At 36.7% G+C, this 72089-nt stretch overlaps 3 protein-coding genes across 3 annotated transcripts; 2 read left to right on the forward strand and 1 right to left on the reverse strand.

Moving 5' to 3' along the window:
- The first annotated feature begins 30000 nt into the window (after window positions 1-30000).
- On the forward strand, window positions 30001-37744 carry LOC141707822 (mitochondrial fission 1 protein A-like). Its single transcript, XM_074511193.1, has 5 exons — window positions 30001-30158; window positions 32298-32424; window positions 36921-37042; window positions 37242-37305; window positions 37395-37744. The coding sequence occupies exons 1-5, from the start codon at window positions 30078-30080 to the stop codon at window positions 37478-37480; spliced, it is 480 nt and encodes a 159-aa protein (XP_074367294.1). The 5' UTR covers window positions 30001-30077; the 3' UTR covers window positions 37481-37744.
- A 207-nt stretch (window positions 37745-37951) lies between these two features.
- Window positions 37952-47706, forward strand: LOC141707820 (condensin-1 complex subunit CAP-D2). Its single transcript, XM_074511191.1, has 16 exons — window positions 37952-38839; window positions 39167-39327; window positions 39423-40608; window positions 40743-40934; window positions 41958-42620; window positions 42729-42905; window positions 43182-43249; window positions 43340-43562; window positions 43645-43744; window positions 43849-43964; window positions 44092-44149; window positions 44974-45125; window positions 45240-45441; window positions 46281-46436; window positions 46507-46597; window positions 47362-47706. Exons 1-16 carry the CDS (start codon window positions 38390-38392, stop codon window positions 47369-47371), a joined length of 4005 nt encoding a protein of 1334 aa, XP_074367292.1. The 5' UTR covers window positions 37952-38389; the 3' UTR covers window positions 47372-47706.
- Window positions 47707-48691: 985 nt separating this feature from the next.
- On the reverse strand, window positions 48692-50428 carry LOC141707821 (two-component response regulator ARR8-like). Its single transcript, XM_074511192.1, has 4 exons — window positions 49937-50428; window positions 49718-49824; window positions 49461-49606; window positions 48692-49327 (listed from the first exon to the last, which is right to left on the reverse strand). The coding sequence occupies exons 1-4, from the start codon at window positions 50037-50039 to the stop codon at window positions 49027-49029; spliced, it is 657 nt and encodes a 218-aa protein (XP_074367293.1). The 5' UTR covers window positions 50040-50428; the 3' UTR covers window positions 48692-49026.
- Window positions 50429-72089: the final 21661 nt, after the last annotated feature.

Genomic DNA, 72089 nt, shown 5'->3' on the forward strand with positions numbered 1-72089 from the left:
ATTGACCAAGTTAACCAGAAAGAATCAAAAGTTTGAATGGAGTGCAGAATGTGAGGATAGCTTTCAAGAGTTGAAGCAGAGATTGGTAACAGCTCCGGTGTTAGTACTTCCAGATGACCAAGGAAACTTTGTGATATTCAGCGCCGCTTCACATAAGGGATTGGGTTGTGTGTTAATACAACACAGTAAGGTGATCGCGTATGCGTCAAGACAGTTGAAACCGCATGAGTTGAAGTACCCGACGCATGACTTGGAACTAGCCGCCATAGTGTTCGCACTTAAGATTTGGAGACATTACCTCTACGGAGAAAAGTGTGAAATCTACACGGATCAAAAGAGTTTAAAGTACATTTTCACTCAGAAGGAGCTCAATATGAGGCAGAGGAGATGGCTGGAATTGATCAAGGACTATGACTGTTCGATAAATTACCATCCTGGAAAGGCGAATGGTGTGGCCGATGCTCTAAGTAGGAAGGAGAGACTGAATATGATGACAACATCAAAGGAATTATCTGAAGAAATCAAGAGATTTGAACTGGAACTTTGTGATTATGGAAAAGTTGAAGAAGTTTATCGTGTAATGACTTTTCAGCCAACACTAATGGAAAAGATAAAGAAATGTCAAGAAGAAGTAATGGAGAAAGAGAAGAATCGGTTATCTGGAGAGGAGATTAATACTCAAAGGGATGAGCAAGGGATACTAAGGTTTTCTTCCAGAATATGGATTCCTCATGTACCTGAAATAAAGAATGAGATCCTACACGAAGCCAACAATTCGAAATTTTCAATCCACCCGGGAAGTACCAAGATGTATCGGGACTTAAAGAAAAACTTTTGGTGACCAAATATGAAGCGAGACGTAGCGGAATGGGTTGCAAAGTGTTATACTTGTCAGAAAGTGAAGGCAGAACATCAACGACCAAGCGGATTAATTCAGCCCCTAAAGATTCCATAATGGAAATGGGAAAATATCGCTATGGACTTTATAGTAGGACTACCGCGAACGAAATCCGGGCATGACGCTATATGGGTTATAGTTGACCGTCTTACAAAGTCAGCGCATTTCCTTCCAATTAACGAGAAGTCGTCATTAGACAAATTGGTTCATCTGTATATGCGCAAAATTGTACTAAGGCATAGAGTACCTGTATCAATAGTTTCAGACAGAGATCCCCGATTTAACTCGAGATTTTGGAAGCAATTTCAAGAATGTCGTGGCACGAAATTGAATATGAGCACGGCGTACCACCCGCAGACTGATGGACAAAGCGAAAGGACAATTCAAACAATCGAAGATATGTTGCGCAGTTGTGCAATCGATTTTGCAGGAAGTTGGGACGACCACTTGCCGTTGATTGAATTCTCTTACAACAATAGCTATCATTCCAGTATCGGCATGCCACCATACGAAACTTTGTACGGGCGAAAATGTAGATCACCAATAAGTTGGGATGAAGTAGGAGAAGGAAGGATTCTCGGCTCAGAATTAGTACAACAATTGCATGACTCAGTCAAGTTAATTCAGAAAAGGCTATTTGCTGCTCAAGATAGACAGAGGAAGTATACGGATCTGGCACGTAAGGATTTTCAATTCCAAATTGGCGAAGCTGTTTTGTTGAAGGTGTCACCTAGAAAAGGGTTGTCTAGATTTGGCAAGAAAGGGAAGTTAGCACCTAGATACATAGGTCCTTTTGAAATTTTGAGTCAAGTAGGGAAGGTGGCCTACGAGTTGGCCTTACCACCTCAGTATCAGCACGTGCATAATGTGTTCCATGTGTCATTGCTTAAGAAGTACAATCCTGACGCTAGCCATGTAATAGAATATGAACTAGTAGAAATTCAGGCAGACCTGTCATTTGTGGAGCAACCGGTCAAAATACTCGACTGGCAAGAGAAGAGTCTTAGAAATAAGTCAGTAAAGTTAGTAAAAGTACTTTGGAGGAACCCTAAGGTCGAAGAATCGACTTGGGAGTTAGAGTCTGATATGCGTTCCCGGTATCCTCATCTGTTCTCTTAGATTCTGGGGACAGAATCCCTTAAGGGGGAGAGGATGTTACAACCGACATTTCTGTGTAATATTAATTGTAAATTTAGTACAACTTTAAAAGCCGAATGCCAATATATGCAACTATTGTATGCTTGTGTGAATGAGAACTCTGCATCTTAAATTTTTGTTATGTGGTATATGAATTTTCAAAGCAAAAGTTTATTTATTTCTTTCATTTTTGATTTATAAGGAATATTTTAAACCTTGAATAAATTTCTCTTTAAAAGTTATTTTGTTCACAAATTTCAAAAGTAGTTTTATAAAATTTCTAAAAATCCAAATTATTTTATGGTATAAATTTTATAATTTTTGAACTTGTGTTTTATTTTACAAAAATAAATCTTTATAAATGTTAATTGTTATAATTAGCAAATTACATAGTTGTCCTTGCATGCAAATCCTTTCTATTCAATCAAAAAGGGCTAAAGAGACAATTACCACCCCACTAACTCTTATTTTTCTAGCCAAATTCCTCCTTTACCCTTGCATACAAAATGATTCAAGTATAAGTGGAAGGGTAGTCATGTCAATTCCTATTCCCAATCACATTTGTCAAAACAAAAACCATAAAACAAGTAAAAGACATGATCATTTCACATATCACCCACACCACACTCTTTCTTCTCTCCCTCCTCTCTCTCACTCTCGGCTCCTACCCCCTCACTCTCGGCTTTTCAGCCGAAACCACCCCCTCCCCATTTTCTTTCTTTCTCAATCAAGTTCCCACCTCCTACATAAGTAAATGTTACTTCCCATACCATGATCACATATATTTCAAAGAGTTTTGAGTAGAAAGTTTAAGTTTTAAGGTTGCATGTTAAGGTTTTAGTTGAAACTCAAAGTACAACCTTGATTCTTGTGAGTTTAAGGTTGTTTTTGAGAGGACTACAAGGAATGGTGAAGTGCCAAGTCTTGAGAAGGAAACTCTTGATGTTAAATGGCCATTCCCTTCCATTTCATTCGGCCATGACCATAGGGGAGCCGAATGAATGGTTCTTGAGACCATTCTTGTTGCTTTGTTCAATTTTTGCATGTTTATGTGATAATGGCTTGAATTTTGTAGTAAAAATTTGATGAAACTCCTTGCATGCTAAGTGATCATCTAGATATAGCTCATGCTAGGCTTGCATGTAAATTTCTTGGTAAAACATATTTAGAAAACATGTTGTTTGGCTTGCAAAACTCGAAGACATGCATGCATGTGGATTTCACTTAGAATGTTATAAGATTTTGATCATTTGGAAAGATTTTATTAGTAAGCTTTAATTTCAGTAGGAATAATGTGTTAATATTGATTAATGCTTCTTGATGCATGGTAATAAGTCGTGTATATCTTTTATAAAATGCATAACTTGTTATTTCAAAAACTTGATGATTTCTGAGTTGTGAAATGTGGTTTCTTTTATTTTGCCATGATTGCACCTTAGGTAAGGATGATCTCCACCAAGATTATTTTGAGTATAAGGGAGTTAGTTTAGTAGATCACCATGTTTAAGTCTTGGTTTGGGTATTGGGTTGTTGGTGGTTGAGTTTGTCAAGTCAAAACCTTGGAGAAAGGAGAGTTATAATTTCTGTAGAAAATCAGTTTCGTACCCTGAGGTTTAGAGTGAGTTTTGACCATGTCATTGATGTGCACTTTGAGGCCCAAGCCACCAGAAGTTAGTATTGGGAGTATATAAAAGGTTTTAGGTGTTGGTTGGAGGATTGCATGTCATTTGGTTAGGTGCACAAGTAGAATAACAAAATCTGTCCAGCAGGGGACAGTTTTGTTGCAACTTAGAAATAGGGAGATTTAACCATGTCATGGGTAGGCCCTCATTAGGCCCTGTTGGGCCTTAGTTATAGGGAGTGTCAGAGAAGTTTTTCCAACCATAGTTCATAGGATATGAGTTAGAACCATGTATCACAAGTTAATTCAAGTTAGGGTGTTTTCTGCCCAGGAAATCAGGGGAACCATGGACTTTGAGCTTAGGCCCAAGAAGGCCCAAGCCAAGCCCTTGAGCCACATCAAGTTTGGGAGATGTCCTTAGGTCAGGAGAGTCTTGTTTAAGAGTTTTGAAGGAAAACCTATAGTTTAAGGGTGTCAAATGCACTCAAGAAACCATAGATGTCATTCTGAAATTTGCACCAGTGAACACTTTCACTCATCACATAGTTTTAGAACACTTAGGAGTAAGGTCTTGGTTAACCACCATAGTTGTAAGATAGTATAAGGTCAGTAGAATAAAAGGGACAAGTGAGGGTCAATAGGTCTTGGACAGTTTAGTAAAGGCACATCGAGTTAGGAAGCCAAAATTAGAAGACTTTGTCTAGTTTAGCGACCAAGTGACTTAAGTTGGGGGATCGAGATCATCCAAGCCTAGTGTTGCATTATGGTGTATATGGTGTTATTTGGTATTAATATATGATATGTGATTATGTGGCTATGTGTGTGAAATTATAAATTAAAGGTGAATATAAATTAAGTGCATATAGGCCTAAGTGCCATCCGTGTTTAAATTCGGGTTGTAAATAGGTTAAGTTGGTGAGAATATATTATAATGAGGATTATTATTATTTATGTAGGATCTCGAGACGAGGGAAAACTTGCCATAAAGGTCGAGTGAAGCTCCAGTTGCTCCTACCAGTCAGACCAGACCAGCCTTTCTCAAGGCAAGTGATTCAACTTGTCCTTCATATTTACTGCTAATAGTTCATACATTGTTGCAACTATCCTGTGTCATTTGATATATTAAATCAAGCGTATCTTATGTTTATCTTTGAATTATATAAAAATGCCATGAACCCTCGAGTACGTATTGCAAAGTGGTCTTATCATGATAGTATATTAAAGTAATTCGAATGCCAGGATAAAAGTAAGGGTAGTTATAACTCTTGGTTGATTCTCTTGATTAACATGCTGATGATTCCTAAGTATTGATATCTCATCCTGATACTTGAACCCCTATAGAACATTACCTTGAACCCTAAAAGCCAGATATTTATCAAAGTGATTCCTCATTGATTGATACCCCTCTTTCTTATCCTGAAGCTTGACAATTCTGATATATCCTGAGTTAAAGATCATTTCTGCATACCTTAACACCCTTAGTATTCATGAAGCTTATCTTCTTGATGATCCAGCACTTGAACCTTTATGAGAAACCATTTCTTAAAGCCCAATTTGGCATTACCCTTTATAATATCCTATAGCCTCACTAAATCCCCTTTGTCCAATCTTTGATATATGAAAACCATTCAGTTACTTTAATAGAGTATAGTTTTGTGAATCATGGCCCTGAGATTTAGTACCATATTTCCCGTGTTTCGAGTTGATCTATAATCCCTTGATATAAAAAAAAATGTTTAATGGAAAAGAGATTTTGTTATAAATCGGCATCAGTTTTTGAAATAAATAAAATGTGGGTTTTCAGTCCCAAAGGGGGATAAATGTTTTCTTTGAATAGTGGATCTGGACTGAGACGCGAGTCCTTTCCATACTTATATTAGGCTTAAAAGTTGCCTAGGGATTCCCATTAATGTTTTAGAACCCAGCGAGGTTCGGGATTACTTCACGGCTGATCACCGGCTGTAATCCGTAGCGTCATAAAATATTTTTGATTAAGATATGATTTTTTTTTAAAATTGTTTTGATACCAACAAAATGATGCCATCACCCAAAGTTTTATCTCTCATTATCATTGGTCATGTCCTCCCATTGACATTCTTGAATATATATCTCTCGATTTATGTTTTGTATCGTATTGTTTAGCACTTGTTGAGCATTTGGCTCACTCCTTGCTTTACCCTGATATTACAGCTAGCAGCTATGGTTAGATTCAAGCAGACTGCCCGTAAGACCTGTGATGCTGATGCCTATGTTTGAGCTCAGGTAGAATAAGTGATAGTAGTTTGTGTGAGGACTCGATATTTAAAATCAGTTGTAATAGATGGTAGTGTTGGGCTGTTCCAAACCCTAAACTGTAAGATCTTGGATTTGGGTATGTTTATTTATTATTAAATGTTGTAATAGTTATATTTAATTTGCTGTTTAAGTTGGGGTGTGACACCGAGTCCCCGACAGCGGCGCCAAAAACTTGTTAAGGCGAAAACACGCGTTAATATTCACGCAAGTATACGTGTTCGCAAGTAGTATAAGATATAAATTAGATTCGTTCCCACAGAGACTGGTTTAGGTTAAGTTCAATTTATGCACCTATGCAACAATGTATGATTATCGCTCAATGCTAAGACAAATAACAAATTGGGTTTTTATTAAACTAAGAGATTATACTAAATAACATTAACTAAGAGAATTGAGGTTGAATTACCATATATGACAAACATGGGATTCTAACTTCATTAAATACTTCATTCAATAACCTTTTCATTCTTAACCTTAGCATGTGATGGTGATGACACTAATCAGATAACATGAAACTAGTAAACGCCAACTTTCGTTATACGAATACCCTATTACCAAGCATCCACAAAAGAGATAGAAGTTGAATAGACACCAATTATGCTTAGTCCTTATATGTCTATAAGAATTGAAAACATAGCGGTTTAATACGCAAGTTATCTATCGTGATTACATAGTGCAAGTAAGATGGTTAAAATTACCTACGAATCATGCATAACAAATACATGAACCTATGCTAGCATAGCAAGTTCTAAATCTCTAAATTCACTGTCGCTTCAGAAGAGATTAACACGTTATCTTATATGTTAGCTATGCACATAAGACGGATAAGCACAACCAATACTAGGTTATCAATCAATCACCATACACCAAGATATCGAAATAAATTAATTATTGAAATCCATAAGTAAATCCGCTAGAATCCTATGATAACGATTAATTCATAATTGAATTCATCGTCACCATGGGTTCCAAAGAAAGCATGGTATAAACAAGGTCTTAATAAACTGAATATAATTAAAGTACGAATAAACGAGATCTAGGTTCAACAAGAACGAAAACGAGCATCCAAAATTACAACTAATTCAAATAATCACAAGTTGAAAACAAAATCTTCTTTTTCGGAGTTGTTTTGTGCTTCTAGGTCTTCTCTCGGGTAATTAAACCTTCCTGGATGATGAAAACCCTTTTTTAAGTATTATAAGCCCATATTGGACCTGTACCCTTAAAATCGTCAAATTCCACTCAAAAAAGGCTTTTTCAGCGAAATCAGCCACGTATCAGCACGCGGGCGCCTACACCAGCAGGCGGGCGCCTGCAGCCTTTCTAGAAAATTTTGATGAATCTTATTTTGGCCATAACTTGAGTTCTACTCGTCAGAATTAGGCGATTCAACTACCCACGCGAAGCCAACGAGATTCTCTACAACTTGACAATGGTCTTGGCTTCCAAATCTGATTACTTTTCATCATATTTCCTTTAAAAGCTCATTTCTTCATTTAACTGATACCTTAAATGCAATAACACAAAAACACATCAAAATACCAACAACTTGAGTCCAAAACACCAATTTAAGCTTGTAATAAATTCCGAGTGGATATAAAATCCACTTATCAGATTCACTAACCTAACGCTCACTACATGGGTACTATTGTATAAGTCTTTTATGGACCTCACTCATTGAACGATCAATTAAACATATGTATTTTGTTTTGTTTGAATAAAAGCATGAATCCGTATAAAACTCCAATATAAGAATTGAAGTGTTATAAGTTATTTTGAGTCTAGCTTTTTATTTTATTTATAACCTTGCGATTGCCTTGTTGAGCAGTGAGTCATGATTATTGATCTAGTTGCGATAGTATATCTGTAAGCATTTTCACACACGCACGTCTCTAGTTTGTAAGTTAATTTGTATGATTTGATTGATCTTTATGGGAGTAACTGCATTTGTTGAGATGTTGCTCATTGATTGGTTTAGTTATTCTATTGGGATCGTTGTATTCATATTAGTTACATTCATGCATTTTTGTTTCTTGTTCTTTGAGTCTGTTTATGTTTGAGGACAAGCATTGATTCAAGTTTGGGGGTATGTTGAGTGGCATTTATGACACTTTATAATGCTCTAATAAGCTTTGAATTGTAACTCAAAAGCTTTTTCCATTTCTCTTAACCATGATTGTGCTTTAATCGGGTCTGGCAAACCTAAGAATTATGGGGGATGAACAGATTGAAAGTGTTTGAAGTTTCCAACTTTAGGGGCCACAGGTTGTTGCAAAAGCTGAGCAAGTCTGCTCATCATCGTGGTTTCTGGGTTTACTTCTGGGTCTTGGATTGGAATTTCTTCTTCTTGGTGATCTGGTGAGTTGGCCATTTCTTACAAACCTGATTGAGCAATTATTTAGCAATACGATAGCATGGCATATATAACAACATTTTACTATAAAATCTCCTTTTGCGGGTTTTAAGCTTTACCCAATTTTGCACATGCAATCCTATTACTACATAATTCTTATATCAGTGTTGTTTTATCATGGCACAGAATAGGGTATTACGAGTTTTAAACATGGTTATACGAAAACATGGTATTTAGAACAGTTTATGCAGATTCTTAGGGTGCACAATGGAAAACAAGATAATGGATTTATTTAAACAAAGGGGTACATAAAGAAAAGTCTGGTTACCACAAATTCTGAAATAAGGTACAATAATATAGCAGGGTTAAACAGAGGAAAAACTGGAAAATATCCCCCTGTCTACCCCTAATTTCTAACAACTACTACCACCACAAAGTTCCAAAATACAACATAACAAATGAAAAAGGGATCCCGACATCTGACCAAGTATCCCAAAGCCTACTGGCGCTGAAAAAAAACAACTACGGGCTCAACCAACAGTCCCGCCTAACAGCTAGTCATCCAGAATCTCTCTCAACTCAACCAACATCCAGCGAATGATCTTATGCAGCCTCCGGGCCTCAGCATCAGCATCACTGGTGGATGCTCCTTCATCCAATCTCCTCCGGGCAACCTGCTCCACCAACTGAATCCTAGCTCTCCATTCCTCCATCACTACGGAAGTCCTCTGCATAGAGTCTCGAATCAACCTATCCACCAAAGCTCCCAACTCAGCAATACGGGAGTAAACAAAGTCTCGGTCATGGGCTAACTTGCCACCAACACTGACAGGTACATTCTTAGGCATCTCAGACTCTGGCTCAGGGGCTGGGGTCTCTGAATCTGGCCTCAAGGGTGAAATCTGCATAGGGATCTCACTACTCTCAGAGGGATCCTCCTCTGGGTCTGAACTAACATACACAGGCTCCTCTGGAGAGGGTGGAATGGGGTCCACTTGGGTACCGGTCAAACTAATCTCGGAATCTGAATCACTACCACTACTGGGATCCTGAGAGAAAACACAAAACAGCAACCAAAAAACAACGTTAGGGTTAAATAAAGCTTCCAGCTAACTCACACCCTAATTCTAGTTTCTACTTTAACTAATACACATTTTCCTTAGACTATACCTAATAGTCTAACTCAACTCTACATGAGTCGAACTCTCTCGCGATATTAATATATACCCACAATACCCTTTTTTATTCCTAACTTGTCTCAGGGACTAGATCATGTAGCTCTGATACCAACTTGTGACGCCCTCAATCTCGGGTTTAGGAAATGAGGACCCACACACCTTTAATCTATTAATTATATAAACATAAACCCTGATTAACTACCAACAGGATTAAATAGGATAAAGTATGAGATATAATTACAACTACCAACCATAAAATATATCTTACAACCCCAAAATAATATAAAATATACATAGTCGATCCCGACTTGGAACCGACAGATAACCCATTGTATCTTTACAACCTTCTGGCTAAGCGCTTTCTCACTCAAAAATATCTCTACCTGCTCTGGCAACTGGAAGCCCTCAACACGATAGGGACCACTAGGTACGCTCTTACGAGCAGTGCACCTAAGCCTGGCCATCTTCTTGCTTAACTATCAAGGTTAGATAAAACAAAACATATAAGTATAAAACTCAGCAAGTAACTATAAAGCAGTTCTATGATATGAAATCCATAATTTACTTTACCAAACTCAGAGCATTCTACTTTATCAGTTCTAGGTGGCAGATTTCCATCTTTCGGGTTAAGAAAGGGTTATGAAGGAAAAGTGTGGGGCTTTCATGGAACAAGGCTCAAAGCAGGGTGAAAGCCGACATTCACCACAAATCATTAGAGGATCAAAACAGATCTTTCAGAAAGGAAAGCGACAATATTTTCATTATATGGAATCAATTATATGATCAACAGATTAAAATCAGGGTTCACGAGCTTTAAGCTTTACAATATCACAATCAACTCTTTTCAACGCAATATAAACCATTTTCATTTTCAAAGAATTCATTACTGAGTATAAAGTTTCCATTCCTTTTTAAAATCAATATAGAACCCTTGATTGGACCACTTTATCTTTCATTTCATTATAATACGGGTGATCAGCCCGTACCGACCTCCATCCAGTCATTAAGGTACCATACGGCATAATTTCAGCCTTAAACTGGACTAGCCCCGCTAGCCTCTTACAATGACTGGACTAGTCCCACTAGCCTCTTACGTCCAATCCATCAGGAATTCGTTTGGAAAACCTTGAGTTGGAAAAAAATAGGTTTTCTAAATTCATTTTATCATTACCAAGAATATGAAATCCTTCGGACTCTTTCAAGTCGAAACTCATTCTTAATTCAATTTCAAGAAATTAAAGTTAAGGAAATGAATCAAGGATAGGAAAGAGCAATTCTAGGGATCTTGAATCAATGATATCAAGGTACTTAAGTTAGAAGAATCAATTATGTTTTAAGGAATAATAGGAAATATGGTGATCAAGGAATATGGTATCATTACAAAGGGTTTGTAAAGGTAATTATAGGGTTTATAACAGTTCATAGTATGACAATTAATTTGAACAGGAAAGACAAGTTACCAAAGGGTTGAATCAATAAACTTGTCAATAATAGTTTAACAAGATCAAGACAGGGTATCTCGAATTATTAACAGGGGTTCATTATTTTAACAGTTCAATACTCTACATGGTATAAACAATAACCTCTCTATAACCATTTACACAAGTAATGAGAGTTACTTGCCTGAATTCGCTTTCCTGAAGGTTGAACTACTGCCACCTAGTATACCCTTCCCTTTCCTAGCCTGAATGCCCTCACGCTCCGAATCTACAATAAAAACCAAAACCTTAATCAGATTCTCAACTCTCGTTCCCGGAACGATCACTCAATATGATAGCTCGATTATACTTTTGACTCAAATATACGAGTATAGCTTATACACATATGCACATAGCACATAACACATTCCTTTCTCATAGCCTTTATATCTTTATATACTCATCAATCGACTCATACTTGCTTAACCTTAACTATTCTTCAAATCACACCAATATAACTCTTACGAGTACATGATTTATTCAAACTAAATCTTTTTCGACCATAACTGTCACTTATAGTTCTTTAATATCAAACCACTTAATTCCCTTTTTCTTTTATTCCTTAATTTGAACCTTAACATCATTTAATCAAACAAATGAATCCTATATCTCCTAGAATTTCACATGCAATCACCTAGCAAGGTAATGGAACTAAATCAATCGATTTTCTACTTATACACCATTCGGCTATAAACCTAAAACACAACCAAATGTACTCAATTTCAATCTCATATAATCAAACACAATAACCCTCTTTGGTATGCAAATTACAAGGGTCTTTTACGCAATTAAGCTTCTTTCTTTTTAATCCAAAAACCGAATCATAATCACATCAAGAATCGAAAATCAACACCCTCTTTTAATTATCAAATTCGAATACAAGCATCATCCAATCAATGATATGTAACCAAGTTCTTATTAGTAACTAAGAAAATTTGCATATAATCTCACAAAAATCCACTTAATTCTCTTTTTAACCATAAGACCCATTCGATTTCTCTCTCGTTTCAAGCTCTTTCTCTCTCATTTTTCTTACCCATTCTTTCTTACTCGACAACAATGGCACTTAACAATGTAGAGCTGATATCCCAAAGAATGGAACTAACTACCTTGCTTTTACTGATACTAATCAGGCTCCTGACTCTTTCAAGGGGTTTGTTAAGTTTTTTTCTGAATTATATATTGCAGGTGCTTTAACTGCAAATCCAATCCTGTACCTGGATGTTTTATATAAATTCTGGACAACTGCTGTGGTGAGGACAGTGATGAATGACAACTCTACATCTATAGTGGTGAACTGCTCAATTGGAGACCAACAAATAGAGTTCAATGAGTTAGATGTAAATGCAGTTTTGGGTCTTCCAACTGAAAATTGGGTGGAAGTACCAACACAGGATGAGCTAGCTGAGTTCATGGGTTTTGTGACGCCCTCAATCCCAGGGTTAGGAAATGAGGACCCACACACCTTTATTCTAATAATTTTATAAACATAAACCCCGATTAACTACCAATAGGATCAAACATGATAAAGTATGAGACAAGATTACAACTACCAACCATAAAATATAACTTACAACCCCAAAATAATATAAAATATACATAGTCGATCCCGACTTGGAACCGACAGATAACCCATTGTATCTTTACAACCTTCTGGCTAAGCGCTTTCTCACTCAAAAACATCTTCACCTGCTCTAGCAACTACAAGCCCTCAACACGATAGGGACCACCAGGTACGCTCTTACGAGTAGTGCGCCTAAGCCTGGCCATCTTCTTGCTTAACTGTCAAGGTTAGATTAAAATAAAACATATGAGTATAAAACTCAGCAAGTAACTATAAAGCAGTTCTATGATATGAAATCCATAATTTACTTTACCAAACTCAGGCCATTCTACTTTATCAGTTCCAGGTGACAGATTTCCATCTTTCGGGTTAAGGAAGGGTTATGAAGGAAAAGTGTGGGGCTTTCATGGAACAAGGTTCAAAGCAGGGTGAAAGACGACATTTACCACAAATCATTAAAGGATCAAAACAGATATTTCATAAAGGAAAGCGACAATATTTTCATTATATGGAATCAATTATATGATCAACAGATTAAAATCAGGGTTCACGAGCTTTAAGCTATACAATATCACAATCAACTCTTTTCAACGCAATATAACCCATTTTTATTTTCAAAGAATTCATTACTGAGTAGGAAGTTTCCATTCCTTTTTAAAATCAATAAAGAACCCTTGATTGGACCACTTTATCTTTAGTTTCATTATAATACGGGTGATCATCCTGTACTGACCTCCATCCGGTCATTAAGGTACCATACGGCATAATTTCAGCCTTAAATTGGACTAGCCCCGCTAGCCTCTTACAATGACTGGACTAGTCCCACTAGCCTCTTACATCCAATCCAATCCATCAGGAATTTGTTTGGAAAACCTTGAGTTGGAAAAAAATAGGTTTTCTAAATTCATTTTATCATTACCAAGAATATGAAATCATTCGGACTCTTTCAAGTCGAAACTCATTCTTAGATTCAATTTCAAGAAATCAAAGTTAAGGAAATGAATCAAGGATAGGAAAGAGCAATTCTAGGGATCTTGAATCAATGATATCAAGGTACTTAAGTTAGAAGAATAAATAACTGTTTCAAGGATCAATAGGAAGTATAGTGATCAAGGAATATGGTATCATTACAAGGGGTTCGTAAAGGTAATCATAGGGTTTATAATAGTTCATAGTATGACAATTAATTTGAACAGGAAAGACAAGTTACCAAAGGGTTGAATCAATAAGCTTGTCAATAATAGTTTAACAAGATCAAGACAGGGTATCTCGAATCATTAACAGGGGTTCATTATTTTAACAGTTCAATACTCTACATGGTATGAACAATAACCTCTCTATAACCATTTACACAAGTAATGAGAGTTACTTTCCTGAATTCGCTTTCCTGAAGGTTGAACTACTGCCACCTAGTATACCCTTCCCTTTCCTAGCCTGAATGCCCTAACGCTCCGAATCTACAATAAAAACCAAAACCTTAATCAGATTCTCAACTCTCATTCCCGGAACGATCACTCAATATGATAGCTCGATTATACTCTTGACTCGAATATACGAGTATAGCTTATACACATATGCACATAGCACATAACACATTCCTTTCTCATAGCCTTTATATCATTATATACTCATCAATCGACTCATACTTTCTTAACCTTAACTATTCTTCAAATCACACCAATATAACTCTTACGAGTACATGATTTATTCAAACTAAATCTTTTGCGACCATAACTGTCACTTATAGTTCTTTAATATCAAACCACTTAATTCCCTTTTTCCTTGATTCCTTAATTTGAACCTTAACATCATTTAATCAAATAAATGAATCACATATCTCCTAGAATTTCACATGCAATCACTTAGCAAGGTAATAGAACCAAATCAATTGCTTTTCTACTTATATACCATTCGACTATAAACCTAAAATGCAACCACATGTACTCAATTTCAATCTCATATAATCAAACACAATAAACCTCTTTGGTATGTAAATTACAAGGGTCTTTTACACAATTAAGCTTCTTTCTTTTTAATCCAAAAACCGAATCATAATCACATCAAGAATCGAAAATCAACACCCTCTTTTAATTATCAAATTCGAACACAAGCATCATCCAATCAATGACATGCAACCAAGTTCTTATTAGTAACTAAGATAATTAGCATATAATCTCACAAAAATCCACTTAATTCTCTTTTTAACCATAAGACCCATTCGGTTTTTTCAAGAAATCACACATGCAAGGTTTTAAATCACAATTTCAACTTGTTTTACACCTTATCTTAGACATTCAACTCATTTTCATCACGATTTTCGAATCACAAACAAAGCATCACTTAGTGACTCAAGCCTTAATCATATTATCCAATTAAACATGCATGCATTCACTAGTTCTTCTTTTAAACCAACATGCAATCACATTTCTCACTAAATAAGCTTAGTTTATACTAAGATCAAGTCACCAAATCCAATTCCCTTTTTTATTAGTACAAAGCCGAACCAAAATCCCCGACATGCAACCCTCAAATTCGATTCCTTAAGCATCAAATCAATTACACAAATCCAAATTCTTTTAACACATTCATAGCAATCCATTTATCAATCACACACTTAAATTTCAAAGGAAGTACAAAACCCTTTTTGAACTTTTCAAGAAACCAAGACATGCAATAGCTACATCAAATTTTTAAAGAGCATAAAACTTAAAAATCACATTAACTATCATTTTCTTAAAATTCCACCGGTTCTCCTTGGATCATGGCCCGTGGTGGTCGAACTTAAGAGTGCCCATAATGGGTTCTCCTCTTGAGTTTTAAACCATAAAATCTCTTGAATCTTCTCTTGTGATCATATATCAAGAAATCGTATTTCCTTGAACACAAACATAGAGATAGAACCATAAACACTTACATAAACACTTACATGCAAGTGGTGTTTGAGTAGTATACCGAAAATAGAAGCTATAGATGGTAATATCTTTGAATTTGAGTGAGTATTCGGTGTTGCATGCAAGAGAGAGAAGAGAGATGGGGAGAGAGCCGAGAGAGAGAGAGTGTTCGAGAGAGAGGAAGAAAGAGAGGGAGAGGGGGAGGATGCTCACGGGAAAAGAAAAAATAAAGAAGGGGGGAGAGTGAGTTTATATTTGTATTAGGGTCAAGGGTATTTTAATAATCTACTAAATCCCTTTTTGTTTGATTAATCCTTTCTTTTTACTTAAATAAGATAGAAATCGAATATTGAATATATCCCTCTCGGAAAGTAGAAAATTATTGCAAATGACAATTTTAAGACGTAGATCTCGAAATTAGCTTTCCAACCATTACTCATAATAAGCTTTTGAGCGAACGGTTGATTTTATATTATTTTCACAAGTTTGTGCTAATAATAGCATTTTATCATATAAAAATCAATTTATAATGCAACGATCACCAAATAAATCCGTCCATCATTTTTAGAAAGTCTCTAGGACTATTACGAAGATAACAGAACAAATCTCATGCCTTTATCTTACTCAGATAATTTTATAAAAATGTGTGAAGGTTAAATAAACCTTATTTAAATCAAATAATTCCCTTAAATCCATAAAAATGTCAACAGATCATGTAATCATGCATACAGACAAGTAAGCACACATACGAACACATCACAACTCATGTCTGATCATAAAATTTGTCCTTCTTTAATTTTATTCCTTTCTACGCGTACCGGGTCATGTTTAGTCTGACGGCCCGACGCTCAGCGTTTCAATTACGCTTCACAATATCGTTATCGACCGACACGTCATTAGAACATATTAATTTAATCAAGCATTTCATTTCACATAATAACACATAGTTCACATTTTAAATACCTTAATCCCTTTTTAGGACGGGTTCCGTTCTACTTGACGGCCCGACAACACAGCTTAACTCATAAGCTGACTCTTTAAATTGGAACGCTTCTATTTACGCTCCTAGATTCTAATATACAGTAAAGATAATTAACCAACACTTAATCACATAATTATAATCACATCACATAAAGCATACTTTATTGACTTAATCACGTCACAAAATTCTCAGTCGTCACAGATTTCATCAACTATGGTGGAATAATCAACTTAGCAAGTCTGAACAGAAAAAACCTGAGGAAGGAATGGTCTTTCTTGTTTGATTCTATAGTGAGGGCCTTCACCTGCAGAAAGACAGGATATGACAACATATCAAGTGTGGTGCAGAAGCTGGTGTTCTCCATAGCCCACAACAGGCACTTGAATGTTGGTCTATTGATCCTGGAAGAATTTTCCACCAGGCTCACAATGCCCATAGCTGCAAGAGGGAAGGAAATTTTCTTTCCTAGGTTTATCATGTCTACCTTAAATCATAAAGTTTCAGACATTCATTTACTTAATGGTATAGATAATACAAAAATAGGCAATTGTAAGCAAGTGTCCAAAATTATATTTGGCTCACTTACTACAAAGAACAAGGTAAGTGTGAGTCTTAAAATCACTCCATTTATGATGGAGAGCTTTAAGACTTACACTTATCCTATGCCTGATATGAGAAGCAATGCTAAAACAACTATGGCTCATATCTCTGTAGAAGTACAAATATAGGACAACCAACAGGGGCCTTCCCAAGCTGAGATCACTTATTCTATACTACTAGATATTAGGAAACCAACCACTTCATCCTCTCAAAGGGTGAAGTGAGTAAAAAGAAGAGAAAGTAGGCACCTCTACCAATTATCAATGAGAGTGGTGAGGATGACACACAGATAGAGTCCACCTTGGTCAAGAAACCAAAGAAGACTAAAAACTTAGAGCTGACCACTCAAGCCACCTCTGCATCCTCTCAAAAGGATGTAGTTGTAAAACATGGACAAGAACAGACTCTAGGGGCATCCTCTCAACAGGGTGTCTCTATTGAAAAGATCACTCTCCCTAGTGCACCCTTAAAGAGTCTGCAGAAACATCACTTAAAAAAATTCAAGTGTATCAAAGGACACATAAGGATGGCACACACAAGGAGAGAACATCACTTGAAGCTCCCTCTTCTATTCAGGGGGTGCTGCCAACACTCCAATCTGAGATTCAAAATCTGATTTCTAAAATTTCTTCATCTTATAGTCAAACACCTGAATCTAATCCTCAAGTGTTTCCAACTTCAAGTGACATGGTTCAAGAAACCTTGTTCACCACCCAGACACCAAATCTAGATGGGGAGAGGCTACTCGCTGGGGTAGACCTTGATGATACCATCACAAACATGGGGGATCCATCAGTTCTTACTAAAGACCCCATGGTAGTTACAGATGCACCTTTATGTGCAATCAGCCTTCACAGGATGTAAGGTTTGAAGGTAGTACTTCTGAGAGGGAGCTATCTAAATCCTCTTTAATTTAATTGGAGGTTCTTGTTACATGAACAACTCCCCTCACCACCCTAGCTGAAATTGCGCTAACAATTGAAGCTAGGAGTTCAATTGCCAATGATCCTGCTATAGGGGAGGCAAGTTAGCACATTCAAGTGTAAGCTCACTGTAAAATGAGTAAGGGTTTGAGGCTAGAGTACATGACAGTAACCTAGGTAACTCCCCTCCAATTCAAATGGAGGTTCCCACAATAAGTGAGGAATAACAAACTGTCAAAACCACAGAGCAATCTGTGAGTCAAACTGTGACCTTAGTCATAGACTCACAAGTGGTTGAAATCCATCAGATCAACCATCTACTTCTCAACCACAACAACCACACCTCATATCTCGATGGTTACAGGCAGCCGAAGCTCAACCAACAAATGTAGACGATCTTCTAGTTGATCAGTTGTCTGGACTTGCTCAAATCTCTCAACAGTTGCTAACCTCAGATATGTCCAACCAGGATTATCAGGCCATAATGCTCACATATCATACAGAAGTCCAAGAACAACAAGCTAAAATTGTTAATGAAGTTGAACGGGATGGAAACTGTGATGCTTGACTAAACAAAGACTACAATCTTGAGATGGAAGCTGTTTTGGCCAAATTCAGGGAAGATTATTTGACCATAATGGGAAGCAATGCCAAGGTCCTGACTCCACAAGATGTCTATGATGCAATCAATGAAGTATACAAAGCTCAACTCAAAGATTTTCACCTATTTGGTAAAGCTCTAGAACTAAAGTTGATTGGTCATGAAGACAAGATCAGGAAGATAGTGAGAGAGAAGATGGATGAGATTATACCTTCTCAAGTCAAGATCACTTCAAAATTTCAACATTTTGCTGACCAAATGGCAAGATTCAATCCGACTTCTGTAGAAAAGGATGTCAAAAATCTCTGACAGTCTTTTATAGCTTTGCATGAGGTGGTTCAACAACATATTGTAAATTCAAATGATACAAAACTCAAATTGAACTAGCTTTATCAAAGTAGGTATGAGCTTTCGACATTGCTCATGGAAGGCATCAAGCAAGCTGTGCAAGATACCTTTGGTGCCTCTCTTCCCTCAAGTTCTCAATAACCTATTTCTACATCCACAAATTTACAACTTCAATCTCTTCAAGAACAAGTTTCAACTTTGCAGTCCTCCAATGACTCACCCACAGCTCAAGTGCAAGCTCTCACTACTCTAGTGCAGAGTCAACAGGTAGATATATAGACCTTGGTGGACTCCCACAAGCATTTACAAATGCAAAATTCTGTAGATTTGGGAGCTAACATGGGAAAACTTAACATTCCATTGCTTGCACTTCCTGAGACTGTGAGGCCAGAAATACCAACTCCCATACTCATGCATGTTCCCAAGACTAAGGGGGAGATAGAAGCTAGGATTCAACAATCTAGGGATGCCGGTAAATCAAAGGATCCTAGAAAATTGACATCAACTACTCAGACTGGTCAAAGCTCTTCTAAAGCTCAATTATCAAAAGATGTGGGGAAAGACAGACTTTTCAAGGTTGTAGAAGGACCCTGTCAAGATAAAGAATTCAATGAACTTCTGTCAATTTTAAGGGTGTCTCTCCAGAATAACTACATCACTTACAAAAGAGCCCTGGCCAACAATATCAACTTTGTTAGAGTGGTGATTGTCAAAGTTGATAACTTTTTGGAGAAAAGGATCATAGAAAATGTGAATGATTGTGGAGCAGATAGATGTCTACAGGTGTCTCTCTCCAATATTCAAAAATTGAGAGCATCTGAGCTGGATGTTGTGATTGAAAAAGTACATACAGTCATTCCAGAGGACACACAATTGTTACATGAACTCAAGAAGGCTCAGATAGATGATTTTCCTGAAGCCTATCTCTATCCAAGCAAAGGTGTGGCCTATATCTGTCCTCGGTCTAAGAAATGAAAAATCTTCAATGTTCCTAAGAATTGTGATAGAGGAAAATGAGGCTGATTATGAATCTTCAATCTGATCTGAAATACAAAAAGCACAAGAAAACTGAAGATGAAGAGATGATCAGAATCCTTGAAAGGTACCTTGTGAATGCTGATACTATGTTGCAAAACCTACAATACAACTTAAAGGATGACAAGGATGATGATGAGCAGAAGAAAGATGATAAACCACCTTCTGGATCAAATCCAAGTCAATCCTCTAAAGCAACTGGTAGCAAAGAGAAGAAGTGGGATGGGAAGAAAGGAGATGAGAAGAGGAAGGGAGATGAGAAGAAGAAGGGGATGAAAGAAGAGAGAAGAAGAATGAAGATGGCTTGGAACCACAACAACAAACCCTAAAAATCCAAATCAATCAAGATCAACCTTATAAGATAACAATATCAAATAACAAACCACCTCAAAGCCCAAATTATTGTATAAACTAACTGCTAACACCTTTCTGAAAATACCAATCACCACATACCAAACATCCCTAAAGAAAATCTCAAACGTACCTTCTGTTAAGCCATCAAACAAAATTCATTACAAATCTGTTGGGAGAAAACCAAAGAAAATGCAAGTAACTGAGAGGGCCATCTGGAACTTCTATAATCAAAGGTATTTTCTACCTCTAAACTGGTGCATCTCAGATGAAGACCACTTTCAACAATTAGCTGAAGAAATGGTCAGAGTTTGGGTTGTAACATTAAGGGAAGTAAGAATCTACTATCATGATGAAACCTTCACATTTCTTGGAAAAAACTTAATGGACACGTTTTCACCCATAGAGGTCAAAAGAGTGATAAGCTTACTGAGAGATACAGATACTGCAACTAAGGCATGGAGATCTGTTTTGGCTGAATGGTTGGTAGAAAGGGAAGAAAAAATAGCAACAAACAAATCTGAAAGTGGGGAGAGGAAAAAAAGTATATTGAGGAGATAGACATGTATATACAAAAATCTGAAGATCTCAAGGCAAAGGGGATGAGCAGAATTACCAAGGATAGACAATTTTTAAACATCAAGGCTGGCAGATTATCAATATTTAGGGTTGGGTTCTTGAAAAGTTATTCATTAGCAGATAAACTCAAACTTGTAGAAGCTCTAAGAAGAACACCAATCATTGAGGAACTGGAAGTGCTTGTAGAATTAAAGGACCTCATTAGAAAAGAAACAAGAGATGAGAAGTTTGATTAATGAATGTATCTGTTAAACTTAAGAAATCCTTATAAATAAATGGTGTATTTCTGTCAATTCTTATGTAAAGTTTTATTTTCATTGTAGCTTGGGGTTAGTCTTGTTACCGGGAATGAATTTGTGATAAACAATCTTCTCACAAATTGGGGGAGATTGTTGTACAAGACATGCATGTACTATAACAAGACTAAGTCAAATTGACAGTCCTAAGTAAGTTGTATGATAATCTATGTTTGTATTTTGTATTTTATTACTTGAGTCTGTAAAAGTGTAAATATATTATACTAGAGTATTTTCTGGTAAATAGTCTCAAGCCTAAGAATAAACTCTGGAAGAAGATCATGAAGATCATGCCTCAGAGAAAGTGTGAAGAAGCTTGGAGTTGAATAAATCTATTTTAAGAAAAAAAAATTAATTTAAGAAATCTACAAGTCACAGATCAAGTCTTATAGAGAAGTCATTCGAGAACTCCAGAATGACTTATTGACAAGACAAAAATAGCTTATAGAGTAGTCTCAGAGATATCGACAAGCCAAAATGAAGATATGAAGATTGGAGATATCGACAAGTCATTTCTGCATTAGAGAACTCAGAGATATCGATAAGCCAAAATAAAGATATGAAGATTAGAGATATCAACAAGTTAATTCTACATGCAAAGACTTGGAGACCTCGACAAGCCAAGCTCATTCAAGAACTCAGAGATCTCGACAAGTCAAGTTCATATTCGAGGACTCGGAGATCTCGATAAGTCAAGTTCACATTCGAGAACTCAGAGACCTCGATAAGTCAAAATAGTTGTAGATAACTAAGAGATCTCAATAAGTCATTATACTTATCGAGATGTCAGTTCTCTATAGTTCAAACTGGAGATCTCGATGTAGAACTCAAAGTACAAAATGCAGACCAGTTAAAGATCCAAGTTTATCAATCAACAAACAAATCAATCACTGATTTGAAAAGTCTACAAAAAACAGCTTGAAGAGTATAAGATCAACGACCAAGATTAACTGACAAAGTAAATTCACAGACAAGCACGATTTGCAAAGATACACTAAGCCAGAAATATAAAGTTTTAGTTAACTTAAAGTAGGGTTTAGTACATGCTATTGCATGTTGTGTAACACCTGTGTTTAGTGTTCTATAAAGTAAACACTGGATGCTTTGTTTTAGTGGTACCTAATAGATTTTAAAAAAAATCTTGTAACTCTCTCAAGAAAGAAGCTGAGTTCTTTATCAACAAAGAACCCAGAAATTTGTAGCAAGACATACTTGATTTTAATATAAAATTAAGTGATTTTTGAAGATAGTGTGTTCATGTGCATGTTTTATTATTTCTGTTAAAACACTTTATCTCTACAAGTTAGATTACTTTGTTCACCACATCCATAACAGTTCAAAAAGTTTAAAAATAATCCAAAACACATGTATTCATTACCTAACAATAATAACTAATAGAATAAAACTTAAAAATAGTTGCACACAAAATATAAATATTGATTATCAACTTGCTATTCAATTTAAAATATAATAATGAATTGATGAATATTTTTATAAATAAAATATTGATAAAGATAAAATTAGTGTATTAAAGAGAGATATTGTAAATTATAAATTTAAGAATATAAAAGTGAGGAGGAAAGGAAATAGTAGAAATGGAGAAGAGAGAGAATTAGTGGAGTTAATAAATGAGAATTGGTGGAGTTAATAAATGAGAGAGAGTTTTTGAAAGTAAACTAAATGTGTAAAGAATTATTAGTGGAAGATGACATCATCAAATTGATGAGAGCATGACACCTCTAATTTGATGATGTCAGCTGTTAAATGAGAGTTTGACACCTCAACTGGGATGATGTCAACTTTACTTTGTTTTAGTATAATGTAGATATAGATGAGAAAATTATATAAATGAAATAAGATGTTTGTATCAATTTACATTCACATGGATTAATGTGTTTGAGACCTTTATAAGACGAGGTTAATAAATAATATATAAAATTTTAAGATTGATTTATTGTGATTTGTCGTGGACTTGACACGATTATCGCACGATCAGGTAAAATTATGGGCGTTGTACTCGACCAATTTTTTTTCTATTTTCACTTTGTTAAAATTAAATATATAGTAATATTATAATTTAAACTATATGTATGTACTTTTTTAATACAGGAAAATTCTTAAAGAGCAAAATTGATATTCTAATTTATATTTTCATATTTGAAATTATAATATATGAATGAAACTTGTATACACACTAAAATTTATGATTTGATTTGATTTATTTTATGTTAAAAATGAAAAATAATTATATTGATCATATAAATTATCGTATTATCTATTTTATAATAACTCAAAGCATTCAAATTTAATTACTAATATTTATCAATATTTTATTGATTTATTATAGTCTGGAACATCAAGCCAATATATATGATTACTGAATATGTATGTGAAAAAGGGTTGGAATCATACACAAAAAATTACAGTGACTTAAAGATTGTTACATTAGTCTGTATAGTATAAATAATATATAGTATAACACCAACCCTATCACACATAATAACATAATCTAAAATAAATATCTCATTTACAGATAGTAGTAGATATGCATATATTTGTTAACTAAACATCGTCGTAAATAATTTAACAATATTATACTGACAATTCAACATGAAAAATATATGATTAGGCTGAGACATCTTCTACATCAAATGCAAAATCACATTACATTCATATATATGAACTACGCAAATTTGAATAAAAATAACAACTTATTTGACTCAGAGATCATGTACAATCAAAATATTTGTTATCACCGGAATCATCAAGCCTACAAAAACAAATTGTAACACAATAAATAATCAATTTAGAGTCTAAATATTCATTGAACATAAACTATCTACAATGCTATTTTTTCTACATTTTTTAATGAAATAAATTAATGGGATAAAAAAGTCTATACAAGTGCATGAGGTAAGGGAGCAACAAACTGTGCCGCAAATAACAACTTATTTGACTCAGTGATCATGTACAATCAAAATATTTGTTATCACAGGAATCATCAAGCCTACAAAAATTAATTGTAACACAATAAATAATCAATTTAGAATCTAAATATTCATTGAACATAAACTATCTACAATGCTATTTTTTCTAAATTTTTTAATGATATAAATTCATGGGATAAAATTTTCTATACAAGTGTACGAGGTAAGCGAGCAACAAACTACGCCGCAATATCTTGTTGAATTGTAAATCATATCCTACGAAAAACATATTCAGCCGAGCCTGCGGTCATAAAATTTTTATTGATGATCTTCTGCACTCTCCTAAGAAACTCAACAACATCAGATGTCAGTATTCCAAATGTGTCAAAAGCAAATGGCATAAACATATGTTAATTATTTTTGCATGCCTGGTCATGTTTACGCACATTTGCCTCATCTGCTTTTGTAGCCGTGTGACCAAATAAACTCAAATAAAAAACTCCCGTTAGTCCATTCTCGAACAGTACATTTTAATTAACTCATTGGAGACTATATTTTATTTATTAATCTTAAAGAAAATCAAAAATTCTATACATCAAATTTTGGTATATTGCTAAGCACGTGCCTCACACGAGCTATTATGCTAGTTTTTATTAATTCTCCAATCTACCAATGTTATCCTTCAAAGTTTCACTAGTGTTTGTTGATACTCCTCTAATTTTTTACATGTTTGACGAATATTTTCTTAGTTCTTTGACTTTTTATTCTTTTTGTAATTAGAATTTTAGTTATATATTTGTATTCATAAATAAATTATAATTTTAACTATATGGTCAAAGAACTGAAAATCGTGTGCATAAAATTCAAACAACATAAAAAATAGAGTAAGTTTTAAAATCTCACTCATATTAACTTTGAATTTATCTATTTATATATTACAAGGACAGTTAGGTTTTATATATACGTTTTTATTATTTTAATAATTATGTTTACATTTTATTTAATATCATAAAATAATTTATTATAATGTTTTTATATAAAATTATGAGTCCAAAATCTCATATTGATTCGATTAAAGGCCTATAGAGACTTTGAAATCAATTATTATGAATTAAGGTATGTATGGATGCACTTAAGCATAAGTAGAGGTGATCAAGTGGGCGGGCCAACTCTCCCTGACTCGCATCGGCTTAGCGTTTTATGACCAATTAAAACTCGGCACAGACTGTGAAACCATACTAGGTGTTCACGAGTCTGAGGAAATTAAATCATAAATGGACACTGTACGCAACTCGAACTAGAACACGACTCGTGTAGCCGACCATAAGGCTCGGCACATCGACTCGTGTAGCTCGCCTCAGAATATCTTTAAGGTATCTCACACATTGTTATTTCAAATCATGACGAATTTAATATCTAAGAAAAATGAATGGCAAATATTAATTTTGTGCCCTACATTGTAACAAATATGATTGAAGCAAATTTAATTACAAAATATTGACTTTGGTGAGCATATCTTTTGTACTAAATTTAAAAGGTCAAATTTTCTAATCCTAAATTCTAAAATGGACTTGTCCCAATTTATTAAAATATAAAATAAAAGTTGCAATAATGTTTGGTTTCATCACAATTTATTTGACCGGGATTATGATATACAAGTTTGATTTGTAGCTCCGTTGGCTCGAAATTGTGGATTTATTGGCATGGCTCATCATATCGACTTGTGTGACATGCCCCGGTCTGCACGTCGACTTGCCTCTGTTCTAACGGTCTTCTTTAAATTGTAGTCGGATTATAATATTATAGATATAAACCCTCGTAACTCGCGTAACCTGCGTGCTCGTGACATGAGATAATCGTTTCGTCATTTCTCCCCGTCCAACCCGCTTTGCCAATTTTTACGTGTCATTTATGAGTTTTGAGCTATCAAAACCAGCACGACAGCAAACTGGAACTGCTCGCACTTCCCACTCGTGTATCCCGCTCTAGGCACAAGGATGAATGATTCTGGACAAGGTATGTATCCTAAGAAACAACTCCTTACATAGGATTATAGATGTCTGGGTGAGGTTCGAGCATCTACGTGAAGCTGGAGATGGGAAGTTATAAGTGAACGAAAGAAGTTAATCTGGCTATAAGTAGCTGTATATGGTCACAACACATGTTGCAAGGTGAGGTGGTGGTAGCAACTGTTGGGTTTCGGTGCATAAAAACATAGCGGAAACAGAACTTAAAACTGTAAAAACTTAATAAAACTGAAACCCATCGTATGATTCATGCAAAAAAATATATTTAATTTGTGAATGAGATATTTACCTTACGAAACTTTACGATTATGATTGTATAATGGAGGTTCTTCGTTAAAACAATCATCACATATCACATCGAGCGATCTACGCTGTATATGTATCAACACAAAAGTTTGAGCGGAGGAGGCATGTACTAGCACCAACAATCTCAACCTAATCTCTCCAGTGTTTTAATATTTCATTTGTGATATTTAAATATATTTTATTTGTCACTTTCAATTATATTTTATGTAAAAACGGTTATTTTTAACATGTTAAAAAATATGTACGAACAATGAAATTGTGAAACATTAAAATTATTCTACCTTCATATCTTTATAAGTTATTCTTGACAAAAAAATATTTTTTTTCACCATTAATTTAATGGAGTTAAGATGACAGAAACTAATTGGATATTATTTTGGCATATGGAACATATTTTTCAGTAACTGTTTTCTTAAAATGAAAAATTCATAAAAATTTTAAACAACAAAAAGAAGACAAATGAAAAAGTTTTTCGCAAGTAAACAACCCCTTAGTATCACAAATTTATAAATCAAATAATTGAAATGCCTAGTATCTCTTAGAGTCACATTTGTAAAAATTGGGTATCGAACCTAACTAGTTGATCTAAGGACTCTGAACTTCAAAAATTGGAAATTAATCGGAAGAATTAATTATAATAAAAATTAGATGTATTTTTTAATATTAAAATATTATTATGATGATGTTATTTATTAACAAAAAAATATATTTGTCATGCCTCTATTTGAAAGGTACCTTTTTCGAAAAAATGAGTTTTTTTTATTAAATTAGAGGTTTGACTAAATAAAACATTTTACATTTAGACCTGACAAATTTCGACACGACATGAATTGCATGACACGAAATGACACACAAATTTAGTGTTTGCGTTTGTATTTTTAGTACACGACATGAAAATATAAGAACACGAAAGTACACGACCGAGATTTAGTGTCGGTTTTGTATTTTACTTTCGAGTACACGACCCGACCCGACACGAATTATACGACATAAATAAATATTATAATTAAATATAAATAATTTTAATGAATATATGTATATGTATAATAGATATAAGCATATTCATTTTTAAAATAATTACTTAATTTTATAATATGTATATAAATATGATCTAAATATATATTTTTAATATATTTCGTAATATTTTACCTAAAAATCTTATATTACTTATTTTTTAATTATTTAATTTAATCAATATTAATATTCAATTTTACACGAAAAACACGCACGAAACGAATGTACACGAACACGAAAGTACACGAACCCTAAACATGTCGGTTTTATTTTTGTCCTTCAAGTACACCAAACACGAAAATACATGACACGGAAGTATACAAGACGAACAAATTGACATGTCTACTTATATTAGTGTTTGGTAGTTAGCATTTTGAAATAATTTTTTGGTCCAAAAAAGCTAATTTTAAAAAAAATACTTGGAGAAATTTATTCAAATAGATAACATAAAAGAGTAAAATGTATCTTCAGTAGTTAACTGTAGATTAATTTCCTAAAATCACTTACTCAAACATTGGTTATACCCGATGTTCGATTAATCGGCCGATTAATTGTCCGATTAATAAGAGTTTGAACGGGTCCCGTCTCGATTAATCGTTAATTAGGTCAAAGTACGATTTTTTTTAAAAATTGGTCAAAAGTCAGGTAGTTCGGAAAAAATCGATCGATTCGGGTAAAAAATCGGTTAAAACTTGAAATTAATAAAAAACTATTTAAAAAAAATAAAGTTTTTTGAAAATAATAATTAATATTTAATAATAAAAATTGATAAGAATATATTAATAACTCTTTTACATACATAAATTATCGTATATTATTATAATCCTGAATCCTCTACACAAATCCCTAATTATATTACTCTCAAATCTCAACATTAACTCGCTTGCTCGATCGATTAATAATCTTAAGGTATTCTAAATTTATTCAACAATGATTACATCTTTCATATTTGTATTTTTTGTCTTACCCTCACTCGATTTATTTTAAATTTTAAGGTTTGAACTAGTAGATAATAATTTTCCAACTACCAAGTAGTGATTAGTGAATGGTCGCTAGTAATTAATTAGTATAAACCACTTAAATATCAATTATTGACTATGATGATGATTTTTTTTTGTAAATCTTACTGTTTAAACATCAAGATTGAATTAATGATATCTGGTTTTAATTTTGTAAATCTTATGGAAGGTTAGTGACATTTAAATAGAATTATTTATTATTATTTATTAAATAAATTGTTTCTGATTAATGCTCCAACTAATCACCGATTATCTGATTAATTACTGAAAGGTGCAATTACTGAACAATCCCGACTTGTGTTTTTTAGATTACTGGTTATACCATGTATTTTTAATTCAAAGGTTGAAAGTGGTGTTTAGAAATCAAGTCTAAGTTGAATAAATGTATTTATGTTTTTAGTTATACGTACTATTAACATCCAATCACCTTGGAGTTTATTCGAACTTGAAGACCTGTAAATACAAAATAATATATTTCTCTGAATTAAATACAATTATGACTATAAATTTATCTTCTTTTAGCAACTGACTTTGGGTAGGAGTATAAATGCCGTAAACTGTTCGTGAACTACTCGAGATCGACTCGTAAAAGTTTTGAATTCAACTCGGAAATAATTGAGCCGAACTCGAGTTTTTCGAATTTTCAACCGAGCCGAGCTCGAGCTTCAATTTAATCGGCTCGTAAGGTTCGCGAGCCTTATCGAACATCTATTATTTTAATTTTTATTATAAATATAGTTTTATATCAATATTTAATATTTTCTATATATTATTTATTTTTTATCGAATCGAACTCTAGCCCAACCAATCATATTTCGAGGTTTTATTAAAAATTAGTGAAATTAATTTGAGTTTTTGAGTCGAACTCGAGCCTACCGCACCTTTTACTAGCCGAGTTTCGAGTTTGAAATTAAAGGTTCGTCGAGTTCGAGAACGAATTATTTTAATCGAGTTCAAATCAAGTCTGACAATATTCGGCTCGGCTCGTTTATACCCCTAACTTTATGAAATTATTTTATAGTTAACCGTAGATACATTACACCCAGTATAAAAAGCAAACTGATTTTTTTTACCAAGCAACTTTATCCAAAACATCTAAATTCAATCGACTAAATTAGCTAATTCAAACTTTTACCGCAAACAGTTTTTTTTACAGTTAGCAAGTTAGAGCTAATTGTAGGGCTTAATATTGTAATTCAATAATTATTTATATTTAAATGGATACTAGTATATAACTCGTGCGATTCACGATTATTATTATCATATTTATTGAAAATTCTAATTTTAATTATATAATTTTAATATGTTGCCGGCATGATTCGAACTTTATAGCTCTTAAATAATACTAATTTTTATAAGTGTCTTATTTTAAATATAATAGAATTGATAGAAAATTAATTTTAGATGTCCTGTTCTAAATATAATATTAAGTGTCATAATATAAATATTTTATTTTAAATATAATAGAATTGATAGACGAATAATTTTAGGCGTCCTATTTAATATTAAGTGTTCTATTTTAAATATAATAGATTACCAACAACCCTACTAGATAAAGATATATAATTATGTGTTCCCTTATCTTTGGGTGGCATCATTTACATTTTATCAACAAATCATTTCTTGACGCCGGAGACGATCGAAAACTTAAAAGATGGGAGACTTTATGGAATCAGTTCGCGCATTTTTCAACGGTGGAGATCATATTCCTTGGTGCAATTCTGATGTTGTTTCCGTAAGCATTCCCTTCCATATTTACCCAATTTATTCATTTTCGTCAGCAACAAAACTCTCTTCTTTGTTTACGATAAGCCAAGCCAAGTTTTGTGTTAAATTTACGTTTTATTTTTTGATGCCGAATGCATGGTTTCAGTAACATCTTCTTATTCTTGATCGGATAAAATTTGATGTGCCCGAGTCTCAAAGTCGATTTGATGTTACTATATATCTTTTTATGATGCCCTTTTTTATTTTGATTTAGATTTCAGAGTGGTTTTTTACTTTTAATTGCCAGCTGCTTGAGTCTCGTATTCGTTTTAGCTAGCATAATCTTAATGCTTTTAGTTTAAAACAGAGGCGGTCCAAGATTTATCTTTATACAACCTACTGAAGGGGTGAAATGTGGCTAAATTTGAGAGGGAAAATTTTACAGGGTAAGTTTTTCTTACTAGACGAGTTAGGACATTACATTAGAATAGGTTAACTATAGATTTATTAGCACCAAATTTTGAAATTTACGGCGATATGGCAACCCACTTCAAATTCTAGGGGCTATGCTACGAAAGTTCGATTGAAAATCTATGAATGTACAAGGCTATTTAGGTTCGCCTAATCAAATAATCCTAATACATTTAGTTTGGAGAAAGATTCATATATGCTACGGAAGTTGGATGGGAAAGATTCCGTTCTTTGCTTTTATCAAAATACTGTCGATTTGTGAATGTCAACTATATTAAAACTGAGTTTCTTACATTTAGAGAAAGCAGTAGTGTTGATTCTGAAAGTCTCATCTACATATAGTTACAAAGATGAATTTATACTATCTGAGATCCTAACAGAATAGGGGTCGGAAATTTTTTTTAACGGGCTCGAGCCGAGCATTTGGCATGTTCTGCTCGTATTCGGCTTGAAATAAGCTCGAGCTCGGCTCGAAAAAAATTAAAAATACGATCTTATATATTAGATTATTAAAAATATTTTCGATTGAAAATCCTCTCTTAATTGTTGCAGTTGTAACCGTTAGAATTACTGACGATTTTATCAACATATAAACTCAAGGATATTCAATTTTTTTGTGTAAAGTTGTAATAAGATCTGGGCAGCTCGCGAGCTCGCCCGGCTCAAACTCGTTTTATGGGTCTCGGGTCGTTTAAACAAGCTCGAGTCCGAGCTCGAGTCCGGGTAAAGGTTTCAGCTCGTTTAATTAAACGAGTCGGCTTAACTTGACTCGTGAAATTAAACGAGCCGAATTCGGGTAGCGTTTTATGCTCGATTTAGTGTAAAATTGGACGAGTCGGCTCACCCGGCTCGTTAAAACTCGTGAAAATTAATGAGTCGGGTACAGTTGGGTTCGGGCAGAGGTTTAGGCTCGTTTAACTAAACGAGCTAGCTCGACTCAATTAAACCGGGCTCGAATTACACCTGGATGGAAACTCAGCTCGTCTAGACCGAATAACACTTCTATCATTGTATTTTTCAACCATATTTTGAACAAAGTCAAGAATACCATTCAAATTTGAAAATCAACTTTTGTTTTTGTGTCAACTGTATACTTAAAAAGCGACCTTTAAGTGATTAGAAGACATATTTTATCAAATTCCGAAGGATAGAATTTTAATCAAAAGCTAATAAAGAAATATGTGGTTTAAGTAGAAATGCTAGTTAAATATCAATTTCTAACCTTTTTTGTCATATATTCCTAATTTCTACTTTCATTTGTAACTCATAATTTTTTTAAACAAAAAATATATACCTTTCATTTATAAATGTTGGCCCAATATAAAGATTTTTGACATCAAAAAATTTTAAGTAGGGGGCAATCTTTTTTTGGCAAAAATTAAGGGGGGTCATTTTCTAATTTTTATATAATTTGAATATACATATTTAACTAAACTAAAAATTTAAGGGGGTCGGATGACCCCCTTGCCCCTTAGAGGATCCGCCTCTGATTGTCGCATTGTCCAGCTGTAAGTTTGTCAGCAATATATCGGGGTCAGCATTTTGTTTTGCTCATATTATTTTGCTAGAGCAGTCTCATTTTACAGTGTAGTATTAGTTTCCGTAACAAATACAAGACAAAACAAGACAGTGTTTATGATTTGAAAATGATAACTTTTTCTTTCATATATAGAGTATTAACAATTTTCCATACCAGGGTTGTGAGAAAGAGGTTGCAGTGTCTTCGGAGGAACAAAAGGCTGAAAGTATAATGCGGTTCTCTTGGGCCCTAGTTCATTCTAGACAGCCAGATGATGTTCAGCGTGGGATTGCTATGCTTGAAGGTTCGACTTACTGGATCCAATTTTAATTTGGAAAGTTTACTTTGGCAGTTTAAAAGTGTTTAAGGCCATATGTTTTCTTTTTGTGTTCCTGGTCTTCACAGATACATGTAGATTTCTATTCTAAGAAAAATAAATATAGAAATATTTACATCCATGACATATATTTGGATGTTCATCATCTGTGCCCTAGTAACCTTCTATAAAGTACATTGTAGTAGTTTTTCTACTGATTCTTCAGTTTATTAATTATTAGCTTATGCATGTGCGATGCACGGGTCTCGGTTAATATTAATATATTTTTATTTCTATTTTATATAATTTTATTAAAATTCTATATATAAAATTAAATACTAAATAATGATTATATAATTATAATTTCATTGTATATAATTTCAAGTTAAGTTCAAATAGTACATGATTGATGAGATCTTATTCATAAAAAATAATGTAAATATTTGTTATTACTAAGATTCGAACCTGAAAAGTTATATGTATCTTTATAAATAATAATATAGATGTTTGTTGTTAACGGATGAGTAATTGACAGTTTGTAACCCACTTTTATTTTCATTTTTGCGATTTGGGTCTACATTATTTTCTCTGTCAATTTACATCCCGTAAAATTAATTTCGCTTCTATTTGCACCCCATTGACGACTTTCCATCCAAGATGACCGTTAATTTTAACGGAATCGGGGGCATTTCAGTAAATTACTAATTAAAACAGAAGAAAACAAGAATTTTTTTTGTTTTAATTAGTAATTTACTAAAATGCCCCCGCTTCCGTTAAAGTTAACGGTCATCTTGGATGAAAAGTCGTCAGTGGGGTGCAAATAGAAGCGAAATTAATTTTATGGGGTGCATGTTGACAGAGAAAATAATCTAAACCCAAATCGCAAAAATGAAAATAAAAGTGGGTTACAAACTGCCAATTACTCTTAACGGATCTGATTATTTGATGAAAAAGATCCGACGGTCGTGATGGAAAGGGATAAACAAGATGAGGCGTTAACCAAATTACAATTTATACCTCATTCCGGTTATTATAATATGCTAGCTTAAAACCCGTGCGATGCACGGATTGCACATATCTTTTTTAGTATAATATATAATTTTTAAAAAATTATTTTGAATTGATTATTAAATATGCTCATTTTAAATTTTAAATGATATGACTTCATGATAATTAGATTAATACACGTATAAAAAAATACAATATTTCCATTATGTTTGGGAATACTATTTTAGCAAAATAATTGCTTAATCGATTAACTATGAGAGCTATTTAAAAAAGATAATAATAATTTGATTTATCCCGGGTCAGTGTTTTACAGTATTTTATTTTATCTGGATACCCACCCGACTAAATATAACTAATTATTTCTAGTTTAATTTTATTTTTTTAAGTCCAGATCAATTAGATAATTTTGTTTTAGCCCAAATAATTAGTATATATGATTTTGTTCCTGTTGGTCAAATTATATTTTGATTTTAATTTTAATTTTTAATTTTCTGTTAGTTTGGATCAATTGTTTAACAAACTTTTTATCATGGATGAATAATATATATTAATTTGTTTATTCTAGTTTAATGGTATATTTTTTTAGTTAGTATGCTGATTGGGGTGGTAAACTTGTGCAGTGAATCGTTTCAGTCTTAGGCATCTAGCTAGCTAGGTCTCCAGTCAGAGTATTTAGCTGTTGGGTTTCCCTAGTTTGTCTGTCTTTGTTTCTCAGTAGTTTGTGTTTTTAGTACTTGAGGTATATTTGTTCTTGTTATTGTGTTCTTTAGTCGCGTTGAACTTTCTGATGTAATGTCTTTACTATAACTAGGACCTTCTGTTTCTAATGATATAGCCTTTCAAAAAAAAATATTTTTTTAGTCGGATTAGTAATATTTATTATTTTGTCTTAATCCGAGGCGCATAATATCAACTAATTATATTTAGTTTGCTTAAATTTATTTTGACCCAAAATATCAATTAGAATAATGTTGAACTCAATATAAATAAGAATATAAATTGATAAAAGAAGTTGACTTTAATATTAATTATAATGATATAGAGTTCGATATAAAATAGAATTTGAATTGTTAGAGAAAGTTGACTTTAATTTCAATTAGAATTAGAACTGAGTTATCTACCAATTAGAATTAGAATAATAAAATATGGGTAATTAAGTACATTCAGCAAATACCGACCAACCGACTACCAAACTTTTAATGTTTCGTCTATTATAATATAGTATATATATATATATATATACTAGCCTGTAACCCGTGCAATGCGCAGACTGATTATAAAATATTTTTATTAATTTGTAAGTATTATATTACTGAAAGATTCAAAATTTAGATAGTTAAAATTTTAAAAAGTCCTTTAACTACCTCCTAGGTCGATTCTTGAATACTAGTGTATGTGGATGATTTGCTATTGTTTTCAATATTATTTTTTTAAATTTTTTTCTTGATTTATTACTTATTTTGTTATATTATAATTTGAATAAATAAAATTAATTTTGAAAGTGTTTGTTTCCTTACAAAAGAGGTAAAAAATAAGTTGAGTATATTAGAAATTAAGTTGTATAATAATTCATAGAGTTTGTAGTTATATTAGATACATGATTTAATTTTTTTAATTAAATAATATTTGTTTAAGCTTTGTTTTGGATCTGACAAAAAAACTTTGTTTTGGAAGGTGTTAACATACATTTTAGGAAAATGTTGACCAGCCGACTAAACGAAATAATGTTTCGCTTATAACAGTATATATATATATATATTAGTTTACGGCCAGTGCGATGCACGGGTCTTGGTTGATATTTATATATTTTCATTTTATTTTATATAATTTTTTTTAAAATTTTATATTACTAATTAAATACTAAATAATGATTGTATAATAATAATTTTATTGTGTATAATTTCAAGTTTAAATAGTATAAATAATATATGATTGATGAGATCTTATTCATAAATAATCTATCTATACTATATTATAATAGACAAAACATTAAAACTTTGGTAGTTGGTCGGTCAGTAGTTGCTGAAATTATTTATCTACCCTTATCTATTTATTTTAATTCTAATTGGGGTTGTTCAATCAATTCTAATTTTAATTGATATTAAATTTAGCTTCCTCCGTCAATTTAAATTCTATTTTATATCAAATTCTATATCACTATAATTGATATTAAAGTCAGCTTTAAAACACACAGTCACATAGAATTATTAATAAAACTGTATTGTTCAATTAGTGATATTGTCTTTTTAAAATAGCTCTAATCAATCGATTAAGTAATAACTCGCTAAAATAAATTTTTTTAAGTTCCTAGAAGACATTGTATTTTTACTTTAAATAAAATAATAAAAATAATATTTTTTCTGGGTACCGAGACTATTACTTTCAATAGGTTTAAATATTCTAAAAAACTACGAACATATAGATATATTAATATAATTATCATGAAGTCGTATAGTTTAAAATTTTAAATTAAAAAATTTAAGAATTTAATTCATTTTTTTTTAAAAATATATATAATATTAAAAAAAAATATTTGATCTGTGCATCGCACAGGTTTTCAGCTAGTAATGTAAATGTTTGTTACCGGGGAAATTCGAACCTGAAAACTTATATGTATCTTTATAAATAATAATATAATGTTTATTGTTGACGGTATCCGAACCTGAAAACCTGTGAAGTGTATTTTTTTAGTATTTTGATCTAACGGCTCTTATTATTTGAATGAATAAGATCCGACGGTCGTGATGGATAGGGATAACCAAAATGAGGGGTTAACCAAATTATAAATTATACCCTATTCCGGTTTGTATAGCATAGTGTAGATAAGTATAGTATAGTATAGTACAGATATCTGTTACCATTTCTTTGTTGAACAAGTTTTTTATATGTTTGTTTCTTGAAGCAGTATTCAGTTCCATTGTTTCGTCATTTGTTTGCACTCTAGAAGCTTCTTAATAGTCTGCAATTATCCTCCTTTTAATGTTGATGAGAGATACCTTGTACGCTCTAATCTCGATCTAGTTTGGTTACTTTTTATATATTAAAACTTCTTTTTGTCGAAAGGGGAAGAACATAAAACTATTACTCCCTCCGTCCCACTGGATTCTTTACATACTTTTACCTCATGCTTGGCACACACTTTAAGGCTATTATAAAATATAGTTCTACAATTTTTTTTAGAATTTTCTTTTTCTGTATAAAAGTTTAAACATTATATTTTTATTTAAAAGAAAAAAATATTTAAAATTATTTAGGGTACCATGTTTTACGGGAGTCTTAAAATGCGTGCCGATCCCCCGTCCCCCAATGTAAACAACCCACCGGGACGGAGGGAGTATGTTCACAGTACCTAATTAAGATGTCATTGACTCATTGCATGTAACTGCAATTATAATTCCTTGCTGTCTTTCTTGTCAAATGTAAAATTACCATGTATTTGACCTACTGTTAGTTGTGAATTTTGTTTTTGCTGCCAGTTTCTTTGACCAGTACCGATAGTCCATTGCAAAATAGAGAGAAAATGTATCTTCTGGCAGTTGGTTACTATAGAAGTGGTGAATTTGCAAAGAGCAGGCAACTTGTAGAACAATGTTTGGAGGTACTTCTGTTTCCTTCCGTTTTTTTTGTTTGTTATGGGTGAGTGAGTGGACCTGATTTTTCCCAGTTGATTGAAATCCTGCAATCAGGGGGGATACATATCTTATTTCTGCACAGCCCATAGTTGTGAGATTGTTTCAGTTACGAATTAGATTTTTTATATATTTCGTGAGCAAGAATAATGTTACGTTGATCTGTAGATTGCACCAGATTGGAGGCAAGCTTTGTTCCTTAAGAAGACAATTGAAGATCGAATCACAAAGGGTATTATGCTAGCTCCATTGTTATAACATCATCTTTAGGAAATCAGTACAATGACAACATTTTTTTCTAAAACTTGAGCTTTTTCACAGATGGTGCCATTGGAATCGGCATTACTGCCACTGTTGTAGGACTTGTAGCTGGCGGACTTGCTGCAGCCTTGTCTCGCAGAAATTAGTAACCCTCAAATTACATATATATGCCTGAGGCCCTGAGCAAATTATTCTCAGAGATCAAATTCTCCAACTCTTTTTTGTGATATTGACTTGTGGTCACACCTTGGCATTTTAAAGTTTGACAATACTGGATATTAGTATAGATATGAGGATCTAGATTGATTACTGAAGTTATAAAAGATTAAAAGTTCACAGTAAACACGTAGAACAGTAGAAGGCAGTGACTATTTCTTGGATCCCATAACAGCTGCAAATTGTTCTGTCAATTAAGTTTTAACTCATCTCACACTGTCAGTACACATACATGAATCATGTCAGCATTAAACACCTCACTTTAGTTTTACAAGTCCCTTCATAAAGGACTTCAAAAAATATATTAGGACTTGTAAAGTTTGTGTGGAGTAGTGATTAATCTTGAAAAGTGAGAGATTGACGTATTGAACAGGAATAATGGAGCAAGAAACAAGAAATTTTATACTTGTAATTGGTATCGATACAAGTTGTGCATAAAATTCTGAAGAAAAAATTGGGTGTCAAAAGTCTATATTAAGGATAACCAATACCTTTTGGTGCAAGAGGCCTTCCTTTCCCCTACCTCCGATATGAGGTCTCGCATTTTGTTTAACAAGTGTATATGATTAACCAAGAAGAACGACATAAAATATAAATTTCTTGAAAACGAGAGCTGAAAATTCACAAATACAAACCATGACCCATAGTATCAAACTTAACAAACCCTAACAAGCCCAAAAAAAATGGACAAACGTAACGAGGCCCAAAAAAAGTAAACAGTCCATCCACCATGACCCATCAAATTCCAAATTTCATTTCCCGCCTCCTACATCTTCCCCCTTTTCAAATCCATTTACCAAGCTCCTCACACACAAATCCCCCAATTCTAACTCTCCCAAATGGCTCCCCCTTTCGTTTTCTCCCCAAACCTCGAAGTCGAATACGAAGACAACCGTCTCTCCGTCCAAACCCTCACCAATCTCTCCTCCTTCACTTCTTCCTCTCTCGAAGAATTCGTAAAAGGCGTCTCCTTCGATCTCTCCGATAAAGAGCTCTTCTGTGTCGAAGACCAGGACGTATTCGACCGTGTCTACTCTCTCGTTAAAACTTTCTCCACTCTCTCTCCCTCCTGTAAATTCAATCTCGTCGAGAGTCTCAGATCCAATTTCAGTGTCTTGCTTCCCAATGTTGACTCTCTTTCCAGGGCTTCTCAGTCTCAGAATGATCATCAGAGTCCGGTTGTTGATCGTATCGCCTCGCATAGAAATGCTTTTAAGATTTATACTTATTTTCTTCTTCAGGTTGTCCTGGAGGAGGACTCCAATGTTTCTTCCAATCACTCCACTAAGGTAAACTACTTCATTTTTCGCTATTAATTTACTCTGATTAAATTTAATACTGGATTATGAATTAATACTCGATTAATTAGTAATTAAATCAATATTACATTTTGTTCGTGCTAATTTTAATAATTGCGGCAAATAATGTTTCGATTAGTTATTGAACTATATTCATTCACCTAGCTAGAGTATGATTTTTTGGAGGTTTAACTGTATGTTCAGTTCAGTTAAATTAGGTGTTGGTTAATTTGTGTATGTTACGCTATGTTTACAAGTTGAATAGGTCATTGATACGAGTTGTGATATTTATAAGATGTTTCGTTGATTTGTGTATAGGTTGTTCCAAGTACTAGGAAGAAACAGCTAATTAATTCATGGAACTGGGAATCACAGAGAAGCCGCATACTGACTTTGATTGCTAATTCTCTGGAAATCAACCTTTCCTTGTTATTTGGATCCTCAGATCCTGACGAAAACTACCTGTCCTTCATTATGAAGTGAGCTGGCTGATATTATACTTTTTTATTGTTTTTGTGTGTGTTATGTTTGTATGTGATGTTATAATATTATTTTTTGTTTTGATTTATTGTAGAAATGCATTTTCAATGTTTGAGAATGCAACATTGTTAAAGGATGCAGACACGAAAGATGCGCTATGTCGTATAATTGGTACTTGTGCTACTAAATACCATTACACAGCACACGCATGTGCTTCGATACTTCATCTGATTCATAGGCATGATTTTGTTGTTATGCACTTGGCTAATGCGGTTGCTATTGCTGAAAAGAAGTATTCTGATGGAAGCATGGCTACTTATCTCATCAGAGAGATCGGTAAGACTAATCCTAAAGAGTATGTAAGAGACACGGTTGGAGCTGAAAATATTGGCAGGTTTCTAGTGGAACTTTCTGATAGACTACCAAAGTTGATTTCTACTAACATAGGTTTATTGGTCCCTCACTTTGGCGGAGAGTCTTATAAGATTAGAAACGCTCTTGTTGGGGTTTTAGGAAAGTTGGTCACCAAAGCCTTCAGTGATGTGGAGGGTGAAGTGAGTTCCAAATCCATTCGCCTTCGAACCAAGCAGGCCATGCTGGAGATTTTGCTGGAACGTTGTCGTGATGTTTCTGCTTATACCAGGAGTCGGGTTCTACAAGTCTGGGCTGAGTTATGTGAAGAACATGCTGTTTCAATTGGTCTGTGGAATGAGGTTGCAGCAGTAGCTGCAGGGAGGTTGGAGGATAAAAGTGCAATCGTACGAAAATCTGCTCTAAATTTACTTATTATGATGTTACAGCATAACCCTTTTGGTCCACAACTTCGAATAGCTTCTTTTGAGGCAACTTTAGAGCAGTACAGGAAGAAGTTAAAGGAGCTTGTGCCAGATTCTCCATCACAAAGTGTTTTAGATGGGTTGCCCTTAGATGATGATGCTTGCAATGAAGATGGTGAGGTTGATGATCCAAGAGCAGAAGCCAGACCCAAGGAACAGCAAGATAGTTTAATTGATAGTTGTTTTCCGGAAGTAGATAATGAAATTGGCCAGGACAATGCTGTTCCAGATGTTGGAAATATGGAGCAAACCAGAACACTGATTGCCTCTCTTGAGGCAGGCTTGTGTTTCTCAAAGTGTGTATCTGCCACCATGTCAACTCTTGTTCAATTAATGGCTTCATCTTCTGCATCTGATGTTGAGAACACAATTTTACTATTAATGAGGTGCAAACAGTTTCAGGTTGATGGCTCAGAATCTTGCCTCCGTAAAATGTTGCCCCTGGTACTCTTCTTACTATGTGTCAGCTATACTGTGCAATTCCTTATCTAAATTTATATGGCACCTCTTGTGCTTGACCTTGCCTACGTGAAACACGATTAATGGCATAATTGGCATTTGTATATGTTTTTCAACAGGTTTTCTCCCAGGAAAAATCTATATATGAAGCTGTGGAGAATGCATTTATCACAATCTATCTAAGGAAGAGCCCTGTAGAAACTGCTAAAAATCTTATGAATCTAGCTATTGATTCAAACATTGGAGATCTTGCAGCTTTAGAGTTCATTGTTGCTGCTCTGGTATCTAAAGGGGATATTTCTAGTAGCACGGTACACACTGCTTCTCTTTTATATCTCACAATTCTTTTTTATGTAATAAATAATGCAGTTACGTGTTTCTACCATGTTATGTACTTGAAAGCAATCTTTCACATCATGATTTTAGATTTCGTGATTACTACATTAATTACCTATTTTAGATTTTGTGATTAGCACATCCCATATGTTATTTTAGTTTTTTGGCAAAAAAAATTAGATTTCGTAGTCTTTCGTATGAAGGTATTAGAGCATTTCTTCATACTAGATTAAAGTTTAGTTTAATTGTCTATAACTACAAAATACAAATCGTTTCTGCTTCCCTAAATGACCTTAAAAATGTTCAAAACTCTGGAGCTTCGGGTGTGCGAGCTTATATGGACCTTGCTCTTAGAATGAATCTCCTCTTCTCTTGTCTTCTTCTGTTCTGCATGATCGACAGCTCTTGTTATATTAAAATTTATGCTTGAAGTTTAGTAAGGGAACATAAATGACTTTTAGCTCTAAATTTTGGAACATGAAGAATAATCTTGTTGTTCTGATATCCTGATGCATAAACTTTAAAAAGGGTTAATATATCAAATTGGTCACTCAAGTGAAAGTCACATATCACTTTGATTATTGATCCCAACGGGGTATCATTTGTACACCAAAGTCATAATAAATATTAAATATCGAACAAATACTTCTTAATATGTGCTCAACACGTAAAATTAATTTTTTGTTAAGTTTTACACATTTTTCTTGACTACTATGTCAACCAAATGAACAGTTGTGAATTTCTAGTATTATATATGATATATTTAGTTTTAAGAAATTTAGAGGTATCTGTTTGATATTTATTATAACTTTAGTGATGCAAATGATACCCCATTAAGATCGATGATCAAAATGATATATGGCCTTCACTTGAATGACCAATTTGATTTTTAACTCCTTTAAAAAGTGCATTCCTCGTAGCATGTCAGGTTTCTTTATTTTTTTCTTTTGCTAATCAGAAAATGAAATTAATCTTCTACTTGTCATTTGTTGTTGCAGATATCATCTTTATGGGATTTCTTTTGTTTTAACATCAGCGGAACCACGGCAGAGCATAGTCGTGGTGCTTTATTTGTCCTTTGCATGGCTGCAAAATCATCTCCTGGGGTTCTTGGTTCGCACCTACAGGATATTGTAGATATTGGTTTCGGCCGATGGGCAAAATTGGACCCTTTGCTTGCTAGAACAGCTTGCATTGCACTTCAAAGGTTGTCGGGAGAGGATCAGAAAAAACTTTTGTCTAAAAGTGGCAGCCGGTTATTTGGTATTTTAGAAAGCTTGATTACTGGGTCTGGGCTTCCAGAAAACATATGGTATGCTGCTGCTGACAAAGCCATTACTACGATATATACAATCCATCCAACACCTGAGACCTTTGCAGCTGATTTGGTGAAGAAAGTACTCAGATCTGTATTTGATTTCAATGGAGCGGATGACTTGCAAACTGTCCACCCCACTGATAATACTAATGTCCTTACCAAACTCGAAGTAACAAAACTAAGCAGGTTTTTATATATCGTCAGCCACATTGCCATGAGTCAGTTAGTCTATATTGAATCTTGTATCCGAAAGATTCAAAAAGAGAAAGCAAAAAAAGAAAGACTAGTTGCTGAAGGGAAGAATGTTGACTGTAATGGCATGACACTTCCTGATGCAGACAAGGTGGAATGAAAATATATATATATATATATATATAATATTGTATAATTATAAACTTTCTTATGTGTTGTTAAAGTTATTGTAAATCCATTTATTTTTTTATTGCTCCAGGAAAGTGGAATCAACGCAGAGCTAGGTCTTGCTTGCACTGATGACACGGTACTTGATATCTTATCTGAAAGAGCAGAAAAAGAAATAGTTTCTGCTGGTTCTGTTGAGAAGAATCTGATTGGGCCGTGTGGACCTTTTCTATCAAAACTTTGTCGAAATATTACATTGATGCAGAAGGTGATGTACTGTGTTCTATGTTAAAGGTTAAAATAATGATATTGGAGAAAGTAGATTTCAGAAATAAAATGAGTAGATACATGTAAGGAATGATGAACGTGTCCTTTTTTTTTTGTTTTTCAGTTTATATCTCTCAATCAAATTGAATGGATTTAGTTCTCCTTTTGTCTTAGTGTACTTTACTTTTGTTAAGTTGATTTCACTTCAAACTAGGGGTTATCCAAATTATAGTTGTCTTGATAAATTTTCATTGTGCTTATTTGGTGTGTTTTGCAGTATCCCGACTTGCAGGCATCTGGAATGCTTGCTCTATGTCGATTCATGATTATTGATTCAGACTTTTGGTAATATTTTCTACTGTTTTGGCATCAATAGCTGATATTTACACCCAACATAACTGTTTCTTTTACTTTTTCTAAACTATATATCTCCAGTGATGCAAATCTCCAGCTTCTATTTACTGTGGTGGAAAGTGCACCATCAGAAACTGTTCGTTCCAATTGCACTGTTGCTCTTGGAGACCTGGCGGTTCGATTTCCAAATCTATTGGAACCGTGGACTGAAAATATGTATTCAAGGTTACGTGATGCCTCAGCTGCTGTTCGGAAGAATGCGGTGTTGGTTCTGTCCCACCTAATTTTAAATGACATGATGAAGGTCCGAGAGGCTGAATATCTGTTTCATGCTATTTTTTTGTTTAAAAAATTCATGGGGTCTAATCATGATCATGACTTGATAGGTTAAAGGCCACATAAATGAAATGGCTATACGATTAGAAGATGAAGATGAACGAATTTCTAACCTTGCAAAACTTTTCTTTCATGAGTTATCAAAAAAAGGTAAACACCATCACTGTAATTTGTATAGGCTAACAGACTATTTTCATTTCTTGTTTGTCTGTGCAAAAAGGCATTTAATGTAGATGTCTTTTTTCTTCTTATAGGGAGTAATCCTATCTATAATTTACTGCCTGACATCCTTGGCAAATTATCCAACCAGAACTTAGAAAGAAACTCTTTCTGCAATATCATGCAATTTTTGATTGGTTCTATCAAGAAGGTAAGATTTAATGTGGCTACAGTTATGCAGCCTTTTTTTACAAATTCATATTCTTCTGGCTCTCTTTCTATCCCTCTAATGTCACCATTATTATCTGGTTGTTGGATTAAACCTTTGTCATCTTCAGGATAAACAATTGGAGTCTCTCGTTGAAAAGCTATGCAACAGATTCAGTGGAGCCACAGGTCTGAATTTTAAGTCTAAACTGTTAGTTTAAATTTATTCCAGAAATTTCTAGTTTGAAGTTGCATGAAATGCATTTACTATTTCAGTCATATTTTTTGGACGGTGGTTGGTGGCTGCTTTTATGTGTGTGTCTGTTATTACTTTTGTTTCATTTATTAAATAGTTAGTACAGTACTATATTATATTAGTAAGGCCGAGGTTTAATTCTTGCAACCACAAAAACTAATACAATAGGTATTTATTTATAAATAAATTACAGCTGTTTTAATACACACTCCAAAGTATTACTCCCTCTGTCCCGATAGATTGTTAACATTTCGGCACGCATTTTAATGCTCTTATCTAGTATAGTTCCATAACTTATTTTGAAATTTTTCTTATTTTGAATAAAAGTTTAAACATTTAAAATTTATTCAGAAGAAAAAGTTTTTAAAATAATTTATGTAACTATAGTTAATAAGAGCCTTAAAAATGCGTGTCGATCGCTCCATTTCAAATGTTAACAACCTAAAGGGATGGAGGGAGTATAATTGTTACATCGAAGTTCTTATAAATTTAAATTAAAAGTTGACAATCCGTGGTTCATACAAATTATAAGCTTTAGTTTCGTTAATGTATAAACCTGTGACAGGAAGGTAGTAATTTGTTCTCTTTTTGTTTTTTGTCAATTGTTATCTTCGTGTCATAATGTTTCAGTTTTTTTCTTGTAATGTATATGTAATATTAAGTTTTTTTTACACTGAGAAGATCAAAAGCCTAGAGGCCCTATCAACTTCTTTATCTTATATTGACTATGGAGTATGGATACACCTTTCTGGTGCAGATACCAAGCAATGGGAATACATATCTTACTGCCTCTCTCAGCTATCATTTACTGATAAAGGCATGAAAAAATTAATCGAGTCATTCAAGACTTATGAGCATGTCCTGTGTGAAGATTTGGTGATGGAGCATTTTAAAAATATTATCAACAAGGTAACACCTATTGACCTTGCATCAGAATTTTTTTATGCTTAGTTTACTAAAAACTGTAAAAGCTTAATTGGTCATCTTATATTTATGTTAATTTTCTTTAATGTACTTAACCAGGGCAAGAAGTTTGCTAAGCCAGACCTTAAATCTTGCATTGAGGAGTTTGAGGAGAAGATATCTAAGTTCCATATTGAAAAGAAGGAACAAGAGGTTACTGCTAAAAATGCAGAGGTCCATCAACAAAAGCTTCGAAGCCTGGAAAACATTGGAGTTGCTATGGAGGATGGTGAAGAAAGTACAGAATCCAGAATCTCTGAAGGTTAGCGCGATGATGCTCTATTTCCTCTATCATTTATTGGTTTTGCATGTTCCCAAATCCAGGGCTCTTAAACTCTTTTACATGGAACATGTGATAATCTTCTGAAAATCTTTTTGCATGAAGACTTGTGTAGTTGTGGTAGTTAAAGTTCTATTTCATCTCACTTCACATTCAGACTGTTCAAGAAATAAAAGGTTGCTGGGGATTGTACGTGTTTAATAGTAGATATGAAGTTTTCCCATTATCTCTCTCCACAATATCTAGGGTCAAGATTTGTTGGATGAACTGACACGGTGATATATGTTGACAGCATTGATGGTAAAAAATCGTAGAGTATTGCATCATAATTCTAGCATGAATAGTAATATATATCACATTTCTATAATGTTTTTCATTTCTGACTTGGCTACTAATAACTTTGCTGGAAGGCAGCAAGGTGAGTGTACACAGATAAACACAAACACTTAGCACATTTCTAAAGTTTTAGTTAGACAAGTCTCAAGGCAAAATCATGTTGGTTTTTTAGAATATATGAATTCTGTTGGTACTAGAAGGAAGTACAAAATTTAATGGTAGTCAAAATTGGCATCAAATTTAGTAAATTGCATGTTACGGTAAAAGACTTCACCATTGAATTTGCTAAGTTCAGTTTCTTTGTGTCCTTAGAAGTTTTCTTTTGTTGAGTTACTTATGTGGCTTGTATGAGACAATTCAAGCTTTCCTGCATGATTCAGATGTAAACTTGTACCTTGAATTTTTTGATTTTGGTTGTACCTTGATTTTCTTAAATTTGGTTGTAATTCATTCCCTTGAATTCTGGTGTACTTGATTTTCTGAAGATGGGACAGACAGTGAGGTCATTGATGAAGTAATCACCACAACTCCACCGTGCGAGCAAATTTCAGAGTCTGAAGAGAACTCACCTGCTTCTAGTGAGCTGATAGAACCTGAGCCTGCTGACAATGAGGTTCAGTCAGCCCAAGCTGTTCTTACAGGTAGCCTAAGCACTGATCTTCTCTGCTTTGATTTTCTGGTAATCAAAAACTTAGCTCTATATACTTTCAGGGGCTTCTAAATCAAGAGCCAAAAAAGGTAAAATAAAGGCTGAAAAGTGTGACAAAGAACTTCCCACTAGAATTACCAGGTCAAGGAGAAGGTAAAGTTCTCTTCATATCAAATCAAGTTGTTTCTTACTTCGTTGGTATTTATGTTGCTAAAACTTTTTTCCATTAAATTGTATGTTGTCCTTTTTTTTCCTTACTATTTTGATGAGGTGTTGAACCAGAAACTGCAGAAAATATTTTTTTAATCAACTCAAACTTAAACTTATAGTGCAAACTGAAGAAAAGTTCAACAGGACATCTTGATTATACCCCTGCGACTAAAATATTTTGCAGATTTTTTTATAATAGCAAAATTTTGCTTCAAAACCTTCTTTTCCCCATAAAGTTTACTAGTTGGGGGTTCCCTTCATTCGGAGAATTAAACTGTAAAGCAACATTGTTAATTGTGTAATATAGTGACATGTCATTCTTGTGTTTAAACTGTTCCGAAAAACAGAGTTCAAGTAAAAGGTAAAAAGTCCAGGTCAAATGATTTTAGGTCTTAAACACTCTTTACGATCAACTTAGCACACAGCAATGCTTCAATATTAAAATACTGTTAAATGGTCGATGCAAGATGACACTGATTGTGTATGCTTATCATATTATCTTTCTTTAACCTTCTTTGTCAGTTAAAAAGTAAAAGTGATAGTTTTGTAATTTGACAATCAAGGATATGAATTCCTCCAAACACAATTATGCAGCTAAACAAGTGTTATGGGAACTTCATGCTTCCTTATCTTTTTTGTTCTCTGGAAATATGTGATACATAATTTTCACGGGGAACACAACTAAATTATAATTGTATCATATCCAGGAACGTATGACGGAACAGCTTCCCGTGGGCATCCCTCGTCTTTAAGTACTAGAAGAATCATTCTTTATGGTATTATATTTAAGGTGCTGTGACCAGTGATGTAAAATGTTTTCGTTCAGACTCGGAGAAGTGGACATGGCATGAATTCGTTCCACAAAGCCCATGTATGATGTATCTCACATCACCTGCTTGTTATCAACTTGATCAACTCTAGCAATGTTATTACGTCATATTGCAGTAATGTAAAAGAAGTTACAGCTTCAAACATGAATACATATTTTGTACATCCTTTTAAGGGGTTCTACAAACTGCAATATCAGTTATTAAAGTGAAGTTTGGATACAAGGATCCAATACTTTAGAATATGTGTAGTGTATTACTAAAACAAATATTGGGGCAAGAAGTGTTTTTGACTTCTAATTTGTTTAGCCTGTGATGTAATCGTGTAAGGGCCAGTCTTTCTCTAAAGTTTAATGAGGTTTTCATTTCCATTTTTAACTTGTGCACTGTGGACCGTGTTTTGCAATTTGAAGTTCAGTTATGCGGCTGAAACTGAACCTCACTATATTTTTAAGAAGGGGTGAAATAGTAACTAAAGAAGGAACGATTTCATGTGGTGCTCATATTCATCATTTGCATACTGCTGCCCTTCCCAGTTCATCTGCCCAAATATTTACCAGCATACCGCTGGCCAGCCAATGTACCCCCAGTCATTGACTCATTGTAAGTTGCGATATTATTTCATATATATATGCATGCTACCAATATCCCCGTGTTTGTAAGTTGTTATATTGTTCCACATTCATCCCTTTTTAAAATGATCTAATTTACTGTCTTGTAATTAGATAATTTGGAATGCGAATTTTTTATATGACGAGGCTTTCCAATTTGATAAACATCTGTTGACGCAAATTGTTAATTATGCTGCCTGCTTTGCCTTGTTTTTACCAGTCTAATACCAAGATCAGGCCATTAAACGTTTAAACTGGTGGACTATGTAGCCACCAAACAGGTTTAATAAAATTGCTTACAAAATTTAGTTCACAAGTTTACTGTTATTCAATAAAAAACACATTTACTCTTACCGGATTGCTAAGAACAATGAACACAATGCGCCATATCTATTTGTGGTGCGAGATCTATATGTTATGCAAACGTTTGTAATCCCACAATCCGCAATGCAAACAGCCAATTAATTGGTGCTTCGCCCTAATTTGTTCAACGTATGTTTGTTTTCTGCAGCAGGTGGGATTTTTATAAAGATATGATATATCAATCTAGGAAAAAAATTTGGCAGTAACAACAGAGTCAAAGGTCATTGAAGTCTTACATCCAAAATAGAAGAGGTCATACGTTAACTACATAATCTGAAGATGTAAGGGGACAACTGCAGCCTGCAGGCATGAATCTTAATGTCCACTGCACTGTACATCAATAACCTTAGAACAAAAGGAAAGAAATTGACCTCGTATCTTCTAAAGCAAAATTGCACAAGTTTCTCATCATCAGAGCTTCTTGTTACTACTAATCATGATATGTACACGGTTAGAAAAGAATGCAACGTCAAAGCCTTTACGGGGAAAGGTTCGAATCAAGAGGGGGGGTATACTAAATATGTTTAAATCTTGGTTCATTGCAGTAAGACAGCAATTTTTTTTTTTTGTATCATATGACAGTGAGACCACTGCATCTTGGTCTTGTTCTATGATCTTGTGAAAGCACTTCATCCAATTCCAAAGCCTTCCTCTTGTTACTGTTACCAATGGCCTGTATTTGTGGTGCTACTGCTTCTTGCTGCAATGACTGAATCACTTCTAAAGACTCTAAAGCTTGTTCTTCATCTGTTTCGCTTTCGAGCTTTTCACCATCTTTGTTCTTTCTTTTCAACATATGGGGTTTAAGCTTATGTACATCTGATAATCTCACTGGTTTAAGAAAGAACTCCTCTGCTCCTTCCTCTAAACATCTGTCAAAAATTATTAACATACTCATTCATTTTATGTAATGAACGATATTTGTTAATTTTTATTTATACTAATGTATATGTAATACTAGCAGTGTTGTAAAAAAATGTAGTTATATATATATATAGTTCTTACCTATTAATTCTTGAAGGAACATTCTCAGATGACATAATCACTACTGGTATGTCTCTGAAAGATGACTCTTTTATTTTCTTGAGCAAATCATAGCCTGTCATTCCGGGCATACAGTAGTCTGTTATAATAAGATTCACTGCCATTTCCTGGAATCAAGACCACCAAGTTTTAACAATACAGAAATGCATATTTTTGAAACTTGGATATGTAAATCAGCCCTTTTGAAGTTAAGGCCTTTAAACAAACCAAATGAGTACCTGTTGATTTATTGGAGATGTAAATGCTTTGTTGGGACTGATTTGTTCATCATCTTCATGCAGTCCAAGAAATTCTAGAGCTTTACTACCAGAATCAACTGCTGTAACTGTAATGAAAAAATTATGAACAACAATCAGAACCAAAAAATCTAAACTAAAGAAAGAAATATAGTATTTTTGAATAAGCTTGGTAGTAATGACCATTCCAATGTAAAGTACCTTGAAAAGATGAGGTTTTGAGAAGCCGTTCAATAAGCTTTCTATCAATGATGCTGTCATCAACAGCTAAAACGTGAAACTTTGACTCTGTGGCTAATCCCATTTGAGCAATATAGGATTCAAGAATGGTAATAAAATTGTACAAGTTGGAGAGAAACTAAGGCTGGGTTAGATGTTTGCTTGTTTTGTTTGGTTGAGGCTGAAATAATGGAATGAAAAATAAATAGATGGACTTATGTACTAAATAAAATGCACCCAACAAAATCCACAGCACACAAAGCAAAATCTGACCAAATTTCAACCAAAGATCTCCCTAGTTGTTTCCAAGTTGGTTTTGATAATCAAGGGAATCAATACAAAGTAGAGTACAATATATATGCATAAAAAAATAATATAAGTAATGCAAAGTCTACTTAAAAGATTTTAATAAGGTGGGTAGTGATTCTTGAAGCTTAAACTTTATATTACATATATATAATGATGAAGGTAGAAATGTATGGGGTGGCAATGGGATTGAAACCGAAAGCTGGGTTGGGATTGGAGTGCAAGGGGGTGGGGCCAAGGAAATCCTCTAAAGAGATACAAGTGAGGTCAGGTAAGGGGGGAGAGGTGGCCTTTTCCACTGGTATCTATCTATCAAATAATAATGTTGACACTTTTTCTAAATCATAAAAATAACAAATCATGTGCACTTAACCATATCTTTTATTTTTTTGACATTTACTTAACCATATCTTGATGAGCAGGTTTGAAGGGGTACTTGTGATTGATTCCCTTTTGAGATTTATTTGCTTCCCATGCATGTCATGTCATGCCATGCCATGCCATGGATAACTTATTTCATTATTTATATGCAGGAGGTGCATATCGGGTAAGCGGTCAGAGGGCTTCGATATGCTGTTCGCCAACCCTTGGTAGACCATGTCCATCAGATTAGTGGTGTCTAACGGTTATTATAAATAATATTTATGATATACCTACGATTTAAAATAAATAATTATTATATTAATAATAAATAATTAAATACTTATAAATTATAAAAATGTTTGAATATTTATGACATAGATATGAAGTCAAGTCATTTCCTAATAGATGTATTAGATAGAACGGTATAGATAAGCTTAACTTCCTGTTTCTCTCCCGAAGTGAATAAAATTTTCCTAATAATTTCTACTCACTCAACAACTTAGTATATTTCTAAAAAAACGTAGAGTTTTCCGGGTTGTGACTTAAAAGTTTCGTATCATTCAACCGCATTTCCTTTACTTCTACAGTGTCTTTCATCAACAGCTTAATGGCATCCCATATTTTTTTACACTTTCATAAATCATGATTTGATGACTCGTATCATTTCGGTCGATACCACTATAATAAGTTGAAAACTTGTATCCAGATGTATCAGTTCTTTATCAGTATTAGTATATTTGGAGGGATTCTTTTGAATAAACCTCTAAAGAATTCTCTCGATTGTTACTAATGTTAACTCATTAACTGTTTCATCAAAAAAAAATGATCAATCTATAATATATGGCGAAAACTCGAAACTTTTATAAATATCAACATCTTTTTCTTCAATAGGTTGTAGTGTTCTATATCAACTAGCATAATAGCCCGTGCAAGGCACGAGCTATTTTCTAGCAAAATATATCAAAATTCGGCATATAATTTTTTTAAATATTAATTTTTTGTGATTAATAAATAAATTATAGTCAACAATTTAATTGAAATTATAAAAAATTGCACTGTAAGTAGTTATCTTCAATGAATATTTAGACCCTAGAGTGATGATTTATTGTATTACAGTTCTTCTTCTTCTTCTTCATTTTTCAGGCTTGATGATTCTGGTAATAACAAATATTTTGATTGTACGCGATCTCTAAGTCAAATATGTTGTTTATTTTAATTTGCGTAGTTCATATATATATATGAGTGTAAGGTGATGAAAACTTATTGCATATGATGCAGAAGATGTCTCAGCCCATTCAAAAATTTCTTGTGTTGAATTGTTAGTATAATATTGTTAAACTATTTAACAATATATACATATCTATTATTTATATATGAGATACTTTAGAATAGTGTTAGTGTCACACTATATATTATTTTATTTTCTAGTATAGAGATTAAGGTAGCGTTATTTTAATCATTATCATTTTTTTGTGAATGATTTTAACTTTTTTATCATATACAAATTCATTAATCATATATACTGATAACTTGTGCCAAACTTTTTTTAATTCGATAAAATATTCACAAATATTAGTACTTAAATTTCTAATTCTTTGATGTTATAATGAAAGAATTAATACGATAATTTATGTGATAAATATATTTACTTTTTATTTTTAACATAACATAATTCAAAATCAAATTATATATTTTAGTATGTATATAAGTTTCAGGCATATATTATAATTTGAAATATGAAAATAATTTTATAATAACACAAATTGTTTCATACCAAATTAAACAATTGTAAGTAGTTCAGTGTTTTATTCAAAATCTTTTAAATTCATATACAATTTTAATTATATAGAATAATATACAATTTACATTTTTTTAATTAGGGTACTATCTAAAATTATTAAAGTCAATTTATTTTTTAAATTACTTAATTGCTAGATTCTGTTTATTGTAAAAAATATTAACATCTTTCTTTTGATTCTTAATAGAATATAAATTAGAATATCAATTTTTTTTTGAATTCACATGTATTAAAAAATTACATACATGTAGTTTAAGGTATGATATTATTATGTAATTTGTTTTAATAAAGTGGAATATGGGGGAAAATGGTTAATTACTACATCGTAACTTTACCCGACCGTGCGATAATGTGGACAAAATACCGAGTACTTTTCATAAATCGGGTAAAATCCACGACAAATCACAATAAATTAATCTTGCAATGTTTACATATATTATTTATTGACTTGGTCTTATAAAGGTCTCGAACACATTAATCCATGTGGATGTAGGTTGTTATAAATATCTTATTTCATTGATATAATGTGCTTATCGATCCAATAAACAAACTTTCTAAATCTGCTAATTAAAAAATACACTTCAACTCGATCGAGTTCTGATACAACCAGGGACCTTTGCCCGCCCGCTACGCGTGCTAGCCAAAAATAAATTAATTTTATTAATTTTCAAAACAAAAGGGAAAAGTAAATCAGCATATTGTGTACAAAACTCACTTACATTTCACAAACTCTCTCTTCCAGTTTGAATTAGAAAAAACTCACTGACAATTCATAGACTCTCTCTTTCAAATTTGAAGCTGATTATAGGTTAGAGCTTGAAGTGCCTCATTCACTACTATAACTAATCCATAGCATTTCATCGGGGATGCTAATTCTAAAAAGAGGTAAGTTGTTCAATTTTCTTATAATTTTGTCATTGTTATAATAAGAATTTGATGTTACATTGGTCGTTGAATGTAAATTGATGCATAAATGGATCTAAAAAAAAATTAGATATATTTTGTTTGTACAAAAATAGATGTCCATATTTATATATTTATTGTAAAACATTGTGGTATTTTTAATGTGTCGTCTCTAATAGTTTTGTACCTTCTAGGCTATCAATTCATATATTTGCAACAAATTTGATTTATGTGAAAAGTCTGCCGTCATTACATTTTGTTTTGAGGATCAAGAATGGCCCGTCTATGTAAAATGTGTTCATGATGCAGTGCTTTTTAGTAATGAGTGGAATTGGTTCATTTGAGAAATACAAATTAAAATTGGCGATACCATTGCTCTCAAGCGTACTGACGAACCACTTAAGTTTAAATTATGTGTTTCTGATGAATCTGTCATTCCAAAAGAGGGGACTTATGGAGGTATCTTGTCATTGACAGCTTATATTCAAAACCTGAATTTTTTAAATTATTTGCCATGTTGGATTTTAACAGCTGAGGCAAATGATGTTCAGCATTTTGCCAAGTTTTTGAAGGTTATTACAGATCATACATTAGAGTTCAGGGCACTGGTATGTTTGTATTTTGTTCTGGTTTTATAAGGAGTCCATCACTAAAATGAGGTCTTTCATTTCATACGGAAGTACATTGTACGTGAGGGTTACATTATGCTTTTTGAAAATTGCGATACTTCAGACTTTAAGATTTCTGTTATTAACACGGGATGCATGAATCACATTCGTAATTGTTGTGGAACATACCGCTTTCAAGATTTCATGTTTCCTTCATGTTGTGAAGAACTAATTAAGATTGATGATAGTTTCAATGTAAAATCATAAGTAATTAATATTTTATTTATATGATATCAATAAGATACAAATGGTTTATGCGTTTGTGTCATGGTACTTTGAGTGATAGTATTCAAGGGAATTCCCGACATACATTTTTTTATAAACGTCTTTTTGTGTTTCATATTTGAACCTGTTTACATTTAGTCAGAAATTTGTACATGCCGGAGTATTTTGATGATGAATTGGGTATTGTCTGTTGGTTTTCAAAGACTCACTCCCAGAGAAATGTTTATGATGAGAGTTATGGAGACTTGCAGTTGCCAAAGTTTTAGGTAACTGACTTGCAGTTATTTAACTGCACATTATAGAACAGGCAATTATCAAAGTTTGATGCTTATATAAGGCAAAGGTACATGACCTCACACGTACAATCACATTAACACAAATACCCTCTCTTACACCTTCTCTTATATAGCGTCAACAATGAATTCACGCAGTGCAAAGAGGAAACGATGGTCAGGGATTAAAAATGTGGCAATGGAAGAGTTAAACCAATTGGCTGTCACTTGCGCAGATTTCAACACTGATCTAGAAGATGCAAATATTTTCTTCTCAGAGTTGTATGCATCCATGGAAAGCAGGCAATCTGATTTATTTGCTCGTTCGGTTGGCATCCAGGAACAGTTAAAGTATTTTTTACATGTCTATTTCTTTTCATGTCTTACCAATTTCGGGACGTTGGCTTCATAATTTTATTTCTCTCCTTTACAGCAATATAGAAGATATTTTGCAGAATGGATCAAGGAAAAAACGTGGAGAATCATCCCAAAGCAGTGAAGAAATTCCACCATCTTATATGGGAAATCCACTCAGATTCCTAGGTGATACGTCCACCTCCCTACGTGGTCATGAGACAACCTTGAAACTAAACGTTGCAGAGATGGTGAATGGCTTTCAAAAGTTTGGCGATGGGTGGAAGGAACATCTTTCTAATTTGAATGGCTAGGATGATCAGTTGATTAAAGCAATTGGTAGAATTCGCATATTAGTGGATGATTATATATGATTCATATTTCAGTATATTATTAGAAGAATGTTAGCATGTTAATGTTTAATCAGCGTTACTATAAATTAGTGACAATATTATTCTGCAGAAAGTGTTTGTAAGATTATTGGATCAAAGTGAACATTGTTGTTATATATATTCAAATTACATCATTGTCTTCCAATCTACATGGAAAAGAGTATAATTTATTTTGTATGTTATTCCCATTTGTAATAGCAACATCTAAAATTATATTCACATGTCATAAGTAAACATTGATTACGACAATGACATATAACAAATGATTAGATGAGTAAAACATTCATATGAGTCTACATTAAAATTTATTCCAATTCATAAGCGAAAGTTTGGCTGAATACTAAAATCTCAAAACAATCATCTTTAAGATGACAAAAACTCAAATATAATACAAAATATAAGACATTCCAGAACACAATTGTTAGGGCGAAAACACGCGCTAATATTCACGCAAGTATACGCGTTCGCAAGTAATATAGAATACTTTCTAGTTCGTTCCCACAGAGACTCAGACTAATTATTGTTTAATTAAACTCACGCACCAATGTATGATTACTTCTCAATGTTAAGACACTAACACTTAGAATTGTTGACTAAATATAAACTACAATTAATTACTTAGTTTATCACTTAAATAACTCTTCAATTAACAATATTAAAACACTCATGAGATCACAACTTCATTACTACTTCCTTCAATAGTTATTGCTATTACCTTTAGCATGTGACAGTGATGATATTAATCGAATAACACGAAACTGATAAAAGCCAACTTTCATTGTACTAATACCATTCTACCAAGCATCCACAATTAAGATAGAAGTTGAATAGTCATCAATTATGTTGAGTTCCTATATGTCTACAGAAATTGACAACACAATGATTTAAGCACAAGTTATTCCTTTTGATTACACAGGGCGAATAAAACTGTTAGAGTTACCCACTAATCATGCACATCGTACATGAACCTATGCTAGCATGACAAGTTCTAAATCTCAAGATCCACCGTCACTTCACAAGAGATTAACACTCTATCTTATATGTTCGCGACGCACATAAGACGAATACGCGCAACCAATACTAGATATCATACAATCATCACACACTAAAGTATTAAACAATTAACTAAAGAATTCCATAGTAAATCCGTTGCGACCCCATGATCACGATTAGCCCATAATAGCACTTATCGTCATCATGGGTTCATATGAAATCATGATAAACAAACACAAGAAATAATAACTAAACTAATTATATTAAATCAGAGTACGTCACAAGAGTAAATAGGTTCAAAGTAAGAAAACTAACATCCAACGTTACAACGAAATAAGAATCACAAGAAAATATGCTTCCTCTTCGTTGTTGTGTGCTAAAACGATCTTCTTCCTTATCTTCTGCGCTCCTTGCTTAATACCATGATCCTCCCTCGTGAAAACGTCTCCAAATCTACTTATATAATAGTCCCATAAAACTCAGATTACATAGAAGTTGGAAGCCAAACAGAAGTAGAAGTCTAAAAATAATTATTTAATTTTCCGACCCTGCGCGGCCGCTCAGCATAGCTGAGCGGGCGCTCAGGACCTTACTGGATTTTTCTTGAGTTTGCTCCATTTCTTCGCCGTAATCTGCCCCTTTCTTTCCTCTCGCAATGGTGAACACATGCCAAGGCTTATTCTTGATGATTACTCCTCCGAAATACAACTAATACCCTGAAATGCATAAACACTAGAAAAACGCATCAAATACACAAAATACTTGATTTTAAGGCACCAATTTAAGCCATTTTAAGATGTTCTAAGTGGTATAAAATGCCACTTATCGCACTCCCAAACTTAAATCGATGCTTGTCCTCAAGCGTCACAGACTCAAAAATAAATAAAAACATGCATGAATGCAATCTATATGAAAATGCAGCGATCCCCCTTACTACGAACAAACCAACCAAATTGCAACATCTCAACAAATGCAGTTAGGCGACTAAAGATCAATAAACTCATGCAAACAAACATACAGTCAGAAACGTGGTGTGTGCAGATGCTTAACAGATATGCTTCGGAACTAGACCAGTTATTATGACTCAACTATTATCAAGGCAATCACATGATTATACAAAGAATAAAAATTCTAGGCACAAAGTGACATATAACACTACAAGAATTTTGGAGCTTATTACGGAATCATGCTTTTTATTCACGACAATAATGCTTATTTGACCGTACAATGAGTGAGGTCCACAAAAGACTTATACAATGGTATCCATGTAACGAGCGTTAGGTTAGCGGATCCCAAACTCTAAAAGCCTTAGGTCACTAGGCACAAAGTCCCCTAAGAACTTAATAACTCGAATACCAAAGAGCCCACTCGTGATCAATTATGCATAAACACAATTTTTTTTTTCTTTTTTTTTCTTTTTTTTTTAAAATTTCTGAGCAAGTGCGTTTCGCTCCATCTTGCTCAACCCTAGACTACTCGCATAACATGCGAGCCGACAACTAGCCATTTGACGCCTAGCCACAACTAGCAACAAATTCCATTTTTACTCCATTTTTTTCTTTTTCATGCCTTTATCACTAAGAACCTATTATCGAATTCTAAGCATAATAAATAGATTAACCTCGAAAACAATCAGATCATAACAACAATCTAGCCCTTAAGCATTCTCTAAGACTTAGTGAAAATACAAGTCCTTCTAGCATGCATATCAACCTACACGACTCAATATCACTTTAATGCTATCACTACACTCGCATCAACATCACAATTCAGTCGATAAATCATCGCAAAAGGGATCATGGTATGCATGAGCTACATGACATGATAAACAAATAAAGCTATAAATAAATAAAAAAAACTATATGGCAAAAATTATGCAACTATATGAACTAACTATCATGAATATGCAACTATATGACTCACACAAAATATTCCTTAACTACCACCCCCAAACTTAAAATCTTCACTGTCCCCAGTGAAGGTAGTAGAAAGGAACACAGGGTATACCTACTCGGAGTCATCATCATCATCACCCTCAGTGGGTGGAGTATCAGGCGACGGGTATGCAGAGTCCTCACCAAAAACTGGCCACTGGATATCAGCTCCAAGGCCCCGAAAAGCAGTTCCTAACGCAAGGGTGAGCTCCTGAGCAAACCTGCTCTGCGTCTCATACATGGCATCCATCCGCCGTGAAAGCCTCCTATACTGGGTATCAACCATCCCAGCACCCTCATGAGCTCTCGAAGAACCAGCCTCATCACGCCTAGGCCTAGCCATAGTAGCACCTCGTGCTGGACGCCCTCCTGGAAGACGATAACCCAGCCCATGCTCCTCGGGCTAACCACCGGTCCACTCCTGCATCCCATTCAGAGTCCCAGAATCAATCGGAGCGGCCGACAACTGCAACTGCTCATGAGCCGGCCAGTTCACTCCCACTGCTCGGCAAAGCTTCGTGACCGTGGATGCATAAGGGATGTTCATATGCTTAGCTCCCCTCAAAAACTTCAGAATTCCTTGGTAGATAAATTCACCAAGGTCCACATAGTACTCCTCATTAAGAATTCCCCACAACAACTGTGCTCTCTCAATTGTGACCTCGTGTGCATGCGAAGAAGGCAAAATATTAGCACAAATAAATACGTTCCATGCACGGGCATACCTGTTCATAGCGATCGCCGGGAAGTGACGATACTCATTAGTGCCGGTCTTGAAGGTCCAAACCGTGCCCGACCTACAGAGAGTAGCACAAATCAAATCCAAGTCGAAATCCTCAGCAGTCTTCTCATTCCAGTTCTCCTCCTCGAGCTTCCTCTCTCGATGTCCAATCACACGGTGAATCGTCGCTGGGTGATAATCAACCGTCAGCCCTCGGACCACAGAAAACCCATTCTTCTCGACCTTTGCATTCACATAGAACTCGCGAACCACGCTCATCGGCACTGCTACGGTCGACTCACAAAAAGCTATCCACCCCTTCTCTGCAATCATGGGTAGCAACTCACCATCCCTCCCCGATGGTAAAAACCCTATCTCCTTCAAAATCGGCTTCCCCAAAAGCCTAGTGTACTCCTCCTCCGCAGCTCTGTCATTCAACCGAGGCCTTGCACCAGTACCCCTCGATGAATCAACAGTAGGGACTGTGCTGCTGCTATCAATAGTTCGTGCTCTCTTGGGTGCCATTGAATCTTGAATAAAAGTGTTTAAGAACTGAGTTTTTGTGTGAGGGAGAGAGTTTGAGTGTAGAAGTTTTGTGGGAGATATGTAGGATAGGTGTATGTATATATAGGATGTGAATTAGGTTAAAACTAGATTATGAGTGGGGTTGAGGGATAAAATGATGGGGTAGTAGGAACAAATCGTGGTTTTATGGGCTAAAATTGGTTTTTCTATTTTTCTGATTTTTTTTTGATTTTTTATGAACTTAAAAATTTTTCTGGCAGCCCGCTCAGGGGTCACTGGGAAAGAAAAATTTCAGTCCCATTTTTCTCATTTTTTTGTGTTTTTGAAATAGGTATTAACTTTTAAGGGTTCCTGTAACATCAAATCATGGGTTGCCTCCCACGCAGCGCTTCTTTTTCGTCATTAGCTTGACGTTGCGTACTGTTATAGGGAGAATTTCGTATAACAATGTTGTGGAGGTTAATGGGCGGAACAAAGATCAAGGACGGTGTTTGAGGGCGGAGGAAGGTTGTTTGGTGGTGGCTGAGCTTGTATGTGGACTCCTTAAGAAAGAATAGGGTTTGTTATTCTCTGTCAAGTGTCGACTCATCCCTCATACAAGTGCCTACGTACCCTATTTATAGGGATCAAGCCTCACGTAGTTCTTGGGGAACAAGTCACGTAGGCTAGGGTTAGGACTCTTCAGCCCGTGTAGCCAAGCCCACAATAAAGTCAGGCCTTCAGCCAATTAGTCACGTAAATCTCGATCGGCTCCACACGCTCCCTACAATCTCGCGGCATCTCCGCAATCCTTCCCGTGATTGTAGGAACAACCCGTGTCGATCCCGAAATCTACGAGCAACTCAGTCATCTATGAGTCACTTTCCATGTTGTACACAAAGTCTTTCGATGCGGCCCGGCCTGGTCACCTCGGCCCGCACCGCCTTCAAACAATAAATATAATCTTACCTCTGTTTCTATAAGATGTGGGCTCATGAGCTCAGCCCGCGTATGGGCAGCTAAGCCCACCTCGCATGAAGGCACCTGAGCCCACCTCGCGTGGGCACAACCGAGCTCGGCTCGCATATGAGAGCCCAAATGACAAATATGAGCTCACCTTACATGTGTGAGCCCAGCTCGCATGTCCTCACTTGAGCCCAGCTCGCACGTTTGAGCCCAGCTCTCATATCATGAGCCCAGCTCTCATGTCATGAGCCCAGCTCGCATGTAAACTCAGCTCGCATGTTACGAGCCCAGCTCGCATGTGAACCCAGCTCACATGTTGCGAGCCCAGCCCGCATGTGCTGGCCCAAGTCATATAAATCCATGGTTCTAGCCCACACACAAGAGTCCAGCTATTTAATGCACCCACAGGGACCTGTTTAGGGCCCATGGCCGAAAGCGGGCATAACAACTACCCCCCAAAATTCCTGGTCGCATCTTGAGGCTAGGTATTTTCTAATCTTTTTATGGCCTCGCAAGTGTGAGCCCACCAGGCCGCACCAAGCCGCCTCGCGTGTCTCGCCTCGCATGCCTTTCATCTTTGCATTCATTTTGATAGCCGTTGGACAGCTGGCGTGGGGATTCGTGTCATCTTATGAGATGACGACACGTGTCGCCTCCTCCTTTCTCTCTCCTATCCCCTATAAATATGTGAGATTCCAATTCATTTCTCACATTTCCAAGAACACTTCCTGAATTGCTACTCAATTTGCTCAAGGATCTACCACGGCGAAGATTATCATTTCAACAAGAACCGTCTACCGGCGGCGATATTCTCCGGGACCAGATTCATCAGGATCTTCATACACCTCTCCCACAGGTACTCTTCGATTCGAGCCCATTTTTTATTCATGCTTTATTCACGCACACCATGCGAGCACACACCACCTGTTCGATGCGAGTTCACACACAACCACAACGCGCGATGCGAGTCCTTTTGCTCGTTTAGATACTTAGGTGCGATCCCGTGTGAGATGTGAGGACACTTAGGTGCGATCCCATACTTGTTTTTTTTTTTTTTTTTTTTTTTTTTTAGGGCCACACACTAATTTTCACCATCTTTTACAGATGTCGAGTGCGTCTTCGGCCCGCTCCTATGGATCATCTCGCTCTTCCTCGAGCCCGGCTCGCACCTCTGCTAGCCCGGCTTGCTCTTCAGCTACTCCATCTCCATTAAACCAATACCCTCCTGAGCAACGAGGCTCCAAGGACTTCCAACGCGAGCTGACCTCTCTTTCTGGTCGTCTTAGCCAACCTATCTCTCCCGGCTCAGCTATCACCCCTCAAGGGGCTTTGAACATTGCCAGAGTTGAGAACTCGATGCGAGCAGCTGGATCCGGCTCGCTTGATATTCACCTCGACCCGAACCCTGAGGATTTTACCAGGGAGAAGAATATATATAATTGGAGAAATAGGCCCGTGGACCTCTCTCATATTCCAGCCTCCCTTGGGGTAGAAGAGCTGCTAAACCGCGAGCCTGCTCCCTTGGATAAAGACCGAGCCGAGGAGATTTTAAGAGAAATGGCTGAAGAGAGGGCAGCCCGTCTGAGGCAAGCAGCAGCTAACCACCTCGACCCCATTCACCTTGATTCAGAATCAACTGACAGCGACCTGGGGAGTGCATACTATGACACCAGGAAGAAAGGAAAAGAGCCTGTAGCTGCTGAATATCCCATCCTGGGACTCGAGGGTGAAGAGGACGGCTCGCATTGGTCCTATGACTCTCCTCAGAGCGAGGAGGTGGTAGATGTTACAAGTCAGTACAAGATTTGTAACTATAATTATGCCCCCGCGGCTTCTCCTGAGCCTTATGTGCCTCCTGCCCAGCCCGAGCTCGAGGGTGAGATTGTTTTCAAAAGGCAGATCATTCCTGATGGGGAGGAGAGCTCAACTGCAAACGAGGAGGTTAAGGTGCTCGCTTGTCGCGACCTGCCTACCTCGCTGACTCAGAAACATCTGGCCGAGCACATTGAGCAGTTTCAGCTCGAGGGCCATGTTGTCTTGCCCCTACCTCATATGAGATGCTATAGATTCAATCACTCGGAGAATGGAGGCAGGGTGCCTCGCATGGTCTTGTCCACCTTCCTATTAAGGCTAGGAATCTCCTCTCCTCTCCATCCCTTCATCAAAGATGTTTGCGAGTACTTCCAGCTCGCACCCCTTCAGATCAATCCAAACGGATACCGGGCCGCCCTCGCATTGTACATCATGTACCACAAATGCGGGTACCCTTCTCTAACCGCGAGGCAGCTGGGTTACTTCCTCCATTTGAAGCATTCTCCTAACGACTTTGGATATTTCTACTTCTCTGTCTGGCCGTGCTTCAACAAGAAGAACCTCATCCACAACGGGCCGAGCAACTCAGGGAAGTGGAAAAGCCCTTACTTCTATATCCACGAGGTGCCTCGAGTCCAGACTCATTTTTATTATAATCCATGTAAGTTTTCTCCTGCCCGCTCTCGTCTCTTCTACCATAGCTCTTTCCTTTTAACAAGAATTTCTTTCATCTCCAGCCACCCCGCCTCGCACTGTCCTTGTGGGACAGGAAAAGATAAACGCGGACAGTCTTCTAAACCTTCCTAAGGCGGACCGGGACATCCGAAAACTCATAACGACCTCCAATCTGGTCGCATGTGGGTTTTTGAAGGAAGGAGTGAGGCTGACTCCTCAGAAGAAATCTAGGAAGAGATCCAGAAAGGGTAAGAATATCGGGCTCGCACGTCCGGGCCTGGCTGCTCGCATGCGCGAGCTCGTGTGCTCACTTTTTCCTGCATGCATCTTGTTTCACATCGCACTTTAATTCTCCATATTTTTCAACTGCTCGCATTACTTCTTTCCTTTGCATCTTGCTGTGACTAATCTATTGCTTTGTTGTTTTCTTTTTCAGAAATGGCCATCTCTCCTATCCCCTTCATGGAAGAGGCTGAGCAGGCTGCGGCCTCGGGCCCAGCTCAGCCCGCAGCTGCGAGCACAAGGGCTCGCTCTCAGGCCAATCCTCCGGCCCGCATGACTACTCTCTCCGAGCACCTCAAGGATTCAGGGCCCTCTCCTCAACTAAAGAGGCACAGAGGTAAAGAAGGAAAAACCGGCGAGCCTGAGCCAAAGAAAGCCGCTCCCTCTGATGCTCCTCTTCCCTCTTCTTCTTCTGCCAACGCGGTTGCGACCACATTCGGTCGGCTCGCCCAAGGTCACATCAGCGAGCAGGATTTAAAGGATTGGTCTTCTTCTGCTCTCGAGGTTAACCAGGATGCACTCTCCCGAGCCGCGGCCGAAGTATACTATCGTCAGTTATCTAAGGCTCGAGAGATGCGAGCCCTCAGCCAGACCAACACAAAGCTTGAGGCTAAGGTCAAGTCCCTTCAGAGTAAGGTCGCTGAGCACGGGCAAGAGAAAGTTACGCTGGTGAACAACTATAATCAGAAGATAGTTAACCTGAACGCTGCTCACGACAAGGCCCTAAGGGAGCAGAAGGAGGCTCATGACCTGGCTGCTGAGGCATGTAAGAAGGAGAAGGATGCCCTCGAGGAGAGGGTGCTCGAGCTGGAGGGATCAGTCTCTGCCCTGACCGAGGGCCATGAGGCCGCCCTCGCTGATGCTAGGAACCTGGGGGCCAGGAATTTCATGAAAGTCTTTATGAAGAAGGTTCCTAACTTCGATTGGGCGGCTCTGGGTGCGAGCACAGCGAGGCATGCTGACAAGTTGAAGCTGGAGATGGAGAGGGATGCCCAAATTGCTGAGGAGGCTCGGCTCGCGGCCGAGACGGCCCAGGTCGCTGGTGAAAATCGTGAGGGGGCAGAGGCTGATAACCCTTAATGTAATTTTGATTAGAACTAGACTTTTGACTGGGTAAGCGGGCACCCCTCTCGCCTCGCGTTTGTATTTGAAATATTCTGCCTCGGGGCATAACTTATTTAACTTTTGTTTGTATAAAATGTCTAAGTTTTTTGTGCCCGCGTATGTCTTTACAGTGCTAGCTGGTTTTTTTTTTTTTATCTTTAAATCAAACAACCATTGAAAGAGAATGCCAAGTGGAACAAGCCCGCATCGACTCGCAGGTGTTGTAGGTGTGTTCGCACTAGGAGCTCGCATGTGTCTTCTCCTCGCATCATGCAATTTTGAGTATGTTTGATGGAGGGCTGGGCTCCCTGGGTCGCATTTATGGTTTTGAGGGCCAGGGTATGAGCTCGCATCGTGGGCCTATATCTCTATCCACATCTTTTATCTACTATGTGTTCGTATTTGTCTAAGCGGGTCGTGGCCCGGCTCGTTTCATGTTCTTGGCATCAAGCGGGTCGGGGCCCAGCTTGATTTAACATGTTAATAAAACAACTGTTCTGTCCTCGCATGGGTTCCCAAGGATGGGGTCCCCTGCTGGGTATTTAATCTATTAACAGAAGTTAAAATATCAAGTGCACAAATAGAGATCAATCGTTTATTCATAGATAATGGGAAGTGAAAGGAATACATGCTTGTGGTCTCAGGGAGGCACCTATATGGCACTACCCCCCGAGACTTAGGAATATTTGAAGATAATACTAAGTCTGAAAAGAATAATATTACTGATAATACTTGCGAAGGTGTTCCGCGTTCCAGGCTCTTGGGATCAACTTGTCTTGCATATCATTGAGGTGGTAGGTTCCCTCCCAGAGCACCGATTTTATCTTGTAAGGGCCTTCCCAATTTGCTCCCAAGACTCCGTGACTCACCACCTTGGTATTTGGCATGACCCGGCGCAGAACTAAATCTCCCACCTTGAAAGATCGGGCTCGAACCTTACTGTTGTAATGCCTAGCTGTCCTCTGCTGATATGCCGCAATCCTGATCTGAGCCTCTTCTCGAGTTTCTTCGATCATATCCAAATAGAGCCGATGATTGACCTCGTTTGCCTCTGAGTCATAGTTGTCCCTTCGAAAAGATCCTGCTCCCACTTCAACGGGCACCATAGCTTCACACCCATACACCAGAGAGAAAGGGGTCTCTCCAGTTGTGGTTCGGGGTGTAGTGTTATAAGACCATAGGACCTGGGCGAGTTCTTCTGGCCATGCTCCTTTCTTCTCTTCAAGCTTTGCCTTTAAGGTATGCTTAATGATTTTATTAACAGCCTCTGTCTGCCCGTTACTCTGGGGGTGGCAGACTGCGCTATAGCTCTTCTGAATCCCCAGCTGCTCACAAAACTCTCGCATCTCCTTGCTATCAAATTGTTTCCCATTGTCAGATATCAGTTTGTAAGGGATGCCATAGCGACATACAATAGCCCTGTATACAAACTCCCGGAGCTTTCTCGCTGTGATAGTGGCTAGGGGCTCGGCCTCTGCCCACTTAGTGAAATAGTCTACCGCAACTACCGCATACTTGACGCCTCCCCTGGCCTTCGGGAGTTCCCCAATCAGATCAATTCCCCACATGGAGAAGGGCCAGGGGCTCATGAGGGATGTGAGAGAGGCCACGGGGTTGTTGTAATAATGGGCATATCGCTGACACTTATCACAAGCTCGGGAGAATTCAAAGGCGTCTTTTTTCAGCGTTGGCCAGTAGTAGCCTTGACGGAGGATTTTCTGAGCTAGAGAGCTACCCCCCGAGTGATTGCCACAAATACCCTCGTGTACTTCCCTTAGGATGTAGTTGCATTCCTCCCCATGTATGCATTTGAGAAGAGGAACACTGAACCCTCTTCTGTATAGAATCTCGTCGTATATCACATAGCGGGCTGCTTTGTATTTTATTCTCCTTGCCTCGTTCTTTTCGTCCGGAAGTGAGCCTTCTCTTATGTATGCTAGAATAGGTGTCATCCATGTGGGGCCGAGCTCATTATTGAGGCTGCCCACCTCGTGCTCAGGCACACTAGGTTGCCTCTGTATATCAAGTGGCACGGTCCCTAGCAAAGTGCTCTCGCGGCGTGAGCCGAGCTTAGCTAGCTCGTCTGCGCCTTCATTCTGTCCACGCGGGATTAGTTCCAGCCTCACCTCGTTGAATCTTGCGATTATCCTCTGTGCGCACTTCAGGTAAAGCTCTGTTCTCGGCCCCTTAGCTTGATACCCCCCATTTATCTGATAGACCACAATCATGGAGTCACTAAACACATTCAAATTCTCGACCTTCATTTCCAAAGCTAGCTTGAGACCGTTGATCAGGGCCTCATACTCAGCATCATTGTTGGTTGCATGAAAGGCCAGATGGGTCGCATGTCTGATTTTGTGAGCCTCTGGGCTGATTAGCTCGATTCCAGCTCCTGCTCCATCACCGTTAGAGGCACCATCCACATATAGGCTCCACCATGGGGCACTATTTTGTCTTTCCAGTCCAACTTCTTCTGTGCTAGGTATAACAACAAGGGCTCCCGGCTCCACTTCTTGATGTGGGGGAAATTCTAGCATAAAATCGGCCAGGGCTTGGCCTTTGATCGCAGTCCTTGGCTTATAATCCACCTCGAATTGGCCGAGCTCAACCGTCCACTTCAACATTCGACCAGAAGATTCTGGTCTATGCATCACTTGTCTGAGGGGGTAGGAGGTTCGCACTTCTATCTTATGTGCCTGAAAATAGGGCCTGAGTTTTCGGGAGGCCAGAATCAGAGCATACGCTAGCTTTTCGAGGCTTGTGTATCGAGTCTCGGCATCGGCTAGCCTTTTACTCACATAATATACCGGGAGCTGGACACCATCCTCCTCTCGGACTATTACTGCACTTATTGCAAAGTCGGAGACGGCCAAGTATAGGATCAAAGTTTCTCCTGCTTTTGGGTTGGTCAACATGGGAGGGCTACTGAGATGCTTCTTTATGTTCTGAAAGGCTTCCTCACATTCTTCGGTCCACTTAAAGTTCCTCCCCACTCCTTTGATTGCTTTGAAGAACTCTTGGCATTTATCGGAGGATTTTGAGACGAAGCGGTTTAAGGCAGCCACTCGTCCTGTTAAGCTTTGAACATCCTTCACCCGTCGAGGGGATCTCATCTCGAGTAGTGCTTGTATCTTGGCTGGGTTGGCTTCAATGCCTCTATGGTTGACAATAAATCCCAAAAACTTCCCCGATTCAACCCCAAACACGCATTTCTGGGGGTTGAGTTTCATTCTGTACTCCCTTAGGATCTGGAACATTTCTGCCAGGTGGCGGACATGATCCCTCGCTTCTTTCGATTTCACCAGCATGTCGTCTACATAGGCCTCCATAGTCTTCCCCAATTGATGTTTGAACATCTTATTCACCAGCCTCTGATAGGTTGCCCCCGCATTAAGGAGCCCGAAGGGCATCCCGATGTAACAGTAAAGGCCCCGATCAGTAATAAAGGAGGTGTGCTCCTGATCTGGCCCATACATGGGGATTTGGTTATATCCCGAATAAGCATCCATAAAACTAAGCAGCGCGTGCCCAGCCGTGGAATCAACCAGCTGGTCGATTCGGGGTAGAGGAAAGCTGTCCTTCGGGCAAGCTTTGTTTAGGTCGGTGAAGTCTACACATGTCCTCCACTTGCCATTGGGCTTCTTGACAAGCACAGGGTTGGCCAGCCACACGGGGTAGAAGGCTTCTCTCACAAGTCCTGCCTCCATTAATCTATCCACTTCTTCTCTGAGGGCCTCTGCCCTCTCTCCACTAATCGGCCGTCTCTTTTGCCTAACCCCCTTCTTTTTCGGGTCCAAGTTGAGCCGGTGGCATATGTCATTTGGGTTTATCCCTATCATATCGGAGTGTGACCATGCAAAGACATCCAAATTCTCCCTTAGAAAGCGGGCTAGATCCTCTCTCAAGTCAGGACTTAGGTTATAGCCTATTCTGAGTACCTTGGAGGGATCATTTGGGTCTACCAAGATCGGGATTGTGTCCTCTGTGGCCCCGGCCCTCTCGACCATTGAGGGCATTCTTGGGTCTAGATCTGCTCGAGCCTCGCTAGTTTTTTCCATTTCCGTGATTGCCAAACCTTCCGCATCCTTGAGCTCGGTTTGGTGAGCTTGGGTCGGGTTTATCAAGCGTTCAGAGGTCGCAGTTACAGTTCGAGTGATTCCGTCGGATGGGTCCATAGTGATTGTTGTTTCTTTGCGTGCCCACTTCCCTCTCCTAAGTGTTGCAGTGATTTGTTCTGGGCTCTCTTCTTCATCACTTGCTTCCTCTACAATCCCCTCTTGTATCAACATGATGGGCTGAGATGCTTCCATTAGTAAGGCCCCTGGGCGTGGTTCCACATGAATTCCCATGTGCTCGAAGTAGTTCTCGGGCAACTCCTCAATTGAAATCAAATTACAAGTCTCGTGGCCCTCAGGACGTATTCTTTTCCTGCCCTCTGCCTCTTCCATGGGGATGTCGCACTCACCTGCTTCAGCTACCTCCCTTGAGGCATTTCTTGACTCGGCCGCTTTGAGTGCCTGGTTGTAGCAGACCCTGGATTCGTATTGACAGCTCTTCAAGATGCCTACCCCCGTGGGGGTTGGGAATTTTATCGTCATATGATGGATCGAGGTCACCATCCTCATTGCCCTCATAAGGGGTCTGCCCACTATAACATTGTAGGCACAAGGCTGGTCTACGACTGTAAACATAGCGATCTGGGTGGCCACATGAGGCTCCTCTCCTATGGTCACCGGGAGCCGAATTGTCCCTTTCACTCCGATCGAGTCTCCCGTGAACCCGTACAGGTGCCCACCTGTTGAGGTTAATTCTCTATCCAATAATCCCAGTTTTTTGTAGGCATCATAAGTCAAAACATCAGCCGAGCTCCCGGTGTCCACCATTGCCCGGTGAACATTCACCGTCCCAATCTTCATTTTTATGACTAGGGCATCGGTATGAGGGTAATGCACCCATTTTGCATCATTCTCTTTAAATACGATATCATCGACCTCCCTTTCAAAGAGCTCCGGGGGCCTTTGGCTTAGATGATTGACGTTGGTGAGCGGCTTGTCCTTTGCTTCCCGGGCATATCTGTCCATCGCCTTCCGGCTGTCTCCACCAATGTGAGACCCGCCTAGAATAATATGAATACTACCAGCCCGAGGGACCCTTTCTTTGTCTTCTGGGGGTGGAGGAGGGACGGTATGATAATCCGTCCTGTGTCTTCGAACCTCCTTGACAACCCACTCCGTAAGCTTCCCTTGTCTAATCAAAGTCTCGATCTCATCCTTTAGTTGTCTACAATCAGCTGTATCGTGTCCGGTGGCCTCATGGTATGCACAATACTTCGAAGTGTCTCTTTTATTGTAGTCTGTGAGAGGAGTTGCCTTCCTGAATACCCCCTTCCCGACATATGTAGCATATATGTGGTCGATAGAGGCTACCAGAGGGGTGTGTGTCTGCCATTTGCTTGTATAAGGCCTCCCCGAATCTTTTGTGGTATCTTTGCCACGGGCAGACTTTTTCGGGCTCGAACTACGCCGATATGTCTTCCTCCTTTCGTCAGGGCTTGAGGATCGGTCCCTCTTGTCTCGATAGCTTTCGCTGATTTTCAGCTCTCTCATCGATTTCTCTACCCTCTTGAAGGGTTCGGCTTGCTCATAGAACTCGGCCAAGGTCCTCGGCTCACTCGCTTGGAGGCTCTTCCAAAATTTCGATCCTTCTTTCAGCCCTGCTATCAAGAAATTTTTGATGGTCTCCTCACTGGCTCCTCTCACCTTGGGGACCTCGGCGTTGAACCGACGAAAGTATTCTGCCAAGGGCTCCCCCTCCCTTTGCTTGATGTTGGCTAACGTGGCCACAGGAGGCGAATAGTGGAGGGTCGACTGAAATTGTCTGACGAACAAGTCCTCCAATTGCCTCCACGTTCTTATGCTAGCCGGTCCCAACTTGGAGAACCATTGTTGGGCACTACCTCTGAGTGATGCCGCGAAGAGTCTGCAACGGGTCATCTCCGGCACCTGATAGACTTCCATCTCAGTGTTAAATTGAATAAGGTACTCCGCCGGGTCGGCTTCGCCGTTGAATAGAAGGTCGGGGTTGTGCCTAAACACCCGAGGTAGGGGGGATGATCGGATAGCAGCCGTAAACGGAGAGGGGGCAGCCGAAGCAGGGGGCCCTCTCTTCTCTTGCTCCATCTCATCTAAGATCCTTCTCAGGTCCCTTACTCTAACAACTTCTCCTTCTCTGTCACCTCCCGCATTACTCGAATGATGTGAGCCCTGAGGTCGTTCGCGGCGTTCCCCTCCTCCAGCTCGGTCCTGCGACTCCTCTTCGCGATTGTATCTGCGTCTATGTCGCTCCTCCCTTCTGGGTGAGGTGTGTTGACGTCTTTCCGGAGGGGTCGTTGCCCGTTCCCTTTTCGAGCCTCTTTTATCCACGGGCTCTTTCTCTTCTCTCTCCTTCTTACTATTCTCCAATTTGAGCCTGAGGTCATGTTCGCTTAGTTTTCTACCCACTCGGTCTAGCACGCTAGTTGACCTTGCCTCAGATGAAGCTGGCTTCGGCCCCGATCTCGTAGAGATCTGGCTGCCCCGCTCATCATGGCCTCGGGGTATATCTTCCTTTTCGCGTGATGTTTCTTTCTTCTGTTCGGTCTCGGTTGCCGCGTCATCAAAATCGTGGATCAACTTCTTCTGAGGGCCTTTGCCCTTCCAGCTACGCTGTGAGACCTTGAGGCGGCGTGCCTTGCGCTTGGCGTTCCGGACCGAGCTTCTTTCTACCTTTGACATTCGGGCGTTGATCTGATTCATCTGATCGGCCAGCCCTTCGAGATACGTCATCACAGCCTGCCCGTCCACGGTTGCAATTGGTGGAGGTGGCGCCTGATTCTCTGGGGGCGTGTGTTCGAAGTAGGGTCCTTCTTGCCTCCGCTCCCTGGTGTCGTTGCTTGCTTGCTTTCTTTGGTCATCTTTCTCCCTAAGATGAACGTTGCCCCTCCTTCTAGCGCCAAATGTTATAGGGAGAATTTCGTATAACAATGTTGTGGAGGTTAATGGGCGGAACAAAGATCAAGGACGGTTGTTTGAGGGCGGAGGAAGGTTGTTTGGTGGTGGCTGAGCTTGTATGTGGACTCCTTAAGAAAGAATAGGGTTTGTTATTCTCTGTCAAGTGTCGACTCATCCCTCATACAAGTGCCTACGTACCCTATTTATAGGGATCAAGCCTCACGTAGTTCTTGGGGAACAAGTCACGTAGGCTAGGGTTAGGACTCTTCAGCCCGTGTAGCCAAGCCCACGATAAAGTCAGGCCTTCAGCCAATTAGTCACGTAAATCTCGATCGGCTCCACACGCTCCCTACAATCTCGCGGCATCTCCGCAATCCTTCCCGTGATTGTAGGAACAACCCGTGTCGATCCCGAAATCTACGAGCAACTCAGTCATCTATGAGTCACTTTCCATGTTGCACACAAAGTCTTTCGATGCGGCCCGGCCTGGTCACCTCGGCCCGCACCGCCTTCAAATAATAAATATAATGTTACCTCTGTTTCTATAAGATGTGGGCTCATGAGCTCAGCCCGCGTGTGGGCAGCTAAGCCCACCTCGCATGAAGGCACCTGAGCCCACCTCGCGTGGGCACAACCGAGCTCAGCTCGCATATGAGAGCCCAAATGACAAATGTGAGCTCACCTTACATGTGTGAGCCCAGCTCGCATGTCCTCACTTGAGCCCAGCTCGCATGTTGAGCCCAGCTCTCATGTCATGAGCCCAGCTCGCATGTGAACCCAGCTCGCATGTTACGAGCCCAGTCCGCATGTGCTGGCCCAAGTCATATAAATCCATGGTTCTAGCCCACACACGAGAGTCCAGCTATTTAGTGCA

The sequence above is a fragment of the Apium graveolens genome, chromosome 2, assembly GCF_009905375.1.
Source record: "Apium graveolens cultivar Ventura chromosome 2, ASM990537v1, whole genome shotgun sequence".
Taxonomy (NCBI): Eukaryota; Viridiplantae; Streptophyta; class Magnoliopsida; order Apiales; family Apiaceae; genus Apium; species Apium graveolens.

What these genes read in the sequence shown, in the direction of transcription:
- LOC141707822 (XM_074511193.1), top strand. Translation starts at nt 30,078, where the DNA reads ATGGGAGACTTTATGGAATCAGTTCGCGCATTTTTCAACGGTGGAGAT. An exon ending in GCAATTCTGATGTTGTTTCC is followed by an intron (nt 30,159 to 32,297) that starts GTAAGCATTCCC and finishes TTTCCATACCAG; the next exon opens with GGTTGTGAGAAAGAGGTTGC. An exon ending in TGGGATTGCTATGCTTGAAG is followed by an intron (nt 32,425 to 36,920) that starts GTTCGACTTACT and finishes TTTTGCTGCCAG; the next exon opens with TTTCTTTGACCAGTACCGAT.
- LOC141707820 (XM_074511191.1), top strand. Translation starts at nt 38,390, where the DNA reads ATGGCTCCCCCTTTCGTTTTCTCCCCAAACCTCGAAGTCGAATACGAA. An exon ending in GGGATATTTCTAGTAGCACG is followed by an intron (nt 40,935 to 41,957) that starts GTACACACTGCT and finishes TTGTTGTTGCAG; the next exon opens with ATATCATCTTTATGGGATTT. An exon ending in TGATTGGTTCTATCAAGAAG is followed by an intron (nt 43,965 to 44,091) that starts GTAAGATTTAAT and finishes TGTCATCTTCAG; the next exon opens with GATAAACAATTGGAGTCTCT.
- LOC141707821 (XM_074511192.1), bottom strand. Translation starts at nt 50,039, where the DNA reads ATGGGATTAGCCACAGAGTCAAAGTTTCACGTTTTAGCTGTTGATGAC. An exon ending in CAAAACCTCATCTTTTCAAG is followed by an intron (nt 49,825 to 49,936) that starts GTACTTTACATT and finishes TTTTCATTACAG; the next exon opens with TTACAGCAGTTGATTCTGGT. An exon ending in GTTCCTTCAAGAATTAATAG is followed by an intron (nt 49,328 to 49,460) that starts GTAAGAACTATA and finishes AATTTTTGACAG; the next exon opens with ATGTTTAGAGGAAGGAGCAG.